The 72,089-nt window shown below is 32.6% G+C and overlaps 4 protein-coding genes across 4 annotated transcripts; 3 read left to right on the forward strand and 1 right to left on the reverse strand.

Moving 5' to 3' along the window:
• The first annotated feature begins 8,116 nt into the window (after positions 1-8,116).
• Positions 8,117-10,958, forward strand: LOC133198079 (toll-like receptor 4). The gene is made up of 2 exons (XM_061334227.1): positions 8,117-8,220; positions 9,845-10,958. The coding sequence occupies exons 1-2, from the start codon at positions 8,117-8,119 to the stop codon at positions 10,956-10,958; spliced, it is 1,218 nt and encodes a 405-aa protein (XP_061190211.1).
• Positions 10,959-21,717: 10,759 nt separating this feature from the next.
• Positions 21,718-23,182, forward strand: LOC133198080 (fucolectin-1-like). Its single transcript, XM_061334228.1, has 3 exons — positions 21,718-21,728; positions 22,612-22,805; positions 23,019-23,182. Exons 1-3 carry the CDS (start codon positions 21,718-21,720, stop codon positions 23,180-23,182), a joined length of 369 nt encoding a protein of 122 aa, XP_061190212.1.
• An 11,455-nt stretch (positions 23,183-34,637) lies between these two features.
• On the forward strand, positions 34,638-35,279 carry LOC133198081 (toll-like receptor 4). The gene has a single exon (XM_061334229.1). It carries the CDS (start codon positions 34,638-34,640, stop codon positions 35,277-35,279), a length of 642 nt encoding a protein of 213 aa, XP_061190213.1.
• Positions 35,280-44,817: 9,538 nt separating this feature from the next.
• LOC133198624 (uncharacterized) lies at positions 44,818-50,438 on the reverse strand. The gene is made up of 4 exons (XM_061334668.1): positions 50,282-50,438; positions 47,154-47,422; positions 45,939-46,039; positions 44,818-45,273 (listed from the first exon to the last, which is right to left on the reverse strand). The coding sequence occupies exons 1-4, from the start codon at positions 50,348-50,350 to the stop codon at positions 44,861-44,863; spliced, it is 852 nt and encodes a 283-aa protein (XP_061190652.1). The 5' UTR covers positions 50,351-50,438; the 3' UTR covers positions 44,818-44,860.
• Positions 50,439-72,089: the final 21,651 nt, after the last annotated feature.

The raw sequence follows: 72,089 nt of genomic DNA on the forward strand, positions 1-72,089 counted from the left end.
ATTATACAGAAAACAATATCATTAACACAGAGGGGAAAAGTGGCCCTTTTTAACAGTGGAAAGTTAATGTCCATGTACTGAAACTACTTCTATTTGTGCTTATGGGTCAATTAATTTCCTATATGTGGTGTTTTTTTTTAAAAATCTTTTTAAGTCTTGATTAACCGACATTTTCCCTCAGTTTAGTCATCTGAACCTTTAATGATTTAATTATGCCTATTGTTAAGTATCAACTTTTTCAAATAATCTAATTGTGTTTTCCTGGGATTCATTTCCGGTTTTATTTACATGGTTTTGTTCTAATGAACATTTGATGCTGAACTATTTTTATCATCCCCCTCATTTCCACAGATTTTTTTTGTTTTTGTTCGTTAGAGTTTTAAACAACTGAAAGCAAGATATTTCTCAATGATGAAGCAAAAATTTAATTATAGCAAAATTTAGAATAGGAAGATTAACTTCCGTGTTGTCAAATAAAGGATACATGCACCAATAACTGCTGTAGGGATTTCGTGTTAGTTTTTATCTCTGAACTCATTTAAAAGCTCTTATACAATTTAACTCATTTAAAAGCTCTTATACAAATGATACTTAGTGTGACTTCTGTTAACTGGAATTTTGGTGATCTTAACGAACAGTATACAAAACAGAAATACACGGTGAAAATAGTAAGAAAACAAAAGCGTTTATAACAAGTAAGTCTTCGTCATGACCAGTGTTTATGATAAGAATCCGATACAGTTTTAAACATATATTATAATGAAAATTCAATTGTAAGTATTTCCTAGTGATTTAACCAAATAACTAATTAGATAATTGGTATTTGTTTAAATTTGAACAGAAAAAAGATCTATTGATAGTTTTTTATTTTGAGGTAAATAATTTAAATACAAGTGTAATCAAATGCATTTTTTTTCAATTTTGTGACATATTTTCAACAGTAGTTATCGGTCTTCTTTCAAGCTCATTAATTTTACAAGGTTAATTGATTTTAAGGGGAAGAAGGACCTTTAGCTGAAAAATACTTGTCATTCAATTTTTTTTATATTTTGTATATTTCTTATTAAGTATGTCCCACATATCTTAAAGCAGCTATATCATTAGGTTTCTTACCTTATTTTAGAGATATTGATTGACAAATGTTATGCCCTACAGTATTTAAGTGGAGTTTTAATTCTCCATGTTCCGGGCTCATTTACTCTGTCCATAATTGGATTTTTAAAGCATATATAAAAATATGTAATTGAACATCTATCTTTTAAAATATTTCAGAGTATGAATTGGGTTTAAAATTCGAAAAGGCAAGTTTCATCTATCACACTGCATCTGGATAGGAAAAATTACGAACTTTTTAAGACAACTTAAACAACAAAAAACGTAATTTACAAAAAATCCTATCATTCAATATTTTTAAATTTACGTTGAAATGCAAGTCCGTCAAATTATTGATTAACTGTAAAAATTTCGAATGGTGAAGCTGACCTCAATATTGCAAAGGACATCGTTCAAGACGACATAAGCAGGACAAAAACTTGTCATGTTTACATTTCTCGAGTACGGGAAAAACCAAGTATGACGTCACACGTAAGCTAAATAAGCGAGATACGATAAACCTACATAAGATTTCCGTCATCAGCCATGCAAAAATAATTTTTGTATTCCCCGTTTCTCAAAATACTTCATCATATAATGATTATGACCTGTTTTTACAAAATAATACCGCTCTTGTATTCACCCAGTATGATCTTGCTGTACTAGCAGATCGTGTATGACGTCACCGACTTGTTGGACGCGCAGTTTAAAGAAACAGAGGAGTGAATAAATCTTTTTTCATAATTTGTTAATGTTTACAAGAATGTTAAACTTTTTTATTTTCTTAATATAAGATGGTAATTAAAGAAAAAAAAATTGTCAAAATTTATACAAGAACTGATGCTTTACACGTTTTGCACTTATATAAATGGAGGCTATGACGTAGTTTAACAAAGTCATGTGACCGTGTGTACTTCATCCCCTTAAATCACAAATTTAACCTCCTCCCCCCCCCCCCCCCCCGATTCTAACTCTAAAGTTACGATCATGTTCTGAATGAACACTTTTATTTCCAAATAACTCCGATGTGTACGACATGTAATTATTAAGCTTCTTATAAGCTTAATTTTTATGGATTTTGAGACAGCCAGGAATATACTTTTCAACCTCAAAGTGTATTAAAATATATGTAATATATTTTACTAGAGATTGTTCTATCTGACGTATCCGTATAAGTATCCGTATACGTATCGAGGTGAGAGAGGCATCTCGATCCCGATGTCTAAACTATTTACTATAATTTCCATCATTATTTGTTTGGTTATAGGAAAGAAAGCAGCCCCATTCATTAAAGAATAGCATATGGTATTTTTTCTAATAAAAAATGTATTAAGCTGCTGTAAAAGTTTGTTATTTCGCCGGAAAATTAAAAAAAAAATAGATAATGAAATTCAAAAAATTTGTATTTGTTTTTATTATATTGTTTAAAACTTTAATTGCAATTTTGTTTAAAAACATTTATCGGGATCCCCCTCTCTCCCTCTTAACACCAGGACATTATATTGATTGATTGTGTAATTTACATTAGATGACATAAAAGTTAACCCCCTCACTCACACACTAAATGCAAAATACGTTGATATCCACACAATCAATAAAACCGTGTAACAGTTTTCTAAAGACCCTTACCAGTATATGCTTAAAAATGCCAGCCCCCCCCCCCCCACCTCCCCGGGAACACACACAAACTTTCATAGCGTCTGTTGACTTTCTTCATTCTTTTTATTTTTCAATAAACTATTTGACAAATACCTGTATGTCTCCCCTTCCCCTCCCCAGTTGAAATTGCTACTTTCGGGCCTATTCTCATACGGCTTGATTTTGTTTTATATTTTGTCCTTTCAGCAGTAATAACTTGAAAAGACTTCATGGCGACAAAAATAGGTAATGAAATGAAAATTCAATTGTTAAATTTGATTTTTCTTTTTAGTTCTCTTGTTGTCGTACATGTGTATTATAATTCATGGTTTGATATAGAACTAAAATAGGGTATTCATTATCTTAACTCTCTTTTTATAAGAAAGAAAAGAACATTAGACTAAAAAATGCCAAAACATTAGATTTATCTATTTCTTCTATGCTACCTTGTCCATCCAGCTGATTTTTATTTATTTATATTTTTATTTTTAATTATTTGTTTATGCATTTTGGCCCAGATTGGGACAAGTGTGAGTCAATTCAACACGCAGTTCATAGAATTGAATAGAAGAGGCTGCTTCAACGTAGCAGAGAAATAAAAAAACACACACACACAGAATAAAGGATAAAATTTATACCAAACATTTAATTGATAAAATATCAGCATTTTTTCAGAGTTTTGATCCCGCTTGTACACAAAGAATTACAGTCATCTTAATTTCAATAAATAAATCATTTAAGTAAATTTTAGTCAACATGTATATAAAGTAATGTATAAGACATAAAAAAAATTTCTCCGTTTATCTCCTTTTATCGACAATTGTTAATTCATCCCCGACAAAAACTGCGTATAATTGCATCACTTTCGGAAATCGTAGTCCTTTCTCGAGCTCTCTGGAATTTCGGATGCGCTATCACCTAACAATTTAGGGAATTTAGAGTCTTCAAACCACCCCAGAATTGCCAGTTTTCCAAAGCTTTTCTGGAGAACTATGTCCATCAAATATAATCAAATGATATACAGAATGTTGATAATGATAAAAATGAAAATGAGGATGGAAATTTTCAGTGACCTCCCCCCCCCCCCCCACACACACAGAGTATGCAGTATGGTCACCTTTCTATTGTCAAAGTTTTGATAAGGTGACTTGTCATTTTTTAGTTTCTCCCTGCCTCGGCCCAGCTTCCCCCTTCTCCACTTTGTTAATCAATTTTAAGTGTCTGCTTGATGTAGACAAACTTATACTCATCTAGAATGTTTGATCTTTGACACCTCGTGCAGTTAAACTTTGTTAACTCAAACCCTTGGATATATCGAAGTTTTAATTGGTCCAATCAAGTTTGAGATAACGAGCGTTGACTGTATGCATTATGGGGAATATGTCTTGTACTGGTAAAGGTTACTTCTAGAATGAAACAATAATATATCCTGATATTGAGAGAGAGAGAGAGAGAGAGAGAGAGAGAGAGAGAGAGAGAGAGAGAGAGTCCCTTTTTGAACCTTTTTTTTTTAATTTTTTAACAATTTAATAAAAATATACGTATTTTTTTTTTACTAATTTTATTTTTTTAAAATCCTTCCATAAAATGATAGGTGTGAACAGCAACTTGATACGTTTCATTAGAAATATTACTATATATCTTATTTTCCAATGAATGAGGTTAAAATCAAACAAGAAACGATGGAAATGTTACCCAACGGTTAAACCATCGGGATCGAGATGTCTCTCATACTTCGATACGTATACGGATACGTATACGGATACGTCAGATAGAACAATCTCTACTAGTAAGACGGTAGACTACGAATATATGTATGCATGAACGTCTCCACAAATCTGTGCATTTGAGCAGTTAATTGTTTTACAAATCATAAACAAGGTATATCAAAGCTAAGCTCGACTCGTAAAAGCAAGATATTTATCCTTGCCCGCCATATTTCGTTCACCTCATTAATCAAACCCCTGCACATGCTTCTGGTCGCCCGCGTTCCGCAGTTGTTAGAGCCTTTGCTCTAGAGTCGCTGAGTAAGAAGTTGATCCGTTTGTCACGGTTTCCAATATCACTGCGGGACATGGAGACCTGTCCTTCGGATGAGACGTATAAACCGAGGTCTCGTGTCGCAGTAGGTGCTGGCACAAAAACATCCCTCACTGCTCAAAGACCGTAAGTGCCGATCATGTAAAATTTTGCAGCACTCCACCCGCAAGTGGTAGCGCCTCATTATGAGTGAATATTCTTGAAAGGGACGTTAAACGAACAAACAAACTAACAACATTTATGCCATTGCCTAATTCACGGTTCGAAGTAATTCTCTGTACAGATCTGACCGGTGTACACGGTGTAGACGTACACAGGTCAGTATACGGTGTAGACATCAACATTGTTACTCGGTCGCAAATAAATAATCAAATGTTTGCAACTCTTTTAAGTCAACATCAACTATACAGGTCAGTACTTTAAAAACGAACAAAAATGCGTAAAATAATGAAGTAAAATGTAAACACTAAGACAACGTTTGAAATGATACACGTCGGTCATGAGTTCCAGGTGTGCAATCAGGTGTAACAAATGCGAAGGGTATATACCCTAATGCTGATATCGGAAATAGGAAAACTAATAGACTGTATTGCGTATGGCAATTTACGAGTCGTGTTCAGCTAAAAGGAAATTAATGACCCAAAGGCATAGAAAGATATCCGAGTATTGGATTTCAAATATGAACCTAACAAACACCCCTATCTAGCTTTGAAATACCTAGCATAAAAAATTTCGTCATATTAGTGTTTAAAAATTTCATATAAAAGTTCAGAAAGGACAAAATGTTTGTTGCATGGACCCTGAGGTCCACGCAGAAACAAATAAGCGGGTTAATCCAGATGCCATGGGCTTACGTCTGGCTACGCATGCGCGAGAATGCTAGAGAGTTCGCCTCTAAGACAACTTGCCCTTAGAACAATTCGGCTTTGTCGAATTAGAATATGCCAATAATTGACAAACCTCGCTCTAAAATCTGCACATCGTATTTATGTATTATTTGGCGTAATCACGATCTGAATTTCTCTTTGATACATATATCATTATATACAAACTAAATTCTATGGTACAAGCATTTTAAATAAGTATGGAGAACTTATATAGATAGCTTAACAGCTTGAACATGTTGAATTAAAAACTTAATTCAAACACTAAGTTTTTAAAGATAGTCTTTACCATGTTTACCGGTATTAGTTTTGTGCATCAAGGTTCGCAAAATAATTTGATAGACAGCAATCAAAATATAGCTTGATAAAGGCCTGTAGCAAGTATTTTCATGTGGGGGAGAGAAAGCAAATTTTGTGTGCTACACGTGTACCATCTATCTTTCCAATGATAGAATACCTTCTGTATAAATCTAGTACAGGTGTCAAGTCCCAGCCGTTATGGATTACATGTATCGAAATAGGTGGATTTTTGTAATGACAAAACTATAGGCCAATCGGGAATAAAATTTAACAATTTTGCTATGAAAATACATTCACTCAAAGTAGGCAGATCATTGTAGAAAATGTTAACGAAAGGTAAACCTGTGCCACCTTTCAGAGTATTCAATGAACTCGTCGATCCATGGATGCATTGACCGTCGTTGTAACCGGAATAGACATGGGTAACCCCATATTCAAGATATTCGACTTTGAATTTACTCCAATTTTAACTAGAAAAAAAACTGCACGTTATGAAACTGGTGTATAGTTCTTCAAATATAGTCCGTAGCAAATACAGTCTAAGCGTTACTAGCAAACAGTGCACACACCTGCGCTTGCAAGACCAAATAGCCTAGGTCTACACGTGCGATGAGATTGTCAATCGTATCATCTCAGACATTCTGCCGAGCTTGGAAAAAGCACATTGTTTTGCCGAGAAGTTACGATTGCAGGTGTTGTATATTAACCATTCCGTTATTTAAAAAGAGACAGAGAAAAAAAAAACACACACACACACACACAAAAGTAATCTTTTTTGTTTCTAATTGATCGAGTTAATCGATAACCCAGCATCATTTTAGATAACTCGAGACCCTCTAGTGCCGAGACCCTCTATTGCTCCAGTACAGGGTCGGATACAGCAGTTTTTGAAAAAAAAGGGGGGGGGGTTCTAGGTCACACCGCAGGCACTTACATTCAAGCCCGTAGCAACGGTTTTCAAAGAGGGCAACCTCCAAAAAGAATTGACGAGCAAAAAGAAATAAATAAATTAAAATAACAACCTGTGCAACACACTGTAAAATCCTTTTTCGGGGGTGGGAGGGGGGACTTCGTCTAACTTCTCGGTACATTTTGATTTCTTTTAATTGTTTGATTTTCCGTATTTTGAACCTTCCCGGAACAAAAAAAAAGCGGGGAAGCTTCCAATGCAAATCAAAACTTATATATTCAAATTATAACAAATTTAAAGATTACTTTTTTAAGAAAAAGTGAGCCCCCCTCCCCCACATACTACGGGGACATTTTAAACCTTTTCTCTTCATTGATTAAAATATCCCCATAATACAAGGAGATAAATATTCTCTTATGGATACTCCCTTTCATGACTTTTTATGCATACTTCTTAAAGTTAGTTACTTTAGAAGATGTTTCAAAAATGCATAGCCGTACGTTCGACGGAATCTTCCGATGATATCAAAGTGAAATCTTTCATGTTACGTGTTGGTGGTCGAGGCCCGGGGCCGGGGTTGTGAAGGGACACGGAGGAAAGCAATGGGCAAAACTCTATCTAGAGAGCAAAAAGGGCAGAGGTTGAAGTACTTATTTTATTGAAAATACTAGACAAAAAATATCTATATTACAGAAAAAACATTCTCTCTCTCTTCCTCTTTCTGCAAAATTAAAGGGGGTTCCAACACCCGAAACCCACCCCCTACCCGGATCCGCCAATGGAGTTAAAATCAATATTCAACCATGCATTTTGATACCTGCACGCTTAAACCTCTTTCAATTCTGTTGTTAATTTCAAAGCTACTTTACAATTGTGGTAGATACCTAGATCAACATTTCATATTTATATCATTTCAAGGTCATGATTTTATCGTTACAGTCTAATTAAGCAGACTTAAGCAGACTTTAATAACGATGAAAATTACAAGATAAAAAAATTAAATTTATTAAATCTAGAAAATTTCTTTGAATTTCATTTAGAAACACATGCATATGGTCCACGTATTGCAGTCCTTTTTTAAATGAAAGCAACTTGTTTTCAATATAATTTTGTATCTTTAAAATTCAAGATTGGAATCGGAAGATATGAATGGATTCGAAATGTACATGGTAGTCTCAAAAGGGTGACAATGAAGAACACATTGCAGATTTTTTAAAATTATGATGGAAATTCAGCAAATTCAGCAAGAGATATGTCTTTCCAGTTCAGAAACATTAAGCACAGGGTTGCCTATCTGAGATTGTCACACACAAGATGTAGTGAATATGGAATGGAATACTTAAATTTGTTAGATAGGCAAGCTTGTACTCTGTCTTTTCTGAAAGAAAATTTGCCTTAAAATTGATAAAAAAAAATTTAGAAGATAATTGGGAAAATTTGGAAATTGACACATTATGTGGCCTTTCTCTGTTACCTCTATGTATCCCTTCACTAAGAATCAATACTCATTTTATAACAGCGATGACAACAGGTTTTTGATTATAAACTATTGCTTTCTTCTGAGAAACACCCCAAACCAAGGACAAAAATGGGTTTTCCTTTGCATATATATTGTCCTTTCAATATAAAAGTAAGAAAAATGATAAATCTTATCTTCTTATTTTTATTTTGCAAGTATTTCATCAAAATATGAAATGCCTAAGACGAGATAAGTATTTGCAGTTTTCAATAAAACCATAACGTTTTCTTTCCAGAAAATGGATGTCACCAGTGTCCTCTGGCTTCTCTTGACAACAATTGCTATAAGACATGAATGCTCCATGTTGAGGAATTGTTCATCGAATGCCAAATGTATATGCTTTAAAATAAATGGATACCTGCACGCCGACTGCTCCCATAAAGGACTTTCGGTTGCTCCTGAATTTCATCCAAATGTTGAGAGTGTAGATTTCAAATGGAATTTTTTTCTGGAATTCCCATGCAATCTAACTGGAGGAATAAAATATTTAAATTTAGCGCATAATTTCATTGCACGATTATCAAAAGAGTCCCTTTACAACCTACGAAACCTGGAGAATCTTACAATATCAAACAATGAGCTTAGAACAATCGAAAAAGAAACATTTAAGATTGTGAGTGAACTGCGCCATTTAGATCTCTCATACAATCTTGAACTGTCTTTGTTAACTTTGATAAATATATCATTTGATCTACAGTTTACAAAAATAAAAGTTTTGAACTTGGAGAAAGTACAGTGTACATACGGTATCAGCACAGCTGTCTACATCGAGCAAGTCCGATATCTTTCCAACACATCTCTGGAGCAACTTAACATAGCTTCTAACAGAATAAACCATTTTGAATTTGGAATGTTTTCATATCTTCCAAAGACTCTTCGTATATTTAACTTTGCTGACAATATTTTGAGCTTTGGTGCATATCTGTTAAATTTTGGACAGCTTTCTAACGTTGTGATGGTAAATGCGAGTTATCAGTCTAGTTTTCACGCAATTGATCCTGCCGATTTTAATTTCCGTTGCAAAGACAGACATGAATACAATATTTTGGAATCTTCTATTGGCTTCCATCATAAGTTACGTTCTATTGGTTCCCGCTTCAAGTTACATTCAAAAAATGCTAATCTTGAATTTGAATATCGTGACTACCATCGGAATGCCTTAAATTTTTACTCGGTTCGATCATTTAATGGAGAAAAAGTTGGAAGAAAACCAAACACCACAATTTATCTTCCACCAAATCTCCAGACAGTCTACTTTCATGATAATATGTACAAATTTGTATTTCCTACATTATTTCTAAATGTAACTGACACATTCACTCATGTACATTTTCAGAATAGCATAATTTACAAATTTGAGGGACCTGTATACGGGGTGAAAAGTGTCCAATACCTAGACTTATCAAACAACTTTTGCAGCAGAGTGTCTGATAACTTTTTTATTGATTTTCTAAATATTAGAGTTCTTAATTTGTCAAATAATTTACTTGGAGAATCATTAAAACGCGACGAAGGTGGAAGAATTTTCAGAAATCAGAAAAGTTTGCAGGTCCTGGACCTAGCAAGTAATAAAATTGCTGCACTTCCCCGGAATATATTTCGAGGTTTTTTCCATATCACGCATTTAAACCTTAGTTCAAATTCAATTGAAATCTTCAGTGTGAATATATCTCATTTGTCAAAGCTAACATGGATAGACCTATCTTCTAATCAGCTTTCCAGTCTGAATGAAGAAACACGGACAACTTTAAAAACATTTTCAGAAGCACAAAGACTTGCATTGAATTTACAAAACAATCCATTACATTGTTCGTGCTCGAATATAAAATTTCTAACTTGGATTGCTCAATCCAGAAAAATAGAATTCCTGAATTTGAATAACTATACTTGTTTGTTTCAGAATTCAAGCCAAAAAGCTTTCAATAATTTTACAAGATTGCTGAAAGAAATGGAGAAAGAATGTGCTTCCTTTACATTGGTTATAGCTATCACATCAACTTTGCTTCTAGTTGCAGTTACAGTCATCATTAGTAGAATTATTCATCGGTACCGATGGAGGATACGCTATTTATACTATGTAGCAAGGCGTGACAAAAGACACCAAACTTCGAACAAATATATAAGCTATCACTTCGACGCATTTGTTTCCTATGCTGACAAGGACAGGGAATTTGTAATAGCTCTTGTCAAAAACCTGGAAGAAAACTTCAATCTTCGATTGTGTATACATCAAAGGGATTTTATTCCAGGTACAGATGTTGTTGACAATATCACAAACGCTATTCATAACAGTAGGAGAACAGTCTGCTTCTTGACGTCACATTATCTTAAATCCTATTGGTGTGACGTAGAAATGAATAAGGCACGAATAGAATCGGTTTATTCTAGAGAGAGATCTAACGTTCTATTGTTCATTATTCCACAGAGGAGTGTCGTTAAGGAATTACCTTTGAAGTGGATGGACCTTATCGAAAACAAGAGTTACATAGAAATTTGTACTGCGGACGAAAGCGAATTATCAGCTTTTAAAGAAAGACTAGCAGAGACTCTAAAAACAGATGAATTTGGAAATTAAAAAAAAGATAATTTTATCAAAAAATGATTGCAACTAATTGGTATTCCGTAGATGTATTTATGGTTGATAAAGCGACGTTTTTTTAACCTTCAGTTTCCTTTAAGTTGTAACTTCCTTGTCAGATTTCCATATATGTACATTATTTTTAAAACAGAAGTAGGAACTCAATTGTAAGGTGTTCCGTCCGTTCTATCTCATGTTCCGAATTATCCTACCGACAAAATTTATCTTTGTCAATGGATGTAATAAAAACAGTGTAGTATATTTGACAAAAATATTTTATTTTAACTGCTAAAACCGAGATTTATTATTTCCCTACATATAGACCTTACGACAGAGAAAGGAATAAACGTTACATATTACAACTTGTATTTAAGTTAATGTTTTTTCTGCAATGTTCAATTATACTATCCTGAATATATAATACATGTATTTTGTTTATATCTTATACTGTATTTATCCTACTTTTAATAAGAAATATGGAGATAACGAACAGTAATCAAGGACAAAATCCATTGAAACAATACAAATCGGGAGCAAAGCAAAGACGGACCTCCAAAAACATCAGAGGTAGGATCAGGTGCAAAGGAGGAGCATGTATCCCATGTCGACCAGTCACAACCGCCGTGTGCTCCTTGTCATAGCCGGGCACACGGAAAAATCCATCGACAATTCAGTGTGTAAATAATGGTCTAATAATTAGGATGAAAAACGTAAGTCAGCATTCGACTTAATGATATGTTTTATTTGCGTAATTCAGACAAGACTGTTGATCGATATCCTTGTTTCATCAGCTTGCCTCGTTTTAGAAATTTTTCGTCCTTATAGCATGCTATCGCGTATCGAATCAGCTAGGAGATATAAACACCATATGTAGATGATAAGGGTATATTGCTGCATAAATATGTGAAGTTGACGGTAGAAAAATTGAAGTTATTACGTTTATTATAGGGTACTGATGTTAGATTACCATTAACATACTCTTCTAGTAAAAATATCCAAATATGAGACTGATGTGCCAGATTCTGTGTAATTTTATATTTCAAACTCACTGGGTTACATAGAGTTGACATATGAATGAAAGCATTGAGCATCTGAAAATATTACGATTTTTTTATACAATACACGCTATAAAGATGGGATATAATTCTATCTGAGGTATCAGTAAGACAGTGTTAATTTCAAAATAATTAATCAATTAAACCTTGCTTAAATTTTTGTTTGAATTTTTGGCTAAAATTCATCTCTTGAAGTACACACGCACATGAAGTACCTCCGATTGGCTGGACGTCACGGTCATCTGCATGGACAAGCCTTCCACGACAAAGAGATACAGACAGACAATTACAAACGTTACTAAAATAACATTTGAAAACATCTAAAGCCACTTCATAAGAATACCCTTACTTAAAAACAACATAGCAAAACATTCAAAGCACCTTCAAAATAAACACATAAACTAAAAAAAAATATTTCAAAAAATCCCAAGCAACTTTGAAATACCTTCTCTTACTTAGCAACAGTTTTCAAAATATTCAAAGCTACTTTACAATGAATAGGATTACTCTGAAAAATATGTCAAATCATCCAAAGTTTCTTCACAATAACTACTATTATTCAAAAACAATACTTCAAAACACACAACAGTAGATTGAGAATAAAGGGTAACATTTTGGTCTATGTTTATTTGATTGTAAATGCTAATGTTTCAAATGTAAATATAAGAGACGTTTTTCATAAAAACATGTTTGAAAAAGGTGTTTTACGATTTCACACACAGGCCTTTTTTCACTTACACCTGCTTTATGAAATACATTGTATGCCTTTTTAAGAAATTTAAATTCATACATTCATAATTATAATATTTTGAAAATATAAACATTAATTTTGAAATGTTTTATTTAGAATAAGACATGTAAGACTGTAACTTTGAATGTCTGTTCTTCTTTGCATGCCATCTAGCGTCAATTTTGTTAATGATCGTTAGTCTTGCATTGATAATTGTCTTGTTTTGATATGGAGTCTGTTGATGTTATAAAAACCTGTTGTGTTTTTTATTTCAGTATTATTCATAAATAATTGCTCAGTTTATATTGACTTCCCTCTTTTTACCATTTTCACTGCCCATTATCATTATAGAACATTCTGATACAGAGAATAATATTTTCCAAATGGTATAAACCAGGATGTTGTGACTTTACTTGTAATAATTTTTCAGAATTCTTAAACAAACATTAGAAGTCTATTGATCATCATCCTCGCGTTTGACACACGCTTGAAATAGAGCATCCATCTGGTAATGCCAATGAAAGTTCACTTAAGAAAATAATCTTTTATTTGCAAGAATTTAGATATTACATAAGTTATTTAATATCTTCAGATAAGATAATAGAAGAAGTAAATGATTGATTTTTTGCCCCGCATTTTTTTTTGAATTTCACAATGAATGTCAATAAGAGTTATTAATGAATAATGTAAATCTTATACGGTACGAATTTTGATTCACCTGATGAATCCTTTTCACGTCAATTTAAAAATAAAACAGATCACTAGAATTTTCATTTAAACCGTTAAGGATAACATTTCTATGCTATTTTTCTAAATGGTACTTTAAAAAGCACGTTGTGCAAAGGGACAGATCAAAATAAGCTTATTACATAGATTGCATTTTACAGATGAGTGCATTTTGTTTTCCTTTCTTTCTTTTTTGTCATCTAAAATATCGCTATTGTACCACCTTAATATTTAGGTTTCGGTAAATTGCCTTAATTTCTTTATTTATTTGCAACTTTAACATTCCTTTCAATTCAATAATTGTTTCTAATTTATATTTTTAAGGAAGAGGAAGGTTAAGTATTTGCCAGTAAGTATGAGATTATTTATTCATGATCTACTAAATTCAAATTCACCCGCGTGAGAGTGACTGCTCTAGAGTCGCGGAGTAAGGAGTTGATCCTTACGTCGGGGGTTCGAATCTCACTGTGGGACATGAAGACCTGTCCTTCGGATGAGACCGTATAAACCGAGGTCCCCTGTCGCAGAAGTTGCTGGCAAGAAAAACATTCCTTACTGCTCAATGGCCCTGAGTGCCAAGCATAGGTCAAAATTTGCAGCTCTCCATCGGCAGGTGGTGCGTGGCGTCTCCATATGAGGGAAAAATTCTCGAGAGGGACGTTTAATAACAAACAAACAAACAAAACTAAATTCAAATTCAAAACCTCGAGCAAATGTTGGTATGCTACATAATTTCAAATGTGTTTTAGCATGCATTCATTTATTTAATATTTCACAGGTTCTTAGCTTGTTAAAAAAGTAGAGAAATCTGTGAAAATGCTAGATATTGTATATTAATCTTGTTAAAGTTAACAATATAGAAATCTACATTTGTATATCTACTTTTATAAAACCCATGCGTTTATTTACTTGTCTAATATGTAGCTGTGTATTGTTGTTAATTCGTTCAAAGAAGTTGGATAATTAATCGTTGTATAAACAAATACAGGGTATGCAATTGTGCTGTTTCTTTGTACATTTGTACTAATTAAACAAGTTCATACTCTCATGAACATATTTCGAAGAGCTTTGCATAATTATGACATGTGAATTCCAACAGATTGTTGGAAGACCTGGTCTCCAAAAACCACATTGATATTGTCAATCAGAAATTCAAACATCTTTTTAATATCAACTTCGGAGTACTTGTGTGTACAATCAGAATGTTTTAACAAAATAATTTTGCAAATGACCAATGACAAGGTAAGTAAATTTACGAGTTTCATTTTTATTAAGAAAACAGCTGTCAATGATGTCAAAAGGCCTGGACATTAATTTATCGTGGGCAGTAGTTTTATATAGAGTTGAAAAATCGTAAGTTTTAATGTTATTGACTTAAGTAAAATTCTGTGATTTCAAATTTTCCATAAGTTCCTTGGAATTCTTAAGTTTCTACATCTGATTTACACCCCTACTAGAATATATTGTTGCACAGTACTACTGAAATTTTTCCTTCATTGCTTTTAATTTAATTTTTAATTTAAAACACTGTATTGTAAGCAAATGTTATATATACCTGACTATAGTTAAATAAATCAAGTTTCTAAGATATTTCTATAGTGTCATAGCCATCAATGTTGTGTCAAAGTTAACATTATAGCAAATCTGAGTACCAAAGTTATCACTTTGGTAAATTAAAATTTAAGAAGTGAATGTTTAGTTGTTTATATTTTACAATGCATTTCTACAATATATTATTTTATTTGATAGTCTATTTACTTTCACAACAAAGTGTTATCCAGTTTTGTAAATTTCTCATTTTAACAAAGATATCTATAGAGGATTAATATTACCAAAAATTCCATGTACATTGCATGCAATACATTCTCTTAAATAAAAAAATAGTTTGATATATTTAAAAATATGTTTTTCAATAACTGCAACCTGCTAATATTTCTTAAATGAATTTTGTTTGTCTTGAATTTTACTTATTTTTTTTTAAATAATATGAAATCAAGTTATATAAATATTATTAAACAAACAAGATGTATTAATTCAACATCATAAATGTAACGATATAAAGTACATTTTAGTGATAACGACAGTTAATACAAGCTATTACAGGGATCATTAAAACCACAGTGAATCAAAATATCATTGTCATTACTATAGTTAACTATAGTTTTCATAGTATCAAATTTATCATCATCGTTAACTTAAGTAAACTTTGGAAATATAGAATTTTTTGTTTTGGTATATGTTTAAGTTTTTTGAAATAATATTGTTAAGATAAGTGTTAGATACCTTCGTAATGTACTTATAATGATTAAATTATTCTTTTCTTTTAAAAGGGGGAAAGGGTCACATAACACAGTTTAACTTGGTCTGATAATGCAGTTACAAAACATATTAATCATCATTTTGTAAACTTTTAGCAATTTCCTTTCCTTCAGCATCTTATATAAAAATATTTAAAACGTTTCAACGTTTGTACCAGAATTAACAAAATATGAAAAAGATTGATTCACTCCTCTGTTTCCTATACTGCATATTCGTAATTTCTCATTTTGACACCTCTCTTTCTGTCCTGTTCCACAGTATTGATACCAATCGATTATAGATTGCTATCAAAATTATGGTCACATCTTACACTGACGTTTCTTTGAACTTGTTATGCTTTCTCGCTCTGTTTGTAATGTCATTAATCTCACACATTATTTCAATCTTGTCTTCAAATTTGCTTGATTGGTTAATTTATAATGAAAGAGGTGTAGCTGTTAAAAATAGAAAACTCAAGTCTCCTTTGTTAAACATGTTAAAGTGCATTAGTATTTCAAAAGCAAAAAACTTCTGTGTCTTTAAAATTTTTTTAAAGAAATTGGTTGGGATGTGATATTGCGTCGTTTTCTGGTTTGTTGAACGGATATCTTTAGAGGAATATGGCCTTCTCTATTCAAAATGACTTAATTAAGGGAGTGTTGATTGCTTTCCTGTTTTTCATCGTGCTGGTGTCTCCTGTGCTTCTGTCAATATTATACAAAGCGAATCCCGGATATAGGAACAAGACAATTGAACATGACTTCTTTGGTAAAGTCACTTTATATTCATTAATAAGTTGTGCTGTGGGATGACAGGTGTCTAGTTCGTGTTCATGCTTCTCCTACAATGCGAAAGAGAAGAAAAGTCAGCTGCACGTATGCTGCATTCAGGACTTAAGAGGAAACGGATGGATGCGCAGTACAGTTAAGGCAACATTTTCTATAAAAAGGCACCAAAAAAGAGACACTTAAAGTTCAACAGTCTTATTTTTTAGCATGAAACTCTATCTGAAATATCTTAATGGCTTTATGAAGAGTTTATCCATCGCTTTTCACATCGGTATTTTTGTAATCATGTGACCCTCTACAGTCACGTGAGCTCCGATTTTAGGTCAAAATATGAAATGTCAAAGAGCAAGAGCCACTTTGGGTCTTTTTTGGCCCTGAGAATTTCTGAAAAATCGAAACTGCTCTGTTTTGGTTGAAAATGCAGTATTCATAACTTGGACCCTTGGTGAAAGTGTATCTATTGAACATGACGTAATTTTCTCTCTAGTCAATGCATTATGACGTCATAGAATGCGTCATTTTTCCCATATCCTGTGAATTCCCTTAAAAATGGCCAAAAATTGAGATATTTTTTCAATATTTCATATAGAGCACAAGCTCTGATCCAAAATATACCCTTACATAACGAAAGATCTATTTCTGATGATCACAAAACATGTTTTAATTTTTGGATCGTGGGCTGTGCTCATACTTTAATTCTTTGCTAAATGTAGTCAAATACGTATGTTTTCTGCAAATTCAAGAACATTCCATTTTCTCAAAGATTGTTTTCAAATACCTGGATTCCCAAAAAGAAATTTTGTTATAGGAAATGAAAGCACTAAGTCTCTACTTTATTTTGATATATGAAATGGGACAGAGGGTGATAGTCAATTAATTGATATAAGGACAGGGCCATTTTATGCATAAAGTGAACCAAGCTCTTTAACCAAAAAGTGCAAGGGCAAGGCAAACAATATTTGAACTGCACAAGGTTTCATTTAGTCCCTTGGTAACTATCCTATCGAAAAACTGATGCTCATTCAGTCAGATTTCTGAGATATTTAAGTTATTCATTGACAACAAACACCAGTATTCAAAATTAGGGTATTTTTCATCATTTAATCGGAAATTTTAAATTGCTTAATGAATTACAAAGAAATGAGCATCACTTTTTAAAAACTATACAGTAAAATAAAGAATTTAAAATAAAAACCTACCTCTTGGGTTGTCGCCTTGCCCTTGCAGTTTTTGATTAAAAATTGGAATCTTAACACATTCATTCTAAATATAGTTTTCAAACGCATCATTGACTCAGCATGGGAGATAACTCTGTGGTACTTAATAGAGGTTGTGTACCTTGCAAATTTTAAACAAATAATACCTACGGACTGTGCTGGGCTTTATTTCACTAAGTCAAAACGGTATGCATAAAAAAATCTTTGACATTACTTTGTTTTTTATATCTTCGTTATTTTATACGCTACACAAGACATACTTGACACCTACCGCATTTCCTCCGTTCGTCAACAATAGGCCTTAAATTTGCCGCAACATCCATCATGTAAATCAATTGGAAAATGCCCATGGTTAAAAATATTGAAAGATTCAATCATTTGTAATAAAAAAAAATAGACAGCCCCTATCAATGGTAGAACATTTATTCTCCCTCAGTAGACACACAGAAAAAATATCTCCAACAGAACTTTTTTTTTTTTAAATAAATTATTTGTGATTATTTTAGTTATCAAATCTTCAACTGTTTATAGATTCTAGACTACGTTAAAAGTTTTAAGAACAGGAGGAAGGAATTGGGGTGCTTACTCCTGTATTTAATAACCTGTTTTCCTTTCTACAGATCTACCCACCCCCCTTTTCCCCATCACCAGTTTGCCTCTGGCTCCTTTGATACCATATACCTTACTGACATGTTAAAAATAAATTATTAAACAGTGTTTACATCAGGTTTTACTTATTTGGGCATTCACTGTTGTAGCACAAATCACATTGGGGAAGGGGGGGGGGGCTTTAGTCTCATGTTTTTGAGTTATTATCAATCAATACGCAAACAAGATAATCGTAGTAAAAACTTTGTAATCAAGAAACAGATACTCTGTTAAAGAACAGGTGAACACAATATACATGCTGAAATTTAGATCTTGTTGTACCCAAAAACACAGACAGGCGCGGAGCCAGAATGGAAATGAAATGAACGGCTGGGGTGCGCTTTGAGACCCCCAGTGCATTCAGGGCGAAGTCCCTGGAAGCTCATGGTTTTTACCAATATTTCATTCAAAACCATGCCATTTCGATTTTCTTTAGAAAATACAAGACATAGTAATATTGTTTTTAACACAAAGTTAAATACTTCCGTGCAAATTTATTGTACATGTAGAGGCTGAATATTTTTTTAATTAAAAAGATATATTGGTATCATCTTTCGGCAACAAATATAATTAATTTCAATTAATAACAAAAATGATATTTCAGATCATATTCTAGTGGATCACAGCATTCAACGGTTGACATTTTCTCAAAGATCTTTAAAAAAAATATCAATGTGTTGTAGGAGAATTACAAATTAATGAATGTTTTATTTGGTTTTGGCAATGATTTAATAAAACATTACAATTTTTTTTATAAAGACATGGTAATATAAAATTTGAATTTGAATTGAAACAGTATGAGATAAAACAATTTGAAACACAAATATTTGCTGCATGGTATTGATATTTTTTCTCTTCTCGGAATTCTCTCCCCCCCCCCCCCATCTTTTTTTTTTATTTGAAAACGATGTGTACCTACCTGCGTATTTGCGTATAGGCAGCTACGCGCCTGTCAGAATACATGCAAATAAATATATTCAAATCTTAACAGCCTTCAAACTTTCACACCATTGTACTGTTAAAAATTCAAAGTATTAATTATCTAGCAAATTTATTTAAGTAAAAACAGCTTTTCAATTTTAAAGGCAGGCTGTGAAGGGATTTCTGAGCAGGTGCAAAATATTTCAAACAGTCCACAGTTCAAACAGTTCTTCTGGATGAAATCAATTCTGAAATCAAAATGAAATACCATTATGGAAAGTTCATTGGTGTTTTAAAAAAGTGATACTCAAAACAATGCATTGAGTAACATGGAAAGCATATACATGACTCTTCTGTTTTTATTATCAAAACATTCCAATATTCTTGCTAGGAATATGTATGGTTTATAGCTAATTTGGAGCATACCTTTCTATTTTATTGGTGCAAACACTTGCTGCCTGAATGAATTGTTCAAATTGTTTGGGAGTAGCTACAACACAATATATATGTAATGAGTGAAATACATAATGATTACTATTGTAAAATGAAATGACAATGCATTGTGCAAAACAAACCATGCTATACTATATTTTCTGAAATTCATAAAATAAATGGAAACAAACTTTTGATACAAAACTTTTCTGGGAAATTGAAATCGATGACATTTGCAAAAGTAGAATTGGTAGCTAAACTTAATTTAAGTAAAAAAAAAATAAATCAGTAGACTAGAGATAACATTTAATTCTTTCACCTATACAAAATTTAAAAAAAAAATTTAACACTGGCATACTATAAACTTAATGTGAAATGCTTTAGTGTGATCATACCCAGTGGAGAAATTGATGCATCTATTTTGATAGTTCTGGCTGATGTAAATGCCAGTTTTAACCAGTTCTGTGGCAGCTACTGTACAATGATAAAGAATTATACATATTAACTGTTCATAAATACATGTATATACATAGTATAAGACTGGCTTAATGTACATGTAGTCAGACAAATGAAAATTCAAATATCTATCTTCACTAATGTATCTTCTACAAATTTACAGCCTAGTGATACAGAGAGAAAAGTTCTACGGATGAATTTCAAATATGAAGCACTGGTAAAATCTGAAATCCTAAAATTCACACATTTTTGATTGCCAGAGGTATAAATTAAAATTTATAGGGTCTTATACTCTTGTATGTACAGTGCACATACATTATACACTGTGCAGTTTGACTTCACATTGAAATACATTCTAAGTGTGACTGCATCTAAATTATAATTTGATATCATGACATGCTGTGCATATATTATGTTACATGTTTGTACATGTACATGTATGCCAAAGGACAACATCGTTGCATGTTTAAAAGTGTTTAACTTTCATAATGTGTGTGTTTGTGTGTGTGTGTGTGAGGGGGGGGGGGGGGTTGGCATACACACAAGGCATGCATTACAGTTTGTGACGGACTGTAATAATACATCTTATTGTACATGTTCACGGTTATTTTACATCTATGTAAAGACAAGTATGTCTACATGTTAATACCTATGCGCATACACACCTAAATGAACAGAAAGGGACCTAGGGGGGTAGTGCGGATCGTCTCAGTTTCCCACGATTTCCCGAAATAACGTCATCATCTTCTCATCAAAAACATAAACAAGGCCTAAGTCTCTTATTTTATCCCTATTCTCTTTAAAGATTACCTGATTGTTGCATTTATCCACTGCATATCTCATCTGCTGTCGCCACGTTTTAAGATGTAAACATCATTTCCGTGTCACCGAGTGCAAGCGCTTGGCTGAAGCCGAATGCAGCCAAACGACACAATAAAAAGAGAATTATTTCGAAGACGTGTTGTTACTATATAAGAGAAAATCACTAATGTATATTTATTTAAACCTGAAAATACAGACATTTATTACAAATTCTCGCAATCATCATTAAATAGCTTTTTTGAGCTCTGTTTCCTTATATAGATCTATCAAGGCGGAGCAACTGTCATGACGTCAAACCTCATTATGACCTCATTACCATATTATCTTCATGTGTAGCCTTAACTGTACTGCGTGGATATATTACCTTAAACCTGTTTTTTTTATTGACGATTAAAGAAATTCTCTATCTTTTTTTGAAAGTGAAAATTCATTTTTCTTTTTGAAAACGAAATTGAGCAGAATAACATTTTGTTATTAATTTTAGCATACAATATTCTTTACATTAGAATGTTCCTTGGAATTCGAGAAGACAGTCTTCAATGCGACAAGGGTGTTCATTCCCGGAACGTCACTGACCGGCAAATGCAAGGAGGGATACGTAGCGCTATCTTGGGAAATCATAGCAACATGCAACACCGATTATCAAGCAACGCTATCAGAAACATGCCGCCAACGTAAGTATGCGGTAACACAAATAGCAAAAAAAAAAAAAAAAAAAAAAAAAAAAAAAAAAAAAAAACCTGATTATCAAACCAGCTGTCAGGTATCTGCCGCAAAGGTAAATATTTGGACATATAGTAACAGACATCTCTGATTATCAAAAAAAAAAAAACCTGTCAGATACTTGCCACCAATGTAAATGTTTGTCAAAATTTCCACTCGATTTTCAAACAAAGCTTTCGATACGTGCCACCAATGTAAATACAGATGTATTTGAGGACAAAATAGCAACATTCAAATCAAACATGAAGCATTCATATGAAACAAAATTGTAAGAAACATGTATTCAATGTAAGTATTTGGGTTAATAAAAGAAGCATGTAACACCCATTCTCAAATGATGCTGTTGAATACGCTTCGCAAGGTAAGTATTTGGTACGATTCCTAACACTATAGATACACAAACTCTTAAGGCATCAAGATCCATTACATATGTCATATGAGTCAAAGAATTATCAAGGTCATTTCAAGGTGTCTGATTCTCAAACTTGTCAGTACTACTAGCACTGCTACTATAACTTCTATTTCTATTTGTAATACCCTTACTACTACTTCTACATGACTTGTATAACTTCTTCTACTATAAGTACTATTTCTATTACTAGTACTATTCCTACTACTTATGATAATTAATATAATCATCATTATAATTATAATAATACAGAAATGAAAACACGCAGAAGGAGAAAACAAAAATAAATAAGTAAAAAATTAAATAAAAATAGAATTTGGATTTAATATTGATATTTCCGAGAAAAAGCTTAAATCATTGACGTAGGGCATTTGTTTTACATCAATTTTAGTGCTTAAAAATGTTGCTGTGGGTAATCCAGCAAGGCAATCGTCAACTCATTCAGATAGCGGACCGGAAAAGGCCGTAGACGGAATTAGAAACACGGATTTGATTGATGGTGTGTCCTGCACTCACACTGTAGCCGATTCCTATTCTTGGTGGTTGGTTGATCTTCTGAAGGAATATTACATCATTTCCGAGAGAATGCTAAACCGTGGACCGGACAGATCTGGAATTGGTAAATATGTATTTCCATACATGTAAAATTATCTATATTTCACATCGTAGAACATAAATTCATATTAATTTAAGCATCTTTTTTTGTAATTAACCTGCAATTTGTTCTTTTTTGGGGGGTCAAATCTTATAAAAATGTTAAATGTGTTCCATCCATTCAAAGTCACCATGCTTTAATGAGGACATTTTGATGAAGTAATTTCCTCTTCTTCAGATACGTCGGATCGTCTTCGTAATGTTACCATCACTACGAGAGTGCACCCAAACTATACTTCCATATTTTGTGGCTTCTATGCTGGACCAGGAAAACCCTCTGAACTGGTTAGGGTTGATTGTCCACCCTTCACTAGAGGACGTTACGTCCAGATTAACTTATAAAATTATGGTATACTAAGTCTCTGTGAAGTTGATGTGTTTGCTGTTACACTACAATTAAATGACAAAAAGTTACCTCTTTATTAAGCCTTAGCCATATGTAAAGAAATTGTGTAAGAAATCTAAATTACTAATTAAAAGATTGATTGCTCGTGTATTCTTATCTATTTTTAGAAAAATGTGACAAAAAGCTATTGTCATTTGAGAAATTTTACACACTTTCAAAGGATGATATATAATGACTCAAAAGATATTGAGATTTTCAACGATGTGTAATGAAAATCGCTATTTATTAACAATACATTCATTTTCGCCTATATACGCGAAATGCCTGCTCATAAAAAGAAACCTCGTGTTAATTTTTATCTTGAAAGATTATATGTAAGAACAGTAACAAAATTTTATGACAATTATTTATTGCTTTTAGATACGAATTGACTTTCTTGTGAAAGAAAGTTGTGGCGAAAATTTAAGAATTTTGTCACATAGAATCATGGTTAAAAAGTACCTTCCAATATTTACATTTCCAATGTCTTTGTCCGAGATAAAATTACAATTTGTAAAAATACTTTATTTCTACATAAATCTACATAAATCTACTGGTTCATCGATAGGCGCGGTTAAAAAAAAATCACGTGCAGGGCGGGACAAATAGAGACAGAAGCGGGGCTATTAGCACGGGAATTTGCAGAATCAGGAGCATGTAAATATAAGGAATAACTGTCTTATTTTTTGGATTCATGACGATGATCAATCGATTGGCTTATCACGCAAGCCACTCGATTGATCACATCATGAATCCAAAAAATAAGACAGTTATTCCTTAATTAAATCTTAACAAAAGGTCCGGTACCATCTGCTATCAAAGGTTATAAAAGGCATTAAATAGAATTTAGAGTTTAGAGTTCTCCATCTTCTTTCTCCATACCAGGTCCAAATCTTGTCAGAAACAATCCAGTTCAGATTTAAAGGTATCAACATCTTCCTATAAGACTTGTGAAAGTGTTTATCCACAGGATAAAATCAATGCTAAAGCAGATCCTTTGTTTCTTCTTTGCTATTCTTACCCATTGCATACTGGCTATGCAATAATAGGTATCATTAAAACATTGCTTTGACGTCATATACCTATGTTCTTCCAGTCTAAAAGTTTACCGGTAGCAAACCATAATATTAATAATTACCAGTCCAATAATACATATTTTGGACGCAGTGTTAACAAAATAGGAAAAGGTTTAAAAACAAATCTTAGAGTGAAAAAAGTTTAATACGTCCAGAAATTGAAAAACAAAAACAAATTGAGAGTAGGCAAATGCATGCAATTTCATGAGAAAGAAAATATAGTTTAATCCTGCTTTAACACTACACATAGATTTTTTTTTGAAACAGAAGAATTCGGTTTTTACCGTCTACAGAAAAACAACCCTTTCTTTCCTTTTGTCTTCTATTAGATGGTTTCAGTAGAAAACTACTGATGCTTGAATTCCTCGTGTATAATTATGAAACTTATAAATGGCAATGCTTTTAGTATGAAATATACCTCATACAATTCTATATGTAAAATAATCCGACTGTTTTCGGCACTAACAGTGCTCAAACAGTCTGGGAATTTTACATATAGAACAGTATTTATTATGCATATATCCATTACATAAAAACTTGGACATTAAATAAGTCAATCTTTAAACAGAATCATAAACAAATTTCCGCTTTGTCGTACTTCCGTGAGAACATGAGATGTGTCAAAAGCCGTCTTTTCTTTCTTCCTAGGATGCAAATATAATGATTTTCATTCCGAAAGAAATAACTTCTTTTTCTTACAAGGAAATAACTTCGATATTAAAATCTTTCTGCATATTATGATCCTTTTAAGAATGCATGAAACCGGAAATAAAATTCTCTGCATGCATTTTGAATGTTGCCTCAAATCGGATGCTCTCACCTTGGTGGTGCTGGGGGTTTTCCCTAGAAACCTATGCATTATGTCCTTAGCTTTGCTATTGACGAATTTCAATAGGTAACCGCTTTCTTTTTGATGGCCGAGTACACAGAAGTCCAGACTTGTAGCCAGTTCAAAGAACAGAGTTCAGTTAGATGTTTGCAGACTCCATATTTATTGGATTGTGCCTCAATGATTTTTTTTACAAAAATATTTAACAATAATTTCAAGCTAGTGTTTTTATTTTAGAAATAAGGCATTCTTTGTTCAAAAGAAACAAATAAAAACGAGATCAATATTATGAATAAATAAATAGATAACAATAATAGCTAAAGATAAGTGTTATCGTCAAAATCAATTATTTTAATTTTTTTTCAAGGTATTTTAAACTGTTTTATTTTCTTTTTCTACGTAAATGATTAAAGCAAAAAAAAAAATGCTTTGCACGTTTAAACGGGGTTGAAAGCAATATAACATAAAAACAAATGAATAAATAAAAATAAATAAATAAATAAATAAATAAATAAATAAATAAATAAATAAATAAATAAATAAATAAATAAATAAATAAGAAATAAATAGATAAATAAAAAATCAATAATAAATAAATAAATAATAAAAAATAATCAACAAAGTAAGTTTGTTATCAACAGGTTTTTAAAAATGTTATTCTATTGCCTTATCACTCAAATTTTAAGCAAAATAACCGATGACTGATGAAGGTAACTTAAAGTCGAATGCAAATGTACTTAATTTAAGTTTCGGATGGAAATACTTTATTTCCTTCTGAAAGAAATATTTTCATTTTTTCTTACAGGGAAAGACCTTTAAAATTGATAAATTTTTTGCGGTTTTTGGTCCATGTCAAGATGTGAGAAAGCCGAGATAATATTTCTTATATCTTGAATGTTGCCTTCAATTGGTTGTTTTTAAAATTTTGTCTGAGAGCATTATATATTGGTTAGGAAGTTTTCTTTTATCACAGTCACCCTAACAACACTTTACTATAGATAACTTTAGTTTACTTTAGTTAACTACAGGCCCGTAGCAACGGTTCGAAAAGTGGGGGGGGGGGGATTTCCCCAAAAAATAGTAATAATAATTAAATAAAAAAGAAAAATTAACCGTCCAAATCCTGGAATTTGCCAGTGCTCGACCTTACTGCATCAAAAAGTGGGAGGAGGAACCAACATATAAACAGAAATTTACTTACTATAGCAAACTACTAAACTCAGAAAGAGGGGGGGGGGGGGGTAGAGGGGGCTGGCCTCCGCTTTCTTAAAACTTTGATACTTTTATTTATTATAAAACTTTACTCTTGACTTTTTTTTTGAGATTTCAACACTTAAAATCTGTTAAATTCGGAAAAAGCGGTATAAAATTTAGAAATAATATTTTAATATACAAATAATAGTTCCATTTACTATATAAAAAATGTGCATGTATGAATTTGAAGAACAAAAAAAAAAAAAAAAACAAAACAAAAAACAATCTGAAATCCATAGTAAAAAATATCTTTGTTGGTACCCAAAGTAAGATGTTGTCTCGAGGAATATACCTGTGAAATACGAAAGCCCCAGCAGCAACCATTGAAAAGATAGGAAAAAGGTTAATGTTTTTCAAAAGTAAGTCAAACACCAAGGTCGTGGTCAAATGGTCAAAATTAATGGTGCCCAAGGAAAGGCCTTCTCACAAGAAATACACATGTGAAATATGAAAGCCCTAGCACCAATCGTTCAAAAGTTATGGCCAAGGTTAAAGTTTTTCAAAAGTAGGTCAAATTCCAAGGTCAAGGTCAATAGGTCAAAGATGTTGGTATCCAAAGTAAGATTTTGTCAAAAGGATTATATATGTGAAGTTTTAAAGCCCTAGCACCAACTGTTCAAAAGTTATAGCCAAGGTTAAAGTTTTCCAAACGAATGTCAAATTCCGAATTCAAGGTCAAAGGGTCAAAGTTTTTGGTATCCAAAGGAATATATGTGAAGTACGAAAGCCCTAGCATCATATGTTCAAAAGTTATGGCCGAGGTTAATGCTAGGTAAAATTTTGATAATTGGGTCAAACTTCAAGGTCAAAGCAAAATATGATGATACCCAAAGAAAGGTTTAATCACAAGGAATACACATGTGAAATGTGAAAGCCATAGCTCCACCAATCAAAAGTTATGGGCGAGGTTAAAGTTTTTGGGGACAAAAGACAGACAGTAAGAAAGACAGAGAGCTAGACAGACGGGGCAAAAAGTATATGCCCCGAAATCTTTGATTAAGGGGGCATAAAAACTTTGATACTATAGTAAAGTATATCTATGGTAAACTATCTATCTATCTATCTATCTATCTATCTATCTATCTATCTATCTATCTATCTATCTATCTATCTATCTATCTATCGCTTGTATTAGTTTTGTATGTTATAGGTAAAAAGACATTCCAACACACATCTTAATATATCCAAGTATACAATGTTTTAATTATAAAATGGCCCAAATTATAAGCCAAGGTAAATTTGGAATAGTTATGATATAATTAATGCAAATGTTCATACACTTATTTTTTGGCATTACCCTCTCACCCGAACCAAGATTTTAACAATTTTATGCTTGTAAATTTTATATCTTTCATAACTCTATCCTTCTTGTCAGGAAAAAAATGTTGACATTTAAGCAAGCCACTGATACATTGTTTACTGCAGTTCCAGATCAGTGGTTATTCATACCTGATGATAACAGGATTAGCACGAATACTAGTAACGTTTTGAAATCTAGTTCGTGTGCCTTTCTTGTAATGTTAGAATTTTTCTCTTGATATTTTGCTTGTGAAAGTTACCAAATAATAATGACAATAGCAGATTTCTCTAATTACCCACACAAGGAAGTTAGGGAATATGCAAATTGATATTTAATTATCATAAAGACATTTATATATTATTAAAACATTCTAAAATATCTGAATTTCCAGACATTGGCACACATATAGAAAGCATTTTTAAAACCTTCGCACACAAAGAAATAAACTTTTCTGTCATAAGAAATTGGCATGTCACTAGATTTATCCGTATCCACAAACGCCAAAAAAAAAAAAAAGAAAAAAAAAAAGAAAAAAAAAGCGCTATTCAAAAGGAAATTTTTCCGTTATCATGAGTTCACACCGCATATTTTTCATTCAACAATGATTTTTAATCAATCATTTATGTCCTTTATTGATACTTATTTGAAAATTAAAATTAAAATTTTATGTTCAATCTGTGGGAATGAATAAGTAGCACTCGGGCTGCCATTGTATTTCCTTATTTTTTACTTGAGTACGTTGTAACAAATTTCCGTGGAAATAGCAAAAATCAATCCCACCCGGAAAAAGTACAGCTACAGTAGTACACGACTCTATATTATCGTGTATTTATTTTCAAATAAAAATTAGAACAGGTTTTGGGATACTTTGACTTTTTATTATTAATAACTAAATGATTATATCCTTATTTTTAACATTTTGGAAAACAAAGAAATTTCCTCCAATGTATTTATTAATCATTATACCATATAGATCTGTATGTAATCAGTTGTGTATAGTTGGAAGGGAGCACAAAGCCCTTTCCCGACAAAAATAACGCCGGTTTTTGTTGGTCCCCAACTCCCCCTATGTTTTCTTTTATTTTTGACTCCTTGAAAGTGTTTCAGGCAATTTTTGTGCTTTTCAATTATTTTTTGGCTAGTCCCCATTTTTTAAAGAGATAGTATCATTGATTTTGTCTGCAAACAGCTTTGACATACAGAGTATTTCAACAAACATGTACCAACTTCGGTTGTCTATGTTTTTGCACAATAATGAAAATCTGTTGTGAATTCTGGCTTATTAAAAAAACAAAATAAAAAAAGGTTTTAAACGATATTTTCAAAATAAAAGGCATACAGTTGTGTCACAAATTCATATTTCAATCACATAATACATATTAAGCTCCATTTTGATAATATTCGGTCGGTAGTGATATCGCTGTATCTTGCTTATGTGCGAGTGTTTGCGATGCATGGTGAACTGACCCAAAAAAATGTGTAAACCGACTCTTCAAACTTTTAATTTTTCTATTAAGGATGTGTCATATTATTTTAATTTTTTCTCAAGGAAATATCTTTGAAATTGATAATGTTTTTGACTTGTTTAGGCATTGTCACAACGCAAGGAAGTAGAAGTAATATTCCAGACACCTTTACTGTTGATTTCAATAAGTTATTCATGCTTCTGGTTTGAATATTCTCCAAGGTAAGCAGTTAAGTTTCCAAATTTTGACCCTGTATTAAATTTCAGAGAAATTCCTATTTTTGGTATTTGAAGTATTTAAATGAATATCTTCATGTTCTTTCTGCAATCCTAAAGGTTCCTCGGTGAAGTGAAAGAATGCGAATTTGATACAAATATCCTTGACTTTTCGATGGCACAAGTGTTTTTGAGAAGATTTTAGAGATTTTCGTGTTTATTCCCATTTAAAAATATGGCCCATTGAAAACTATGATGTACTATGGTGGTTGATATGTAAAGGATCATTCTCTATAAGGCCGTTTTGCGGCCTACAATGACTTCAAATTTTCAAATAGTATTTTTTCCCTTAAAAACTGCATGAGTCAGTAGGCTAATATTCCAATTTAATGATAAATGTTGATTGGTTAATGATACAAAAGTATTTGTTATGATATAGGGTCACAAAGTAAGGTACTATCGGTCCGTATTAGCATTAGGGTAATGGGAAAACTCAAGAGGGTTGGTGTGTTAGGTATCTCCTACACATGTCATAACCACCTTTAACCAACACCAAAATTTGCATGTAAACTTCTTATAAACGTAAAAAGTGACTACTAAATTATCAACTTGGTTAAAGGTGGTTATGACATGTAAATAAAAACTTTTCGCTTCATTTTTACGATATTTGCAGGAAAAGCTAACTACTCACAATGAAGGATATCAGCTTATGTAGATTATTTCTTATTATAAACTTTCACTTAGAGTACATGTTTCTATTGATTTACTAAGAATTAATATAAGCCATGCATGTTTACTCAAAAAAGGTAAACTTTTTACTTAAAAAATCTAAAATCAAAGGACTGAAATGACTGGTTGTTATGAAATTACGTGAAGACAAGTCTCATTGAACTATCTGCTAGAAATAAAGAAATTTTTTATAGACTATAAGGCATGAATATAAGTTACTTATTATAATTATTATTATTTATAAGGATAGTTTAGTATATCTATGCTACTTCTTTGTATTTGTATTTCCTTAGGAGTACTGCATATTTGTTATTAGTTCTAGAAATGATAAAAGCTATTTTTGTTGTAGCGGGTAGATGCATTTGCTATGTGTGTTATAAACTTAATTTTTCTATGGGTACACATGTAACTTTTATAGATAAAGAATTACTGATGGGATGGTTTCATAATGGAAATTCTCGCCTCGACCTTTTAGAATGACACTTTTCCGTATGAGTGACATAGTTTCCATGTATTTTGTTAACTGGGTGTTGAGAGGACTCAGTCTATTCATCACACTTCTTTGGTAGCATCTATATAAGTTATGAGAACAGTAGTTCTGTCTTAGAAAATAAAACGCCAAGGACGAAAGGGGTTCCTAGATGTCACGTGATTGATAATTGAATGTTGCTTTACGTCATTTTAGAATTTTTCACCCAGATAAAGAGATCATCCACTTAAGGTGAAGTGTTACAATTTTGATTTATGCATGGTTTCAGTATTGACCAACACCTACCGTGGGACAGGACCTCCTTCTTTAAGATAATATCCAAAAGACCCATGACTTTTACTTTCAATGCTGAGGACTTAGTAAAGGCACTGTCACTACCCGTGTTAAACACCTTAGTTCTTGACGCAGCATGGAAAGAGAATTTAATCCTCAGGTTTCAAGAGTGCAAAAGGAGTGTCATCTCTTACGGTCCATTTTGTACCTGGGATGTTGTAGAACTCTGTTAGTCCATGGATATACTAAAACTTCTGATATGCGTAGTGGAAGGAACTGTTGAAAATCTACTCCATTTTATGGAGTGCCGTGGGGGGGGGGGGGGACTCGACTTTATACATACATTTGTGTATTATAGTTTTAGATAGCATTTTAAATTAAATATATTGTTTTACATGCGTAATTAAATTGAATCAAAGCAACTCTTACGATGTTATTTCATTTTACGTCGATATATATATTTTAATACAACCGTTCTGAGTTTTATGTACTGACTATTAACAGGTACTTGCATTAATATTTTCATCCTGTAAATTAATGAATTCTTTTTTTTTTTTTTTTGCAAATGTAGACTATATTTTATAAATTACAACTTAATTTTGATTTAATCACAAACAAAATTCATTCAATGCTTTAAACATTTGATACACAACTTTTATAGTTCAATAGAAACATAGAAATCTCATTTCTTGCATGGGCATTTTATGCGTAAAATAAGTACCACATCTATAGAAACAATACACAATTACAATATAAACATATATGACATAATACTTTTAATTAAATGCTAATTAAACATTTTTCAACATCATACGAGGTGCATTTTGTAAAGATTTACATTCAAAATATGCAAAATGTGAATGCATCAAAATTCTTGCCATAAAAAAATATGTTTAGCCTTAAATTAAACAATCTTTGCACTTATTACTTAAGTCTGATATGTTTCCGACATAAATAAACAATTTTTGATCATTTACATCTAGAAACATGCATAGAAACTTGATGTAAATAGACCTACCCTCAATTTTTCTTTACTTGACGGCCGTTTGTGATCTTTAAATCACGCAACTTAGGAGATCGATGTTGAAAAACAAACATCAAAATCATGAAATACAATGATTAAAGTTACATAAAATCACATTTTTAAGTGATTTTATCGTAGGCCGGAAAATGGCCTTATAGAGAATCATCCTTTATTTTCAAAACCATCACTAACTTATAAATATTAAGTTGTTTATATAATTCATCCGTAAATTCATTATGTACGATCACAGTATAGGAACGTACCAAGATTATAAAAGGCATTCATCGGTAAAAGAGGAACAGAACTTAATCTTCCTCCATCCAACTTAACTAAGAAAAATGTGGGTTTTTTTTTTATCACAGTATTACATGGTAAAATTCCTATATTGTCTCTTTTCGTAGTGTCCTTTCTGACATATTTTTAATGTCGAATTAAATTTGCAAAATGCTTAAATTTTAATGTCATTTTTGCAGATTCGATTTAACAAAATAAAATATGTCAAAAATGACAATGAATGAATGCATCACCAAAATGCAAGCTGATATTTTTTTTAATTTATTGCTTGCACAATACCTTTTGTAGATAGTAGGATTACTGACCACAGGACCCAAAACGAAAAAGACAGTCTTTGTTCATTTGACTTAAATCTTTGATCCATTTTCGAAGAATGGCCTACAATTGTTAATTTAACTTATAACTTGCAAATTTCGAGACAGTCCTCTCATTATAAGCATTTGTATTACATCCTTGTACAATAATATTACTATTGTAAATAAAAAAAATCAAAACTCTTATTTTTGTTTTTAATATTGTATGTGCAGGTGACATATATCTTCCTTGAAACACTCCATGTTTTCGTTTTAAGGACATTTGTCTGACCTAAATGACTTATAAATGTATATGATAGGCATCTGATAAAATACATTTATCAAATGATATTATAAATAAACAACAAACTAGAATACATGTCATTCATCTATAAAATTATATATCTTAATTAAACGTTATTATTCTCAACTATTGAATGATGATTGCAAGCATGTAAAATGTGAATTTGCAATTTAAATTTTAAAAAAATCCTTTTCGTTTTACAGAAAATGGCCGTGAAAAACTTCCTGTTCCTCGTATTCTCAACAATTTTCATCCAAAGTGAGACTGTCTCCATAGAGAACTGCACATCGACTTCCGTGTGTATGTGCTATAAAATAAATGGCTACATTCATGCTAACTGTTCTAATAAAAGTTTATCCATCGCACCTAAATTTAATAAGGATGTGGTCAGCGTTGATTTCTCGTCAAATATTTTCAAGACTTTTCCTAGCAACCTTAAGGAAGGAATAAAATATCTTAACTTGGCAAATAATCATATTGAAAAAATGACCAAACAGTCACTACCAAAACTTAGGAACCTGGAAAATCTTACCATATCTTACAACAAACTCAATGAAATTGAGCCAGGTACATTGACACAGACACATAAACTTTGTCATTTAGATTTGTCGCATAATGAAGAACTCTCCTTGTCTGTTTTGGAAAATATTTCCTATGATCTGCAATTCACAAAGATAAAGGTCCTGAACTTGGAAAAAGTGCAATGTACGTATGGTTTAAGTACCGCTGTCTATATCAGACAGGTAGAGCATCTTATCAACACTTCATTGGAAGAACTGAACGTTGCCTCAAATAGAATCAATCATTTTGAGTTCGGAATGTTTTCGTATCTACCAAAGACACTTCGTTTCTTCAATGCTGCTGATAATATTCTGAGTTTTGGGGGCTACCTTTTGAATTTGAACCAGCTTTCGAATGTTGAAGTACTGAATGTAAGTTATCAATCCAACTTTCATTCAGTTAAACCTGTCGATTTTAATTTTAGGTGTAAGGACCAAAGGAAGCTTATCATTCAAGAAGATTTCTATGCTTTCACTCCTTTATTGCATACAACAAACAGTAGCATTGGACATAAAACTTTAGATGATGCCTCAGGTCCCATGAAAAGTACGTATGTACAAAGAAAAGTAAATATTACCACATATTTTCCACCAAACATTCGAACAATCTACTTTCATGACAATTTGTACAAGTTTGCATTCTCAAAATTCATATTCAATACAACAGGTAAACTAACTCATTTATATGTTCAGAACAACATAATTTATGAATTGGAAGGACCTATATATGGAATGAAAAGTGTTCAATACTTGGATTTTTCAAATAATTTTTGCAGCAAAATATCTCCCAACTTCTTCATTGACTTTCTTCATCTTCGTATCATGAATCTCTCAAACAATATTCTCGGACAGACACTTAAAATGGATACAAATGGAAATATTTTCCGAAATCAGAAAGATGTACAGGTCCTAGACTTATCAAACAATAAGATCGTTGCTCTTCCCTATAACATATTTCAAGGCTTATCTGAGGTGACATATTTGAACCTTACTTTAAATTCCCTTGATTTTTTCAATGTAACTATATCCCATCTACATAAGCTTGTCTGGATAGACTTATCGGCAAATCAGCTGTCAAGCATAAATGAGGAAACTCGAACGGCCTTGAACAAAATGTCAGAAACAAAGAAAATAACCCTAAATTTACTTGGAAATCCATTACAATGCTCTTGCAAAAATTTAGAATTTCTTTCCTGGATTGGGCATTCCAAAAATATGGAATTCCTAAATGTTAATAACTATACGTGTTTGTTTCAAAACTCGACACTAAAGACATTTAATAACTTTACATGGCTTTTAATAGAAATGGAGAAAGAATGCGCCTCTTTTACAATGGTGATTGCCATCTCATCAGCCGTGCTTTTAGTTGCAGTCACAGTTATCATCAGTAAAATTGTTCATCGATACAGGTGGAAAATACGCTACTTGTATTATGTTGCCAAGGGCAACAAAGGAAACAAAATAACTTCTTACAATAAAAGGAGACAGATTAAATATCACTTCGATGCTTTTGTTTCCTACGCAGAGGAGGACAATATGTTTGTTCGTGGACTTGTTAACTACTTGGAAGAAAACTGCAAACTTCGACTGTGTATTCATCAAAGGGATTTTATTCCTGGGACTGACATCGCGGACAACATAACGAATGCAATCCATAACAGTAAAAGAACAGTTTGTGTGCTCACTTCAGATTATATTAAGTCATACTGGTGTAATTTCGAACTGAATATGGCACGGATGGAAGCTATTTACTCCAGAGAAGGATCCGAAGGATCCGATGTTTTATTCTTTATCGTTCTGCAGAGGGGGATCGTAAAGACACTGCCTTTAAAATGGTTGGACCTGATTGAAAGCAAGTCGTACATGGAAATTTCGCCTGACGATGAGAAAGAATTATCAGCTTTCAGAATCAAACTAGCACAAACTCTCAAAGCTGATTTAGCTTAATTGGTTCAAAATAAAGTGTACATATTTCAATCTTCATATATATTTTCACTGTGTTGAACAAAAAAAAAAAACCAACTAAATCTGTAAATTACGTGTATGATTTCAATTTTAATTAATGTATTTTATAGCTTCCTCAAGAACTTTCAAGAAAACTTTGAATTTATCAGTATGGGGATCTTGCTGTGTTTGACCCTTTGACTATTTGATTTTGGTATTTCAAATAAAATATCGCAATCAGTCGAAATTTACACTTTGTGAAAGGAATAGTCCTCGTATGGATCATCTTGTCAAGCCACGGTCCGGAGTTCGCATATATCTCTATCCTACCCGTGGCTGCTTGATCACAAAAAGTGTCGTAATCTTGAATATTTACAACTCTATGTTGTGACTGACGTCATGTTCAGCCAATGAAAATATTTGTTTCCATCGCAATTGAAATCAACAACTTCCATCAACAGTATACAAGAAATGTTTCGTATACTGCGATTGGATATTGAAAGGTCATGAAAAGTTCATTATCCGACTATGCTTTACTCGCATTGGTCAATATTTTACTGAACTGCGAAATATTCTCTTCTCATTCCTCCACGGCCAGAATGGGAGAGGATAGTACATTTTGGCCGTGGTTTGCAACGATGCATATGGATAGAAAGACTTAGATCATCACGCAATTGTAACTTAATAGCCATTCTCTGTAACCACTTAAACTTTTGTGGCACGCATAGTCACAGATTTTTTTCAAATTTGGCTAGAATTTACCACCTCATAAACTACTCCAAAAAATATTGTTAGATCATATGAATGTTGAGTAGTTACCATGGAAACGGTGTCTAAAGTTGATTTTTTCTGAAAAAAATGCAATTTTTGGGAATGTCAATCAATGAAATGCGGCTACTTCAATCCATGTTCCTCACAGAAATAAAAAGTATGACATCTGATTTTTAAAGGCATTTAAGAACATTGTTGGTATTCAGTCTATAAATATAAGAAAATCTATGATTAAAATAGCAGACATTCATTTCAAAATTGAATTATCTCCCTTTGATAATTGTGAGCTCTTTAGTGCGAGAGATAAAAAAATCATTGGACAAAACTGACTGGAAGTTGTTTACATTACAACATGTATCCTGGATTTCAAGTAAAATCAAGTGTTTTTTTTTCTGTTTATTTAATGCGCATACAAATTTTAACCTCGTTGTTTATTTCCTGCATGCAAAAGAATAATTTTGATGTGTGAACAGTGGCGAAATGTAAAAGACCACATGGTACAGGAAATCAGCTCTGTGCACATTCATGATATTGAAGCCTAAGCCTCAAGGTCTTAGTTTTAAAATGGGGATAAAAGATAAACTTGAGATATCAGAATTATATTGAATTGGTTGTAAGAAGAGGTACAATGTCTCAATCAGAGTGATATATTATAAGGAATACAGCCTTGGAAAGTCAATGCCTTTTTAAAACAAATGTGGAAAAAAATGAATTATAATGTGAGAGAACTAGGCTATTGATTTTATATAAATAAATAATGTCAAGCTATATTTACATGTTTGTACAGAACTGGAAGCTGAAGTTTATATTGAATGATGTATGTAGGTTGATGTCTATTATTAAAGGGATGAACATTTGATGCGAAGGGGGGGGGGGTTACAGATTTTAGAAACAAAAGTCCGTTCTTGAAAATGTTGAAAATAAATAATCTGTCCTCAACTGGCAGGAAAATAAATAATCCATCTTTGATAAGTGCTACAACCTCCAATCCTACCCAGAGGCACTTGTTTCGGTAATAATTTTTTAACCCATAGTATAATAATATTATTATTATACTATGGGTTAAAAAAATTATTCCCGAAACAATTCCCCCCCCCCCCGAAATAAAGTTGGGGCGTTTTCCCTTGGGGCGGGATGGATTGTTTATTTTATTTTCAGACTTTTTGCAGTGAAGCAAAAATACACAATCTGTCCTGGATCAAATTGGAAATAAATAATATGTCCTTCAATTCCATGAAAATAAATAATCTGACTCGGAAAAAAATTGCCCCCCCCCCCCTTTCTGAATCAAATGGTCGTCCCTTAACCCATAGTCAACGCAGTCATATTATGCAGTTTTAAACAGAATTTATGTCATTCATAATTTACAATTTTTATATGATGAGTGTTTTCACTTGATAGGATTTGCTACATTTAAAATATAAACTGATACTCTTTACACCCTCATCCTAAAATTAAAGAATGTAAAAGTATATTTTATCTCTATTTAAAGGCTACATGTAGAAAAAAAATCCACAGATTTCAAACACTGATGTAACAGAAAACTCAATCTTTTTGAAACTACTGTTTGCCTTTATCTGTATCTGATTCAGAAAAAGAGAGAGAAAAGTTATCTGTGTATATTTCAGATTTGAACTTTTATTCAATGAGTTTGAAAATATTTACAAAGAAATTAATAATGTTCCTGATCCAAGAATTTTCTTTAAGGGAATGATCTTTATCCCCCCCCCCCCCCCAAAAAAAAAAAAATTGTGAAGGTCAGTAATGAAAATGTTTTGTTTTGTAATTGATTCCTTTCGGCCAGTGAAAATTATACTTTCAATTTGTTTTTTTTTTTTTTGGGGGGGGGGGGGTGTTTGCATAGAAATACAAATTGTCTGAATCATATTTAAAGTTATCGTTTATATCAAGTTTATTATTTCTCTAGACTAAGAAAAATGTAGACTGGACCTTGTAGCAGTAAAATTAATAGTAAATCTGTGTAGCTGTATTTTATTAATAATGAAAACATAAATAAATTTCTGACAAGCCCCCCCCCCCTTCTACCAAAAGAAAAAAAATCATAAAATTAAACACAAAAAATCTATACTCGGGAATGGGGGCAGGTTGGGGTTAATCACTTATGAATGAACCGCTTTCTTTCATATTTATATATAACGCTTCTTGATGTTTCACAAGGGATCCGTGTTCTTCTTACAAATGATTCTTACCAATTTATGTGGGGTAAGTACTTTAACATGGTTCCAGGAAGGGATGGAGTAAGTCCTGGTCATTGGTTACTTTATCATGTTCATTTTAAAAAATGAAAACCGTAGGAAGAAGGCAGGGACAGATTATTTTCAATATTTTTAAGGACTCAAGTTTAGAAATTATGTTTACAATACAAACCATAAGGTGTACGATTCTATCAAGCTTACCAACCAACTCAAACTTAGCAACCGACATAAATTCGAGAAAACACAAAATCAGATTATCCGAGCAGGTCCAGCATATTTTTACAACAGATTATTATTGATTAAATTTTGGAAATAGCAGATCTATTACGTAAATCCAGGCATATTTGGGTTAAAATATTTATCATCAATGTCTCTTAATTTTCAAGTTTTTAAGAATAATACATGATAGATTTTTACTGTATTGCAAAGTAAAATGGATTTAGGCTTTTTCTGTCAATACTTCTCTGAAGAAAAGTCACAGGAAAATACATTCTGACTGTCACTGGAAAAGTGCGGAGTGTTGAATATGGTCTAAAAATGTACTGTACATTTTAGAACAAGGACTTAGTCTACCAAAACAACAAAAGAGTGTTTTTACATGCATGTAGCACAATTCTCTACGTACAAGTCACTCAATATGGTACGTGTATAGGCTTTCAATATTTTGAGTTGGCTAATTTTTTTCAATAAATGAAACCATTCTCATAGCATTTTAACATTATGCATCAAGCTAAAGGTGAGAATGTAATACCAATTTCAGTAAAATGCATTAAATTGTATATAAAACAGAATATGACATTCACAATGTCCGAGTATAAATGCTATACTAACAAGCTAATTCAGAGAATCTGTGTCCCCTACTTAAGGAAAAAAGAGCATGTACGGATTTTGAGGGGTGGGGTCGGAGGATGGTGGGGTTGGGGGGACGGAATTCTTTAAGAGTTGCGGGCGGGACAATAGGGAGTTATGATATAAAATTTCATTGCAAAAGCTTAAAAGCTTCTTGAGATATCGCATGGAAATGAAAATTTTACACAAAAACAGAATGTATAATTTTTTTTACCTTGACCTTTGACCTTTTGAACTGGAAATCAATAGTGGTCTTCTTTAGGCCATAGGGAGTTTCAGTATAAAATTTTATTGCAAAAGTTCGAAGTTTTTGAGATATTGCGCGGAAATAAAGTGTTAAAACAGACAAAATTTATGAATTCATTACCTTTACCTTTGACCTTAAAATCAATGGGGGTCTTCCTTAGGCCACAGGGAGTTGTGATATAAACTTTCATTGCAAAGGCTCAAAGGCTTCACGAGACATCGCGCAGAAACGAAAGTGTTGCAGAAAGACAGACTGACAGACGGATGGAGGTCAGACAGACCTAAATAAATATCCCCCACTTTAAGTGAAAGCAGGGGACAAAAAGGCAAATTTCATATACCATTGTGTCCTTGAACTTTGACCTTCTGTCCGTTTTTACCAATTCATGTGATGCAAGTTAAATGTATTGTCCACCAGAACTGTAATTTTGTTCATTCATAATTATGTTGTTTAAAACACAAGTATTAGTTATGGCATTGAAAAAATGTGCTTAGTTTCCTTACTTTTCCATCTAAATCGAGCCATTTTGACCTTGACCTTTGACCTTTTGTTATGAAAATTAATTTTTTTCTTTGTTTTTGCTATTGTGTACTACATGTACAAGTTTGGTTTTAATCCATTTTAGAATACTCAAGTATTTATATGGAAACTGATAGTAGATACCTATTGCCCTTGTCTGGAATTCTTTAAAAAAGCATTAGTTTGTAACCATGGTAACATGAAAACAAGATATGAATACCAAGTGGTTCTTTGCGGTTTATATTACAACTATATATGGACTTTCAAACCAATGTATTTATTTTTCCAATATGTCCGCAAAAATTTATACCAGGCTTTACAAAAGAGCCTAAAATCTATAATTTTTCATTAGAAAAATCATACTTAAAAAGGGGGGATATTTTTTCTATGAGGTTAAGTTACTCAAATACTAGAAATTATCTAAAGAACTATAAAAACGATGTATTTTGAGAAAAAGATAAAGTCATGTAAATATCTTGTTGTATTAAAGACTTTTAATTAGTCAAAAATGGTCATTTTTCATTAAAATTTAGCATTTTTTAGGCCATGAAAAATGTATGTTGGTTGCCATAGTAACCGTTGACCATAGCAACCATTTTATTATGAATTTTAGTTTCATACATAAATATAGGAATGTGTGCCAAGTTTCATAATAATCTAAGACCTAGCGTGCCACACTCCCTATACAAGAGTTTAAATGCTTACAGAGAATGGCTATTAACACTTAACTTGGAAGTTTAGTTTTTATGTTTTTTTTCTTTTTATTTTCGCACAGTTCGCAGGAAAACTCAGTAGGGTATTGTTATTTAGTATTTAAATGAATGAGGAATATTACACAATACTGAGCGGATCCAATCAAATACTCATATTTCTTTTTCCGTTTTTTTTTTTTTTTACAGATGTATATAATCAAATGTTACATTCCTGTGTTTTCAATTGTCAGTTGTTTTGACATCTTGAGCAATTGGAATGAAATTTAGCAAACAAATAAATCCAATGTTCACTTACACATAGGACATCAGCAAGTTGCTCCAAACGTTAAGTATTTTAAAATGACGTGCAATTTATGGGAATGCCTTATTGGTCATCATAGTTTAAATGAATGCCATGTTTGTATACTACACCTGTATATATATGTATGCATTTTTTCTAAAACAAGGTGAAATTACGAAGTATCATTTATGTTCCAAAACCACGAAAATTTGACTCCAGGAAAGGAGTATCTTTACAGTTAACAGAAATCTATTCATTGATTAGACAAAGAAATTATTACACTATCAAAAATTTATAATTTTAATACGTGTATATAAAATGAGAGTTACCATAGTTTCATGTGTGCAGGTGATCGAGACTCTTAAATTGTTTTTTGCTTTGATTGAATTTGCTATCCAATGTTTGCGTTACTTGATATCGACTATCACGGTAATCTAGTGGTAGGGCGGTCGTTTCGTGATTGGGAAACCTGGGTTCGATTCACATTTGCGGAGCCGAGTCAAACCTAAAATTTATAACATAGGAAGTGACTGTTTAAGAGAAAGTGAATATTCTTTCAGATTAGACCTGAAAAACCGAAGTCACATGTAACCTACTTTCCTTCGAATCCTACTTTCATTAAACCTTACTAATTTTTATACCAACAATGGCGACCAAAGGTATCAGAAATGACTATCATGCAATACATTGTTCACGTCCGATTTGACATTACCAATTATCTATTATAATCTCTTAGGTAGTTTCTTCACATAAGACAATTACTTCAAGCAGTAACTGAAATTAAGGGCAGTTAAATAAAAATTAAACCAGCTAAAAAATTCACAAATACCATCATATTTTTAGTGATATTTAGAAACAAAAACAATATAGTAACCACTGTTATTCCACCTATTTCTTGTAACACAAGAATGAATGGTAAAAAAGCAGGGGTGGGGGGGGGGGGAAATTCCGTACATCCGACTTCAGCCAGTTGTAAAAGAAAGTGACTTCACAATGTACTGTCTGTCTACACACTAGCAAAAGAGAGAGACAGAAAAAAATGAAATAAATGAATTAGAGAAAGTAGATTAAATATTCATCACAATTTCAAATTTCTATTAGTATTATTACAATTTTTTTTTTTCTTTTGAGCATTCCACTCAAAAACATCGTCCCCAGCTGGCTTCATGCAGGAGCTTCACTGTTCACAAAAAACGGCTTGCACGAAACGCTATATGTTTTACACAGGAAAAATTCTTACAAACAAAGATACACAGATGGTTCCAGTAAATGTTTTACCAAGCCTCTTTCTTTACTCTTCACTAAAATATTAACAGCAGTAAAGGAGAACCTTTATGGGTACTATGCAACAATATATTCGATAAGTGGTATAAGTCAGATGTGGATACTTAAAATTCCAAGGAACTTTTTGAAAATTTGAAATAACAAAATTTGACCAAAATCAATAAAATAAAAACTTCTCAACTCTGTATACAAACATCACCAACTATGAATTTAAGCTTAGGCTTTTTGATATCACTGACAGCTGCTTTTTCAATAAAAATGGAACTCGTAAATTAACTTACCTTATCATTGGTTATTTGCAAAATTATTTTGTTAAAAACATTCTGATTGTACACACAAGAACTCTGAAGTTGATATTAAAAAGATGCTTGAGTTTCTGATTGAAAATATCTATGTGGTTTTTGGCGACCAGGTCTTCAAACAATCTGTTGGAATCCCATTCGTACCGATTGCGCCCCGTTGCTAGCAGACCTGGTTTTGTATTCATATTTAGCAGAATTTATTCAAAATCTTATTCATGAGGAAAAGAGAAAATATTGCTTTGGTCTTTAACTCGACATTTAGATATATCGACGACGTATTATCAATTAACAATAGTTATTTCTTTTTATATATGTATGTCAACACAATATACCCCAGTGAGCTTGAAATAAAAGTTACCATAGAGTCCGACATATCTGTTTCAGAATTGGTTATTTTACTAGAAAAAAATCGTTAATGGTAATCTAAAACAAAGCCTTATGATAAACGTGATGACTTTAACTTTTCAATTGTCAACTTCCCTTATTTATGCAGAATTATACCCTAATCGCCTGCATATGGGGGTAAATATCTCTCAACGGATTCGATACGCAAGAGCATATTCTACATATGAACATTTTCTAAAACGGGGTAAGATATTGACAAACAAGTTGGTGAAGCAAGAATATCAACAGTTTCGTTTAAGGTTCATTTCGTAACATCTATGGTCGATACAATGACCTTATCAGCAAATACAATCTATCATTTAGTCATATGCTTGCTGACGTTTTTTAGACTTATTGTTAGGCCATTATTTACACACTGAGTTGTCATTACAATGCTCTTGCAATAACTTAGATTTTGGTTCTTGGATTTGGCATTCTTAAGGAATACAATTCTTCAACGTGAATAGCTACTCGTGTCTGTTTCAAAATGCAACACTCAAGACCTTCAGTAACTTTGCCAGGCTTTTTAGAGAAATGGAAGAAGAATGTGCCTCATCACAATCATTTTGTTGATTGTCATTAAGTCAGCCTTGCTTTTTGTTGAAGTCACAATCAGCATAATTAAAATCGGTCATCGATACAGATGGAAAATACGCTACTTGGACTACGTTGCCAAGGGTAAGAAAAGAGATAAAATACGATTCACAATAAAAGTAAACAGTTTAAATCAACTTCGATGCTTTTGTATCCTACGCAGAAGAGAATCAATAGTTTGTCCGTAGACATTTTGATTATTTGGAAGGAAACATCGAACTTCCGCTATGTATTCATCAGAGAGATTTTATACCGGGGACTGACATCGCAGATAATATCACGAAATGCCATTCACAGCAGGAAAACTTTTGATGTGATCACTTTGGATTATATTAACTCATACTGGTGTAACTTTGAACAGAACATTGCAAGAATGGAAGCTATTTACTCAAGAGGAGGATCCACTGTTCCGTAGAAGGGTATCGTTAGGACATTGCCCTTAAAATGGTTGAACCTCATTGAAAGTAAGTCGTCCGTGGATATTTCACTTAACGATGAGAGGGTATTTTCAGCTTTCAGAATCAAACTTCCAGAGACTCTCAAAGCTGACTAAGTTTAGTTCAAAACTACTCAAGTGTACAAATAACTATAGTCTTATAAACTTTTCATTAGTTTTCAATAGGTAGCTATATTAGCAAATCAATTTAGATGCATTGATCTTTAAATTAATTTTATTACATTATTTCCTTCACATGTAAACTTATTACAACTTGCTTTTTCTTGTATTAATCTAAGGGTCTACCTAGCTCTTCAAACATTTATTTCTGTTTTTCTTTCAGATAAAATATTGCAGAAAATTAAAACTGAACTGTTTAAAAATGCTTTTGAAAAAAGTGACCATGGAGCAGTTTTCATTTTTTTTTATGGCGGATTGGGGGTTGGGGTGAAGTCGTGACCAATGGAATTGGTCAACAAATAAAAAAAATATCTTTAAACATGTATTGGTTTATGAGTTAGCAGAATAATTTGGGTAGTGGGAACGTCTACTCATTCTTGCTTTCTATTGGATTGTGTTACTACAGTACAAATAATCCATTTAGCCGGGGGGCGGGGGGGGGGGGGGTAGAGTAAAAATCTATTTGCTAATTTCCGGTTTGCAGTCTACAAAAAACACAATTGTCAGCACCCAGTGATCACCTCGTAACCTTGACAAAACCCTTTTGATTTTTATAATTATTTTATTATACAATTATGAGAATAAAAATTGTTCGAATCAGTATGATCAAATGCTTCATGAAATGTTCAAAACGTATAATTAGAGTGGTAAAACATTGGTGAAACAAGTGTAATATAGTTTTTATCAAGGCACAGTATTTACAAGAAAGCTTTGAACAGCTTCAAAAAACATATATAGAGATAAGTGTGAATGTTTAAATCTTTTTGTAAGCAGTCATAGGACTTCTGAAGTGAAGTCTTCGACTGAAATTAAGAACATGCACATGCAGAAGACGGACAATTTCCATTGGCACAGTTTGTGGCACACCACTCATTCAAAACCGGATCGCCCGCCCACAAATTAATTGCATAACAACGGGCTCCTGGCTTAAGAGGATTTCTTGTCGTGGTCGGATTGACGAGGGGGACTCCTGGAAATATATTAACTGGGAATCCTCCAGAACTTTTAGGAGGAGTTGATGTCTGTGGGGGTGGTCGAGTAAAGATTTCCGTTGTACGCGTGACGTAGATAGGTGAAGGAGTGTCAGGGGGTGACGTAGATTTAGGATAAAACACAGGTGTAGTTTTGGGAGTAATTGTGACGTCGGAGCATCCGTAGAACTCCTCCTGCGGCCCGCACCCCATGCATCTATGTCCGTCTGGCGCTAATCCGAAATTGTTTCCTTACAAATTATAATGGAAAAGTGTTTTCATTGTGATCAATTAAAAAGAAATAAGTATTAATATCCTATGCATTACTGCATGGGTGACATGAACAACTATAGGGTATTACTTTGTGGCAAAGTAGGTTAAATACCAGTGAGGCACGAATACTGTATAACACAGATTTAAGGTAAACAGATTTTAGTAATAAATCTAGAACTGATTTCGTCCGACACAGAAATAAGATTCAATGATACTGGAAACCATATTGAATATTCATCATCAAGAAGACTTTGAATAAATACCCATGGCGCATACCTGACTACAAATTATAAAACCTGCTGAAAAAGATTCGCATAAAATCTAGGTTTTTGTTCATTCGCATTATTACATGAACACACTATTTTTGTTCCAGTAAAAGTTACTACTTGTTAAACTGCATTTTAATTAATTAATTAATTTATTAATTCGTCAATTTTGAGTTCAAATTTTTCTATTTTAAGAACTTCTTAAGTTTTGCTTGGAAATTCATTTAGAAACGAAACACTCCCTTACTGTTTTCTGTCAAAACGGACTATAGCACACTAAATAATGAGAAAATTGAAAACAAGACGCTTGAATTTTTGTCACTCAAACTCAGGTATCCGCAAATTTTATGAAATGTGTTTTTAGTTCAAGCATGTACCTGTATGCCATTTCCACTGGACAACACATTGGGAGCAGGTCATACCGGCCGGAAGTTGTGCATGGAGCAGGTATTTCCCAGTAGAAGTGACTTCTGTATACCTTTAATTCAAGGAAAAGGGTAGTAATAGGTATATTTTTTAACGTAATTATCATTGAAATACTTTTTATTGATTAAATATGGATTGCAAACAGACGAAATTGTTTTATTTCTTTCAGCCATCTTTAGGTATAATATGTATGATAAAGGACTATATACCTTTAATTAAATGGTTAAATTGACCAGAAAAGTTACAGAGAACATTCTTTGACAATGATTGCACCACGATGCGCCACACACAGCAAACAAATTGTGTGTATTATCAATTAATCCATCTAGATGCCATCATACATGTATGAACAAACCCATTGTGTATTATCAATTAATCCATCTAGATGCCATCATACATGAAGAGCAAACCCACTGTGTATTTATCAATTAATCCATCTAGATGCCATCAAATATTTATGAACAAACCCATTGTGTATTAAGAATTAACCCATCTATAAATAAGTAAGTTAGTATTTTTTTTATTTATAGTGACATGTGCACGTAAATTATTTTGTATACAAACTGTATAAAAAAATCAATCAACATGTATATTTTCATACATGCACTTGAATATGCATGTCTATGACCCTCTTTACTGTTAAGGATACTTTCTACATTGCACCCTAATTTCAGGGTACTCTTGTGTAGTTATAATGACCCACCATTTGACATAAAATAGAATAAATTGTAATATGCACTGTATGACATAATTTAAAATAAATTCAAATATTCTAAGCATTTAATTAGACCAAGATAGAGTAGTTGAAAACTTTATTTGCATGCATTTTCTACATTTGAGTAAGCGAAAGCGATTTTTCTTTCATATTACTTTATTGTTTTTGAAGATGTTTTTTGAATTAAAAAAGCACGCGTCCTAAATTGAAAATGAATTAGTTAATTTCAAAATATTCTCCTTTGCGCTTTATAATTTTCTCAAAGTCCAGAAAACATTTTTCCTCAATGCATAGAGGGTCCTTAATGAAAAAATGTTCTTTTTCTAAAAAGTTTTCAAACTTTCGTTCTTTTTTTGTTTCGTCTGGCTGTTTTGCTTGCTTTAGACTGTATTGCTTTTCGTTTTCTTTATCTATCATTTCTATATATATTTTTTTTACTTTTACTATATACCTGGTTGACCCTGTTGACAACACAAGCAGATGCTTATCTAAACACTCCTGGGTGACCGCCCGATTGATATCGTTGTTCGGACAAATCCTGAACTCGAACCAGCCGTAATGGAGAGCGGTGACCTCCACAACTATGTCTATCATCTGTCCCTCCACGTAACGCCGCGAGAGAAATCCCCGCGCATATTTACCGCCAGCCTCGTTTTCGCGTGGTCCCTGATAGGGGTCGCCACATACCCCACATTTTCCGTGTTGGTAAAGGTACTGATTCTGTAAAAATAAAATTTTGTTGTTTATTGTTTTATATATCTATCCACATGTTACATAAAAAATCAGGAAAACAAAGCTTGATAGGATGATTTTTACAGAATCTAGTGCCTTTCTTCTATAAGTCTTGATTTTTTTTCAAGAATGATTCTTTTTATTTATCAAGCTTTCACTTTATCACAATACATGTTTTTGTATTATATCATAGTACTCTAAAAAAAAAAAAAAAATACAAACAAAATTTGCTATTTTTTATTGAATTAAGGCATTCGCTTATCTAAAACATCGATGGAATTAAAATAATTTTTTTTCTTTCTTATTTTTTGAAATTTTGATTTTTTGCAATGTAATCTGGAAAATCTGTTAATTCATTCAGGTTTTTATCATTGCAGCCCGGAGGACCGGGCTGCTCTATACATATAAGTTTAAGTGTTGGTATATGGTGATTGAGGTGGGAGAAATTATTCAGAATTAAAGGTTTTCTAAACATTAAAAAGATTGTTAATCAGAATGTTCTTTCCCTTTATAAATTATGAGATACACAATATATTTACTTCCATAAAGTGAATCTGTAAAAATATATATGTTTTTCATATTTAATATATAAAGTTGCTTATCATTTACTATCGAAAAAACGACAGGTCCCTTTTTTTTAGAACATCGAATTTTACTTATCGCATAAAAACGGAAAAAATGTACTTTACACAGTTCGTGTTTTATATTCTTAAAGTGAAAGACATTTTTGAAAATAGGTGATGCATGTGTCTGGTTTCAAATTATATTTTATGCAGCCAACATTTACTTGAGGAATTGATAAAGTTTAAAAGGGTATCGTTTTTGTTCGATTTTCATCCTACTATAAGTTTTCAAAATATTCTCGACTATCGTCTCCATCATTTAGACGCATGCCTTTTTCACACATATCGAAGCGGTTTGATGATCAAGTCTCATTTCCATTGTTTACTTTATTTATTTCCCGGGCGACAATTGATGGTTACATCAATGTTTTCTTGTTTTCACTATATGAATAGTACGGGTAATGGTAGCAAAACGTTTTGTTTTTTAAAGAAGAATTGAAATTTAAAGAAAAGGTTTTGTTTACTCGTTTGATAATTAACTGGATAACATTATAAGTTGTACATGCGTATGCCTTTTCATAAGATTTAAATTTCATGCAATGGTTTTTTTTAAGGAAAAAGAAAAAAACGGAATACTGAATGGTTTAAGAGGAATCACATCTTTAATCATATCTTTTTTTCATAATTTTGTAACGTGCAAGGGAGGTCACTACCTGTAAACCCCCGCGGGCTCGTATACCCGTGATAGAAACGGATAGCCCTGAGATGCTGCAAATATGTACAATGCGCAGTCTTAATCACAGGATACTGCGTATATTTGGCTTTTACTGGTAGCGTACAAGTAATACTGGCAGAGAAGTCCACACACCAGCGCACTTCCACAAGGGACAAGCAGGGATGTCCGCACACCTGCCCTTGCGCAGTGACAAGCAGGGATGACCGCACACCTGTCACTAATGAAACGGTTCTAGACTAGAGACACGGGTAGGGTGTCTGCACACCTATGCTCTATCATAAGATACAGGCAGGGAAGTCCGCACACCTGATCTTGGGCAGCAACAAGCAGGGAAGTCCGCACACTTGCTTCTAAGAGATGCAAAGTCCAGAGCAGGGATGACCACATACTCTGGCAAATATTATGCAGGGATGACCGCACTCTTACAACTTAATTCTACAACATAAGCAAGGAGATCCCCACACGTTTATGTATTATAAGACACTTATTAGATTTGACTTCTACAATGTTTATTGCCAGTAAAAACCCTATGTATCTAAAATACCATGTATTATACATAATGATTATTTATTTACAAACTTATAAAAATACTAATTAAGCTTAAAATTAACAAATCTTTATCAAACCAACTAAAGAAACATACGAAGATTATAATTGATAACTTTAATTTGAATTCAACCTTTACGTAATATTAATTACAGTAAATATAAAAAAGTAATTAAAGATAACAAGGGCGATAACTCGCGCAATAACAAAAATGGAAAATACAGGTTTCCGCTTCAATTTGTATTCATTCTAGCGCATGCTTTTAATGGTACATTCAAACAGAGAATTAAAAAAAAGTCTCTTAGATAAATTATAGCTCGTCAATAACTGTAAAAGTATCGATTCAACAAAAAAGACAGGTAATCATAAATATAAAAATATTAAGAAAAGGAACAAACGATATAAATATGCAAACAAAACAAACAGACAAAAACGGTCAATTTAAATTAAGGGTGACCGTCATAAAACATTCTTATATTTAAGGATATTCCATCTTTTTCGGTCGGTTTCACTTAACGTGTAAAAATATCTGATTTTTTTTCCCCATTGAAGTTGTTATTTTTATTTACGAATTTTAAAATACATCAGTGTCTATAAATTGAGTACATTACAAAGAGAAAAAAGATAAAGACAGCAATTGCGGAATTTTTAAGAGAACGTTTTACGGAAGATCAAATGGACTAGTTTTTTTAAAATCATATGATTCAGAGAATTTCAATATTTCTTATACACTATAGATTTTTGCTATTTTCGGGTGGGTGAGGCAATTACCTCTTGGCATCGCGGTACTCGTTCTTAGCTACGTACGGAACAAGATATCTTGACGAGATATTTTCAATATTTCATATTTCTATCATATTTCTAAAATGGCTGGGTTAAAAACGAGTCAAATGACTGTATTATTTTAAAATAATTCAAAATTTATTTCAACAATGAAGTAAAATTAAGAAAGTCGATGGGATATTTTTTCTAAAGTAACCTGCATGTTTTTTTTTCACTTACGGCAAATCCTCCACACGACAGTTGGTTGTCGTTATAATTTTTAATTGGACTTAATCCGAATCTCCACATACTTGATCGTGACGGCGGATCCAAAAGTCTCCCGTGTCCATTTACGGTCACCAATAAAAATGCAAAAGTTAATAAAACAGTGAGAAATAAATCCATGTCTTATAATCCAATGGCGTGGAATATGAAATAATAAAAAAAAGTCTTTCTTCAAGAAACTTTGAATCACATTGAAAGTTGTACAGGATTGTTCGAATATTTAATCTATAATTAGTTTAGAAGTCAATTAACGATCCACAGCAGAGGAAATATTTACGGGAAATAAACAACCGATTACTTTAATATGAATATCGAGATAATCAATGGACTGACAATGTCTTATCACTAAAAGTTTGAACAGCTGAGAAGGGCTGATAACGATCACGTTTCACCATTCCAGCAGCTAGCGTCCCTTAAATTTTATACTGTCCAAAAATCACTTGTTATTTCTTAAATAAACACTTGAATTATTTTGTTGAAAACATATTTTCGAGGGGCATATTTTGTCCCTGACAAAATACCTCTTGAAAGTCTTATAATATGTTTGTTTTAGATAAAATTGGTTTTTCGGTTTGACAAGTTTATCTTCTGTTAAGATGGGTCCCTCCCAGCCATCAGAAAAATGACGGGCGGCGATAATGTGCACGTTATTGGAATTTTTAATCTTTCTCCCACCTATTGTTTATCTTTAGGTAATCACCATTCTTAAACAATTCCTTATTCATTTAACAAGCAGGTCATAATATTTTGATGCTATGGCAATATTGAAGGATGATATCATTCGGAACACCCTGGGAATCCACCGATAGTCTGACATCCTTTGTCGCGTGCATCCTTAGTCGTCCCTAGACTGTCTCTGTTGAACGTTATCTTAGTTTTAAGTGTATTCTTGTAATTCTTAACTGTATAAGATTATTCATTCAGTTATAAGTGCTATGAACTGTAGTCTTTGTCAAACCTATGAACGCCCATTGGCGGATCTAGTGGGGTGGGTTTTGGGTTTAGGAAGGAATATAATGAGTTCCTTAAAAGTGACCATTTATTCGAGCAGAAAAGTAATGTTTATGAAGTAAAGATAAAGATTAGTGTTGGAAATCCCTCCCCCTCCTCCTCCTGAAAACTAAAATTGTTTATATAAATTAAGTTGGCCTCGTTCAATTTGTTTTGACTCCCTCTAAAGAAATCACGGATCTGTTCACGATAAGTAAAAAATTCCCATTATTTGTTTTTTGTATAATATTCACCGAAAAGTCATGTTTGTAATTTTCAAGATTTTTTTCTGTTTTTAATTTAGGTTCCACAGCATTTTAACTTATTACCTATAGGCAAAGACTTGATATTGTATTGCTGTTCAGACAAATATATGAGATAATTTTGTTGTAAGCATATTTTTTTTTCTTTTCGATGAAAAAGTCCATTTCATTCTTCCCTGATAATGAAAAAAGTGTTTGTCGAGTTAAGCTGTAAATCTTTGAAATAAGGAACAAAAACTTTCACTTTATACATGTAATAACCTCCATTATTTCTTGTGATTAATTTAACTTGTCCCCACATTAGCCCCTGGAAACACTGACAACAGCTTGTCCTCTTTTTTTCTTTTATGTTAGACTATAAAAAAGATTGTTTTTTGAGTATGGTATAATGATTAATTGCCATTTTAAATGCTCATTTGTTTTGTTTGCTTGCACTTATCACCTGAGTATTTGCTTAAAAAACGATGGAGGAGGGGAGAGCAATTAAGGTCAACTGAAAATGTACTGGTATTTCAAAAAAAAAAAATTAGAGCAACTTTTCAAGTCCGAGAACAATTTGATGTGTTTGCTGATTTATGTTCGTCATCTGAGTATGTTTTATTCGTAGTTTAAAACAAGAAGCCAGTGAGCAAATGCTCACTTGTAATACCCCCACTCTGGTGTGAATATACCCTCTCATAATGAGATCGAATTCATACAAAAATAAATCCCACCATATGACTTGCCTCAAAAAAAGAGTGTGCTAAAATTTCAAGCATCTGCGATGAGTAGTTGCTAAGAAAACTGTGACGGAAGTTTGGTACGGACAGACACACGGATAAACAGGAAGGCTGTTTAAACAAAGAGTGTGCTAAATTTTCACTCATCTAAGATGAGTAGTTACTGAGAAAACTGCGACGAAAATTTGTTTTGGACAGACACACCGCTAGACAGACAGACACACACGCAAGGGTAAAACAGTTTAACCTCCTCTCCTTCGGAGCTGGGATATGAAAATAAAATTGAACAAGAAAGAAGAACGTATTTCATGTTAAAAAAACCCTGCGTATTTATCTCTTAATTTTCACTGGATCAACTTTCGAATTAAGTGCTTCTTTTACCGTTATTCAACCCTTGCCCCACCAAAACCCACAGACATTGAATCATAATTTTAAAAAACAGTTGTTGGTTTTCAGTCAATACCATGATTGAGTCACCGTACTTCGAGCTCGGTAAATATTATACTCATGGCTTAGTTGTATTGACCTCAAAGACAGCAATATTTGTAAAAAGTTACATTCTTAATCAATTTGTTAGTCTCTGATATCTGATAAATATATCGGAAAAAAATTGCATAATAAGGGGAACATTGGTTATAATTCTCATTTTAACTAAAAAAATCTAAAAATGGAGAATTGTTTTTGATTAGGATGCATTCTGATTAGTTGAGACTTAAATGTCTTTTAATACTGGATAGAATGATGTCCTCTAGTCGAAAATCGAAAAAAAAAAATCCAAAAAAGGTTTACAAACATATAAATATTTACAGGATTAACTGATATTATCTTAATATTCATGCTATAAACAATATAAATTTACTAGGAATGACATCAACATGTTGTTTCTCGGCTGTATTTTCTATACTAACTTTGATACGTTTTCTACGTCACGGACGCCATTTAATGGCATATGGAACTTAACTTACAATCTCATTCTGTTACTATAGTGATATTTTGAGTTTCATACAATTTTTTAGACGGATATCTACCAGCATAATACACTTTAATTGGAATAAAAAGGATCTTAAATTGGGGTATACTTCACGTCTTATCGTAACAGCTTCTTCTACTACATGTAATAGGTCACTTCTTAAACATGGGGAGGCGGGAAGGATCTTGACTCACCTAGACAACGACCTAGACTCTGATTTTGCCTTGTTTGCTCTGTTTGTTTGTTTTTTCAAAAAACTTTTTTTCTTTTCTTTTTCCCAAGAAACTGAGAGTTATTGCAAATATAATGAATGCATGAATGAATGTATAACATGAAAAATGAATGTTATTTATAGGCAAATCATACAATTAATGTGAAATTATTTCTATTTCTCTTTCTGTTGGCGACAGCTCATTGTAACATTCATTTTGTTTTGATTATTAAATACAGATTAAAATTTACAACACGTGTAACAGTCTTTCATCATCGACCAAAATATCTTTTTGCCTCTTTATTTAAATAATTTAATAGACTACAGAATTCATATTATTCTAGTCAGAAACTCAAAGGTCTCCAAATGAGGTAAGAATTTTATGTCAGGGAGTAAGACACTGAGAGACTTAAGCATGACACTGAAACGCTATTCTTTTAAAAATCTGTCATGTATTTTCGCTGGATTTCAAAGCAATCTGGTTTAAAGCTTGGTAATATTCGTCCACCTGTGCAAAAAAAAAAAAAAAAAAAAAAAAAAAAAAAAAAAAAAAAAAAAAAAAATTGGCTTAGGTTTCAATTGAAGCAGCTTTTTTGCAATGGTAAGGTTCATTTACGACATATTTTGTCGGTACATCATCAACTGGCAAGATAAATTTTCATAAATACCGTGTTTCTCTGCTTTACAGTTCACGCTTAAATGATTTTGTCAGAAATTGATTGCCTTATTTATTATCAGGCTGTGAGTCACAATTTTCATGATTTTGGCGGTTTCTTGTAATTTCCTTGATATATATATAATGTCTTGACAGGAATAAATTTTAACGCTTTAAAAATTTTCGGTGATGGTAAATATGTTGGACTACCGAACCGTCGGATTATCGGGCCGCCGTACTATCGGGCCTTCGGAATACTAGGCTTGAACCCTATAAGGACTTCCGTTAAATTATAAATATAACCCCCTTCCCTAAAACCCTTTTCCACAGGAATTGTATTTATTAGAATAATTTTACATCTCTCTCTCCATTAACAGATGATTATACTGCATAATAAAGCAAAAAAGGTCTATCATTAACTTATATGTACCTGAAAGTATAAATCCACTGTGTTGTACGTTATTCCTGTAGTTAATATGGTAGGTTCTTCCTGTAGTTAATATGGAGTTAAAACTTGGAATATACCTTTACGTTGTGAATGTTTTCCAGGGGAAATTCTTATTATATCAATTTCGCAGGGGGGGGGGGAGCTAACTTTATAGCAATCTTTCTGGGGTGGCGAGGAAACTCTTTTGAGCAAACAGTGCAGAAATACGAGGGGTGATCAAAAATTTCGCGAACTAATTGAATAACTTCTTTAAAAGAAATAGAATGAAGATTCAGTGTTTATTATTTTTTAATGTAGTCCTCTCCGATTTTAATGCACATCTGCTATTGTTCTGCCCATGCGCGAATCACGTGATCCAGGCAGTCACGTGACATGCTCCGAAGCAGTCTGTTCAGCGAAGCAAAACGATCTTTCCGAGTCTTATATTTCTTACCATGCAAGTTATTTTTTATAACAAAAACAGTCCATCTGTCAGAAATGGCCAAATCTCGGCAATAGGATGGGTGGATAAGGATATCCCTTCCCACAATTAGTATGGTGACCCATCACAACCCGAGTCCTCTGTCTCGGGAGAGTCGTTTTTCCAATGTGGATAAAGTATGGGCGCCTTCTTTTTATCATATCTCATATGTTTAAAGTCTAAAGTAAACGATATTTTAGAGATTTAATAATTATGTTATTGTTAAGATATACAACCATTTTTCTAATTGTTACTTGACGATGTTTCATAAAAAATTGCTCAACTAAGGACACATCTTTTGCCCGGCTTGCTTTCTCTGGGCAACAGAACAAACATCATTTTTAACCGTCTCCCTGTCTTTACTTTAACAATCAATCCAATTAATGATTGAACTTCTGGTAAGTCTTTTGTCTTCATAAACCTTGTACAAATTATCATATTCTACTGCAAAGGAATTTCCAAGATATACGTTAAACTTTACAGCCGTTCGTTGCTCGAGTACGACTAAGTCAACCATTTTTTGTCACAAGTGACCTACATATTTACGTCATTTTCACATTGTGACGTCACAAACACGGAGCAAAACATTATTTAACATATGTTATTTATAGAACATGTGTATGACTATTTGTGTGCCAAATTTCATTCTGATCTGAATTGTGGTTTTCAAATATTGAGATAGTTCGCGAACTTTTTGATCACCCCTCGTAGTTGATCTATAATTGATATGTCTCGCAAAATATTTTACATGGAAATGAGAGGCTCTGTCCATCCCAAGTCCTTGATATGTGTTGCCAATAAAATTAAAAAAAATATTTCTTTTTCTTAATTTTCATTGTAAGTGAATAGATTATCATAAAAATAAAAATTAAAATGCTTTCGATTGAAAATTACTGTCATTAATTACGGGAGCTTCCGGGATTTTCCTCAGACTTTTTTGAAAGTTACAATCATAGAAAAATAATACATTTCAATCTCGACAAAGAATTATAATATTAATGCTATATCGACGCAATAAAATGATTTTACATTGATAATTACTTTTCAGCATACAGCTATGATACAAAATTTTAAAAAAAAAATATTAGATTACAAAATTAAAAAAAAATATATTAATCTAATAAGTTTAAGATAAGTATAGTTACATAGATTATTTGTTTTTGCCATCACTGAAACATAAACATTCATGAAAGGAAAACGCGTTAGACAGGAAGGAAATACTACTGACCTAAACACTCTGAATGCAACACAAGACGATTTCAAGACTCACTTAACAAAGTGAGTCTACCCTATCTCAAAATTTTTTCTTACTAATTATAGAAAGGGTAAAAAAATTATATAAAGGGTTAAAACATACCTATCAAAATCCATCCCCATAATTAACACTACAAAAAAGTGTAACCCTACAAAATCGGTTATCAATTTTTAGACCTTGGATTAAAATTCCTAATTACTCGAATACTAGTATCATGCTTGCAAATACTAAATGCGAGACTATTATTTCCCACACAAAAATTATCTACAATTGTAACACAAAAACATATATGACGAGATAACCAGTTGATATGAACTGCTGAAACATTACAGCTACTTGCATTATTCTAAGTATGCCCCCATAATCGAAGATTTATGGTCTGTCCGTATGTCTTCTGTTTACCCACAAAACTTTAACCTTACCCATTCCTTTGGACTGCTTGAAGCTATAGAGTTTTCATATTTCATACATGTATTCCTTGTGACAATACCTTTCTTTGAAAATCAGCATTTTTGACTTCATGACCTTGTTCCCTTGGAGTTTGACTCTTATTTGAGAAAATTTAACCTTTTGCAGTGAGCTGTCATAGGGGTCAATCAATGTTTCATTGCTGGTATCTGGTCTTTGCAAAAAAATGTGTTTGTGAATCACTGATGCCCCCGTATGGGATCTCATGGCGAAAGTTTAAGTTTTTTTTCAAATGCAAGTAAAACTCCAAAGGTCAAGGTCATGTCACAAGAAAAAGACATGTGAAATATGAAAGCACTAGCACAAAGTATTCAAAAGTTATGGCAACGGTTAATTTTTTTAAAGTAGTTCAAACTCAAAGGTCTAAATTGTTGGTACCCAAGGGAAGGCCTTGTCACAAAGAATACACATGTTAAATATGAAAGCATTAGTACCAACCATTCTAAAGTTAAGGAAAGGTTATTTTTTCTAAAGTAGGTCAAACACAAAAGTCAAGGTCGAAATTGTTGGTACCGAAAGAAAAGGCATGTCACAAGAAATACTCTTGTAAAATATGACAGCCCTAGTACCAAGCGTTCAAAAGTTTTAGCCAAGGTTGTTGTTTTTGTAAGTAAAGTGGGTCAAAATTCAAGGTCAAGATCAAAAGGTCAAAAATGTTTGTATCCTAGGAAAAATCTTACCACAAGGAATACACTTGTATGAAAGCCCTATTACCGACCATGCAAAAGTTATTGCCAAGGTTAAAGTGTGGCAAAATTTTTTCAAAAGTTGTGAAATCCAAGGTCAAGATAAAGAGGTCAAATATGTTGGTACCAGAGAAAGGTCTTGTGGCAAGAAATACACATGTGAAATATGAAACCATAGGTCCAACCAATCAAAAGTTATGGCCCAGATTAAAGTTTTTGCCGACAGACAGACAGACTTACCTACGGACGGACAGGGCAAAAACTATATGCCCCCGAATCTTCGATTACGGGGGCACTAGAAAAGTCTGGTTGATTAATTTACACTGATTAATCTTTTTTCAGTCTGATTAACTTATGTCGCTAATTTTTACCATTTCTTCATGCATTCAAAACAATACTAAAAAAAATTCAAATTCCAATTTATCATTAAATTAATCGTGCTGATCCAAAATATTGAATTTATGTATCATGCGACTATACCATCGGCACAATTATTACATTGCATGTTTTACCCAATAATGAAAAAGTAATCATTAATACAATGCTGTTTGTCGAGAAAGCTCATATTATACCCCTCTTCATTTTGAGGTCACGTGACATTCTATATCCAGAGTTGTCTTTCGCTACGCTCTCAACAGATGTATAGGGGAGCGTAGCAGGAACGACAACTCTAAATAGAGAAAAGGACACCTGAGTCACTCGGGTGACCTTTTCTTATCTGTTTACGTCAATCGTTGTTCATCGTGCGTCGAAAGTGTTAACGTTTGAAAATTTTCAGCTTCTTTTATGGAACTACTGAACTAATTTCAACCAATTTGGCATATAACCTCTATTGGTGAAAGAAAACAATATTGTGAATTTTGTGTTCCCCTCCCCTGTGGCCTGAGGTATCTAAGCAAAACTATCAAAATGAATGAAATCATTAAAAAAACTTCTTTACTCCTTGAAATCAAGCAACCACTCTGTTGGCATGATTGTAATTAGCATGACGCCCACTAAAAAAATTTGAAATTCATGACCTACATATGTAAGGGCCAGGAGTTCTGACGTTAGGGGAGGGCTGTATTGATCATAAAGTGAAATTACATAAAATCTTCAGAAATCTTCTTCTCTCTCCTGCATTTCAAGCAGTGCATAATTATAATGAGCAAGGGTACATCTTACAAAAAATAATTTTCATGGCATCATGGCCAGGTGTTCCGGTGTTAGGGCAAGGCTTTGTGGGTTATATAGTGACGATTCATAATTTGTTTTTTGAAGATTTTCTATGTTAAAATACACACATATCACATTTAATTTTGTGACACTCTGTTACAAAATAGTACCTTTTTTAGATATATTTTTCAATTATGTATGAAAGGAACGCACAATACGTACCTTGTTATTATTCATCTGTAAAGTTATTTTGTTAAAAAAAATTCCAATTCTACAATCAAGTACTGTGAAGTTGATTTTAAAAAGATGCTCGATGTTCTCATTGACAGTATCTGTGGAATCTTTTGAGACCAAATCTCCCAACAATCTGTTTGAATTCACATGGTTAATATCTGTGTTCCCTTATTAGCAGACCTGTTTTTTAATTCTTATAAAGCAGAATTTATTCAAACATTTTACATCAAAGGATAAAGTCTATTGGTGTGACTTTCAGTTTGTCTTCAGAATTTCCTGGTCGCCCGCGTGGCGCAGTGGTTAGAGCGTCTGCTCTAGAGTCGCGAAGCAGGGAGTTGATCCTTACGTCGCGGGTTCGAATCCCACTGTGGGACGTGGAGACCGGTCCTTCGGATGAGACCGTATAAACCGAGGTCCCGTGTCGCAGTAGGTGCTGGCATGAAAAAGACCCCTCACTGCTCAATGGCCGTAAGTGCCGAGCATAGGACAAAATTTGCAGCTCTCCACCGGCAAGTGGTGGCGTCTCCATATTGGTGAAAAATTCTCGAGAGGGACGTTAAACAACATACAATCAATCAATCAATCAATCAATCAGAATTTCCTGTTTATCCGATCATGATAAAAAGAGAACAAGGTGGGTGTGACCGCTCGATAAGGGATGCTCATTCTTTATGACAACTGATCCAATATCTATTTTAGCGTTCCGTGTTTGCTCTTCTCATTTGTATTGTTCGACTGAAATTTGCACATGATTACTGCTTGTAATCTTTGTTTCATTTTTGAAAGAGAAGAAGATTCAGTTCTATACTCAATATTCTTTAAAGGTTATAAATGAAATTTCTTTGAATATATCGAGGGCCAGCATTCATAAGAAGGACAGACGTTTGAAACTACGCTTGATTTTGATGTTATTACGTTAAGCAGTCACTTTGGCCCATCGCTGCACAGTATTCAATTATAAGTGGATAAGTTAAATATATTTTTCCTTAAGATTTGCTGCCCTGTTCACGTTAAGGTCTAGGCAGGGATAAACCACGGAAAGCATTAGGAAGGGTAGAGGAAAATTGGAATTGAATATACGTTTTCTTTTTTTGTTTAAACTGTAGCAGTTTCAACATTTAATGTCTAGCATGGTACTTCTTGCATCCTTAATTGATTAATTTAAAAACAAGGGTGTGACAGAAGTAAATACTCGTCTAATCAAGCACTATATTGTTTCTTCAATTTAATTTTTTACTTTAATTTATTTAGTCATTGATGAAACAGGTTATATATATGTCCCAATGAACAATATTTTTATACGGTTAATTAAAGTCGCAAAACTCGACAAAATGACTTCGTTATTAAATGTATCTATCTATGGTGGATTCTATAATACAGTTTTTAGTTGCAGAGTAAATTTAATCGTACCTCTCATTGCTTATAATAAAAAACTGTCTGTGGTGGATTTTGTAATCCAGTTTTCAGCCCCACTGCGGGACGTGGAGACCGGTTTTGATGAGACCATATAAACGAACGGCCCCTCTCGCAGAAGGTACGTGTTGGCACGAAAATGATCCATGACTGCTGAAAGACTGTATGTGCTAAGTACAGGTACAAATTTGCAGTTTTCCACCGGCAAGTGGTGGGATCTCAAAAACGAATAATTATCAAAGGCACATAAAAAATTTCAAGGGTTGAAAATCGCTGTTGTGATAAATTGTACAACCCTATCACTTCAGATCTATTCTAAGCCTTTTAATATCCTTTATCTTTAGATAAAACCTTGAAATTCGTGACCTACTTTTACGTTGATACACTCTGAGCACAAAATATGCATCAACTGACAAACGTTGATGATTCCTAGACAATGAGTATAAGTAAAATTTAAATGTAGCCATAAAATTCCGAAAGTAGGTTATTGTGGTCAAAATACTCCAAAGACCCAAAATGCATCAAATGACAATGTCTGATTATTGTAAGTCTCTTATTATCCGAAAAAAAGTTTCAGCCTTGCCCCATCACTGTATATAAACAGTAGGATATGATTAATTGATTTATATAACAAAAAGTTAAAAATAATTTTGCTTATCACTTGTGCCCTTGCAATTTTTGTTCAACATTTGGGAAATATTATGAGTCAGGTGATCAGAAAAAATAGTTATTAAATAAATATAGCTGATAAAAGTATATTCGTAAGTTGGATGTAAATGCATGTACATGCATATAAATAGATTACAAAATGAATTCAAAAACAAGCTCAAATTTAAATTGCATGTTTTAATGCATTTTAAGCTCTTATGACAGCCTTCACATTGCTGCCATAGCAAAAGCCCTTTGAGACTTTGGCTCAGAAGAGCTCATAATCTTCTTTAAGCAAATAGTTTTCAAGGAAAAATTGTGGACGTGCATTATCTATCAAATTATTTCACAATTCACGTACGTTATAATTAAATATTCAATTATGATTGTTAAAAAGAGGAAAATAAATATCTAAAATAAAGGAGGTCAAAGGACACCGTGGGAAAGTCTTCAGAAAGATTCAATTAAACCCATACTTAATTGTGGCATGTGGCACTGAATTCAGAAACAGACTACTATTATATCCCAGGGAAACAGACCTCATATTGTCCTAACATGTAAATCAACTTAAATACCCAAGACAGAAACTCTGTTAAATTTATGTAACGTGAAAAACTAAATATATTAAGTAAATACTTAATACACCTTTTCCCAATTTTCATATAAATGAGAAAATGTAGCCAGCCAGGAATAAGGTGTATAATTTGTTAATTCTTGAAATATCAAAACTGCAAAGCAAATCTCTAAAAAACAGAAATTATTTAATAATAACAATAACTTAATTTTAAAGTAAATCTGATAATTTATTGATCAGATACAAGCATAATTAAAAAGATGTATATATAATTATGTATATGATTAATATACATTCCTTATTCTGAATAAGAAAAATAGGAGAAAAAAGTTTATTGTACTCAATTTTAATTAGGATCATTACTTTCATATTAGAATGTTATATTTTTATCATTTATTGTGTACCATGGTATCAATGTCAAAGATAAAATGTACACCAGTAACAACTATCTTGCTATCTTCAGAACAAACATTAGCGCACGCGCGCTACTGGATACCTATTATCGTCAAATATTTGTGCTGTTATGGTATAATGGTCAAGCATTCTATCAGGTAATTTTAACAAATAGTTATCATATATATTACATCGTTATGACACAAAGCTGTAGTCGGGCAACGATCTGCAAACAAACATGGTATGGAAAAATCATAATTGCTTCCTTTTTCCTGAAAAAATGCGATGCTTTAAGTCACTTATCGACCCCTACATCTACTAAACTTATTACAGATTGGGTAAAATAAAAAAGAAACGAAATTATGCTATGTAAACAATCATTTCTCCATTATTTTTAAGAGACTCATTTCCTTTTTATAACATTTACGAGAACCTTTGGGAACAAGACAACTCCTAAAAATCTTTAAAACGTCTATATCTCAGATCCTGAGATGACGTCATCACCGGCAAGTTATACAACCAGGTTCAAATAATTATTGATCATACCTAAAACTGCAAGAATATTGACCAGGTCGTGCACATTTTTTCCAAATAAATTAATAGAGTTCAGAATTGACATCGTATTTGAGCTCTCTCTCAAGGCCTGCTTTTGTCCAGCAACCGCATGAGAAGCGTAAATTTTTTTAAAGAAGCGTAGTTTCGTATAATACACATAGTCTGTCATCAAAATTCCTAACTTATGAACCCATACCAGTCTATTTTGTTACAAATATTTCAGGAAAAAGTATATCTGCGTTGTTTTAATTAAAAAAAATCTTAGGAATTACTTAATAAAATTCTATCGAACAGGCAAAAAATCATGCTGTGTTGTGTGTAGACATTGAAATTGAAAAGATATGGTTTTGAACCCAATCAACATGCTAAGCTTTCTGAGCGATATTTTTACATGGACCAGTTTGCAGTTTAATTAAATGTAAAATGACTTACGAAGTTCTTAGTTCTTTTTCAAAATTTATATTGTATTTTAGTTTGTCAGTTTGGGTATTTATAGCCGCAATACTATTTGGAGAGAAAGGTTTTTCGGATTTTCGTAAGTACACGGGATTCCCGAGACGCTGATATATACCAATCCGAGAAATCTGTGATCAACTGATAAACGAGATGTCTGTGGAGAAGGAAATACTTCTAATAAAGGAAATGCAATTAGCATGTTTTTTTTCATTATGTACATAATTGTTTTTCTTTCAAATAAATAAGGAAATTGTTTAGCATGGTGAAGGAATCAATATCCAGGGGGGGGGGAGGGCAGACAGAATATGGTGGGGAGGGGGGAGATAATTGATCAGCCAAATATATATTTGATAAAATTTTTACAAGCCAAAAAATAAATCCAAAGTTTGAAACTCAAAAAATCTATTTAAAAAACCCCCTAAAACAGGGGAGGAGTGGGTGGGTGGATGGTGAAGTAGTCTATTTCTGACTAACAAATTGGATATATTGAGGTTTGGGAGATTAACCGTACTGTAACAAAAAGGGGAAATGGTTGTTACCAGCCTTTCATGAAAATTTCCATTTTAAATTAAAGGTAAGGATTTACTTCTAGAAAAAAAATAAGGGTTAAAAGCAAGAAATTAATTCTAAGAAAAAGTCAGGGGAGCACCCCCCTCCCCCGATACTTCGTACCTGTAAGACATTTTCCGCGGATATAATACAGATTTAGTGATTTCCTTTCTTGTTAGAATATATGAGTAAAAATATCCATCTCAGACTTGACATACTCATGAATACATTCATTTACCTCCCATTGTCGTTTTTCTAGAATATAAACATAGTAAATTGTTTCAAACAATTTACATTAAAACCTTCATGTTCAACTATGCACGCAAGTGATTGTTCCTCAATTTTATTGTCCACAATAATGTGGTTTTTCTGCAGCATTTATTTTTTCTTGAGGAGATAAAAAGGAATTTTTTTTTGGAGGAAGGGACGGGGGAGGGCGGAGGGGGGGGGCTACCAAGCAAAAATCCTCGTCACGCATATAAAAAGTTATCAGACATACGTATTTATAGGACAAACTTTGTTTTCTACAGTATATTTTATATAGGAAAAAATCGACAGTTCCTACGGCCATTCAATGTAAAAAAAAAGAAGAAAGAATTATACATGTAACGTTATACATTTTCATCTGCGACAGTTCTGATCATATGATGAATATGAAACAATACATGAATCAATTTTCCTAAAACATTTTTCTGAAATATTGAGTGCTTAGTGAATTGGATTGAATACCAGTATTCGAGGTGCTGCGATGAACCCTGGTCAGCTGTGTTAATTTCATTTCCACTTTTGCCTTCGCCTGCCTCGTACAAAACAGAATCGGTCGAAAAAGAAAATCATTTACAATTTACTTTTCTTGAAAACCTCAAACATGTAGGGCCTTTGGCATGATAAAGTTCCCTCACTGCTCAATGGCCCTGAGTGCCAAGTAAAGATCATATGTTGAAGCCCTTCATGGTGCCATCTCTATATAAGTGAAAATATTCTTGAATGGGACGTACAACAACATTCAATCAATCAATCTTAACTGAAAGATCTTCCTCTGGTATATATCACCATCACTGTCGCTAAAATTTGCCATTTTTTAAAATGATAATCGAGAGCAGTATACTAAACTTATATTACTAGATGCTATCGTTTTCTGATGTTGATTGTCTCTTGTGACGTCACAAAAAGGGGAAGTAACTCTATTGATAGATGTTATTTTTAAAGATTTTTTACAGGTAAACGAAGAAAACAAGGAGGTTAAAAATTTTACGAATAATGTGGTTTCCTCTTTTTAACTATTATTTACAACATACATGTATATCATTTGCAAGTGTATCTAATTCCTTTGAATTTGACCTTTAAAAACCCCTAAATCTCTGAAAACTCTATATGAACTTATAAATGATTTTATGAAATTTCTGAAAAGAAAATGCTGCCTAAATTTGGCGTTTCAAAAAGATTTCAATGTAAACAATGCCAAGGGAGAAAAAAATGGTTGTTCATAATCTTTTTAATCGATACGTGTACAAGTATATTTTGAGGTCCATGGAATTACTTAGTAATCACTATATTTCTTGATGGCTCAATATTCATGGAATTCGTGGGTACCCTTCATCCACAAATTTACATCCTCCTCGAATTAATATACATGGGTTTCAAAGTCATATCTACTTTCCTTTGTGGAGATATGAGTGAATACACCAAAATACGTCTCCACGAACCTGAAAAATTTGAGCAATCAAAGAAAATTGGCTTCCACGAATTTTAATGATTCCACAGAATATTCTTGAATGAGTTACCTTATCATTCTTACTAACAAATAAATTGGTTTTAAAAAATGACGAAATCAAATACTTTAGTAGTTTTTTCATTAAATTAAAGTGACAAGTGTATTAATAAAAATTTTGAAGCAGCGCTGTTCTTCTGAAATTTATCCAAGTTTATACACGATTCCTTTTCACAAATTTTACAGAGTTATCGCTCTTTGTCACACGGAGGCGTTGTCGTCGGTCGCCATTACGGTGCTGTCAGTGTGAAAAGAGTGACAGTATGCCCTACGAATAAATAGGTGACAAACACAGTGTTGTCTTTGTTTTATTAAATAACAAATAAATTAAAACAAAACTTTAAGAGAGAGAGAGAGAGAGAGAGAGAGAGAGAGAGATATTTCGTTTTTTACATTAAATATTGATTTATGTCGAGTAAATCTAGACGACCGTCGCGTTATTTATTCGATTTTCCTTTATGCATTATTTTATACTCTAAATAGTGTTATAATTTTTTTTTAATGACTTTCTTGGGGTCTTTATTTGTTTTTAATTACAATTCACATTGGCCTATATACATGTTTATGTATATGAACAGCACGCCTGCAGAGAAAATCATTTTAACCCTTTTTTAAAACATGACTTACATGTATTACGTATATAACATTTTAGAAGGAAAATATTTGAATAAAAATCTTTATATTTGATATATATTAGAGTGTTCTGTAATATTAAACACGAATTTAATAAAGACGAAGGGTAAACTAATACATACATCATTTTCATTATCGTTTTATAAAATGATCTCACACATGTGAGATCACTTAGGATTATTGGGAAAAAAATACTTTAAAAATGGAAAGTTGATAGCATTGCGGATGCATTAAACTGACTTGTTGTATGCTCTTCAAAATCATTCTTTCTTTTATGAAAAACATCTTCAACCTTTTTTTAATTTAAAAAACTGAATAATTAAAAAAAAGAAGCATAATTATATCACACTGGAAAATGTATTTAAGTATATATACGTGCATAAGTAATTTAAAACTTCCATCACGTTTCACTCAAAGTCCTGGGTACACATGCAAAAAGAGAAATATAAAGTAATTAATTCATTAGTTCTGGATTTATCGTAATATCATAGGCGTCGGAAGCAACTTGAAATAGAAAAGGAAACAAGGCCGGGGAGGTTGGTACTTAAAAAAAAATAATGATCTGCTTGACCAACCTGTATTAATATTGAAACCATGCACATGCATTTCTGAAGGAATTTAGAAAAAAATATTCATAGTGATAGATGTAGATGTGGCAGGGGAAAAGAATTTGTCGACACTTATAAATTTTGTTTACAAAAAGTTTTGTTTCGTACATCGTATGAATGAACTAGGAAAAAATCATCGCAAAAATTAAAATTAAAGCATGAATTGTCAAAGTTCCAGTCGTACAACATTGGTTTGTCTAGATCTGCCCATGCTTATTTTCCCAAACGGCTTTATAAATCGCCTGTTATAATTTTACTCTCAGCCCCCCTTATCTCTCTCTCTATGTGTGAAAGATATTACATCCTTACTAATATCAGTTTTTACCTTTTAATCTTAAACTTTATTTCAAAGAAAACCCGGCGTAATATTTATAAAAAATATACATTAAAAATACATCATTATACGAACAATCAAGAAAAAATAAATAAATAAAAAAAAAAAAAAAAAAAAAAAAGACCAAACAAACAAAGAATGAATCAGTTAGGTTTAACTTCATATAAACGAGTGTTTGTATCAGTATTACGCTAATAAAATAATGAATAAAGGGGAAAAGTTACTGCATTGAGTATGACCGAATTATGACGTTGTCAGCACCTTTATGGCGTCAAGTCATGTGATCAAAACATGGCGGCTAACCTGAACTCTGAAACAAACATGACTTCACTTTGACATCAATAAAGCTCAACCATCTTGAAGAGTTTGTGCAAGTTTAATTCTAAAAGCTGACATTTCTTTCTCATCGTCAAGCGAAATTTCCATGTACGACTTGCATTCAATAAGGTCCATCCATTTTAAAGGCAACGTCTTCACGACACTCTTCTCAGAAACGATAAAAAATAGAACATTGGATCCTTCTCTGGAGTATATAGCTTCCATTCTTGCCATGTTTACTTCAAAGTTACACCAATATGATCTTATATACTCTGAAGAGAGTACACAAACTGTTCTCTTGCTGTTGTGGATGGCATTCGTTATATTGTCTGCAATGGCAGTCCCAGGAATAAAATCTCTCTGATGAATACAAAACCGAAGAATATAGTTTTTCTCCAGGTATTCAACAAATCCACGGACAAACTTACTATCATCATCTGCGTAAGAAATGAAAGCATCAAAATGATTTTTAGATAGTTTCCTTCTATTATTTGACGAAATTTTGTTTTTGCCCTTTGCGACATAGTATAAGTAGCGTATTTTCCATCTGTATCGATGAACAGTTTTACTGACGCTGATTGTAACTACAACTACAAGCAAGGCTGATGTGATAACAATCACCATTGTAAAAGAAGCGCATTCTTTTTCTATTTCCTTTAGAAGCCAGGTAAAGTTCCTAAAGGGTGAAACTGTTGCATTTTGAAACAAACACGTATAATTATTGACGTAAAGAAAATCGATTCCTGTCCAATCCAAGACAGGAAATCGAAATCGAAATTCTTGCAGGAGCATTGTAATGGGTTTCCTTGTAAATTTATGGAAAATTTCCCTGATTCTGAAATTTTGTTTAGGCTTGCCCGAGTTTCCTCTTTGAGACTTGGAAGCTGATTTGAAGATAGGTCTAACCATATAAGCTTATGTAGATGGGAAATACTAACATTGAAAACCTCAAGAGCATTATTTGTAAGGTTTATATGTGTTATCTCTGATAAGCCTTTAAATATTTTTGTAGAAAGGGCGATAATCTTATTGTTTGCTAAGTCTAGGACCTCTACATTTTTCTGATTTTGGAAAGTGTTGCCATTTGTATCCATTTCTAGTGTCTGGCCCAGAATGTTGTTTGAAAGATTCATAACACGAAGACTAAGAAAGTCAATGAAGAAGTAAGGAGATATTTTGTTGCAGAAGTTGTTTGAAAGATCCAAGTATTGAACACTTTTCATTCCAAAGAAAGGTCCTTGCCATTGATAGATTATGTTGTTCTGAAGATGCATATGAGTTAGTTTTCCTGTTGTATTCATAAGGAACTTCGGGAACACATATTTGTGCAAATTGTCATGATAGTAAATTACTTGAATATTCGGTGGAAAATATATGGTAAAATTGAGTTCTCTTTTCTTATTTTCCTTACCGATAGAAGAAGGAGAGACATCAACTACAGATTTGTACCTGTAGTGAGCTTTTCTATTCATTATATGTAACATAGGAGGGGAAGAATACGAATCAACAGGAATGGTGGATTCCTTCCAGTCCTAAAACTGAAAATTATAATCGACAGGTTCAACTCTATGAAAGTTCGACTGAAAACTTACATTCAATACTTCAACGTTCGAAAGCTCGTTTAAATTCAGGATATAGCTTCCAAAACTTAGAATATTGTCAGCAACATTGAGCACTCGGAGTGTTTTTGGAAAAAATGATAATGCTTTGAATTCAAAATGATTGATTCTGTTTGAGGCAAAGTTAAGTTCTTCCAATGAAGTGTTGAAAAGATGTTGTACTTGTTTGATATAGACAGCGGTACTTAAACCATATGTACACTGTACTTTCTCCAAGTTCAGAACCTTTATCCCTGTGAACTTCAAATCATAGGAAATATTTGTCAAAACGGACAAAGAAAGTTCCTTATTATGCGACAGGTCCAAATGACATAGTTTGTGTGCATATCTGAACGTCCCTGGCTAAATTTCGTTAAGTTTATTGTAGGATATTGTCAGATTTTCCAAGTTTCTAAGATTTCGTAGTGACACCCTTGACATTGTTTCAATACTATTATCAGCTAGGTTTAGATATTTCAATCCTTCAGAGAAGTTTCCTGAAAATGTCTGAAAAATGTTTGACGATATATCCACACTAACGACATCCGTAAGAAATTCAGGAACGATGGATAAGCCTCGATGAGAACAGTCGGCATGAATGTAGCCATTTATTCTATAGCAGATACATACTGAAGGAGACGTGCAGTTCTTTATTGGAAAATTTTCAACTTGGATGAAGACTGTTACAAAGACAAGGAACGGGATTTCCACAATCATTTTCTTAAGAAAAAAGAAAACAGAAAAGAAAGGAAAAAGAAAACAAGATTTTTCATATAAATAATTTGATAACAAATATATGTTACTCGCGCTTAAAATTTTAATTCAAATACGATGCATGTACCCTCTGTACTCGTGTTTTTTTTTTTTGAATTAAATTTTGGTCCATAACTTTATATCCGACTTTTTTGAGAGTCAAAAAATTCGAAATTTTTTCTTTGTGTCATAAGTTTTTATATAAGTTTATTAGTTAATGATTTTTTAATAATTAATGAAAGCAAACGATGCGATGGCCAGTGAAATTTATTGAAAAAAAATAGGATTTTTTGTTGGGGGGGGGGGCATTTGGACAACAACTTTAGTCTCCATTTTTCCCAGTATTTGGGGTATTTTAGCCTTTGTAATGCTTGCCAAATAAAATAAAACAAAATAAATGAATGAATTAATAAATATATAGTGTAGCACATAATGGTGTCGCCAAAGCTTGGGAATAGAAAACATGAATTTCATTTGAAAAAAAAATCAGATATAAAACATTGGAATATTCCTTATGTCACACTTTTTTTACACCACTTTTATCAATGAATTCATTTTATTCGATTTTACCAGTTTCATACAAAATTCATTGTTATGTTACAACTGTTGATATAAAAAAATGTCTTATGTGCACTGTTAAATAACAAAGGAGTAAAAATGTACTAAAAATTAAAATAAGAAAACAAGACCTAAAAACTTAAATATGAAATTAGACAATTTCGATGTTTTGAGAATTAAGGATGTTGCAATCCTCAGTAACTGCGAATCAACATAATTGTTTTTTCTATATTTAATCGTATTTCTGGAAATTCATTTTTTGTAATGCATGATAAACAAGCTTTTTTTCGTTTGTTAAACAGTTAACAATTTCTATCTAAAATGATCGGAAACATGTTAAAGAGTACTAAAAAAATAAACGAATTACATAAAGGAAGGTTAGTTTTTCCTGATTAATAGCTATATATGTGTATTCTTACCTTAGAGAATATCCCTGTAGTGATTTCTCAAACCAGTCATAAGAATGGCAGATTGGAAGCAACACTAAGAAGTGCATGGGATTTTATTTCTACTTCCTCATCTAATGACCAATGAAGTAAAAACTTTATCTGTTTGAAACAATGTCCTTGTAAGAAAAGGATTAAAATCAGCTAACAAATTTCTTGTTACCTTCATCAGTATTACACGGAAGTCGAATTAAGTCTTATTCATGCCCATTCTTGCGTATGCCAAGACTGAAAAGAACTGGATTTACACCTGATCTTATCCTTAAGTGTAAGGTCACAGGCGACTAAAAAAGAATTGGGGAGTTTTACCAAAATTATTCTTTTTTATTGTTAATTTTAAATTTCATGCTCAGAGTATCGCATTTTATAATCTGTGACGTCATTTCTGCAATAGCCTAGCAAAGGTATTGTGTACTATAGAGGCGAAATCTAATATCGCCGCTAAAATGGTCACCAAGGTAATCGTTTGAACCTCTCCCAAATAAAATGTAAAAATATTTTCTGTCAGTTCGCAACATCTGTTAGAATACATTGATATTCCCCTTTCATCAATTCAGAATCGGAAACTTATTATTTCTGTATACGAAATTTACCTTCTAATCAACACCAGGTTTTTGTGTATAAGAATTTATTTTTCTAGGTATCAATTATGAAACATGACTACAAAAATGCCTTCTTATAGGTTTTCTTTGAAAGGCTTTTTTCCCCCCTACAAAAAAAAAAAACGTTTCGAAATTTAAATGTGGCGTCATAGAAAGTTAAGCTGAGATGATATTGTGATGTAATAGAAATCTCAATTAAACTTTCTAATAACAGGGAGGGCCTTCATAAAAAATAGTTTGCAACCGTCTTATGTACATATTGTATGATTTTATTACAGATATTTGTCGATTTCCAATGCGAGTTGCTATTCATCCATAAATGAAATATGGAGATAACAAACATTAAGTAAAAAGTCCGTACAAACAAACAAATTTGGAGCAGAGCAAACACAGACATTTAAAAGCATCAGAGATGGGACCAGGTGCCATGAAGGAGTAAGCGTCCTCTATCGACGGGTCACAAACGCCGTGTTCTCCTTGTCATGATTGGGGATAGTGAAAATTCATAGAAAATTATGTAAATAATAGCCTTACAATTAGTTTGAAAAACGTCAATCAGCATTCGACTTAATGATAGATTGTATTTGCTAACAAGGTCATTGTATCGACCATAAAACTTGGGACATATTCACTTCAAACGAGACTGTTGATATTCATATTTCATCAACTTATTTATCAAAAGCTCGCCTCATTTTAGAAATTGTTCTTGAGTAGAGCATGATCAGGCATGCTCATGCATATTGAATCAATTGGGTAACATAAACCCGATATGAAGGTTCATTCATTCAATCTTTATTTCCCCCTGTGACGGTACATATTGTCGTTTTGTACATATTGTCGTCGGCGACAATATGTACCTACCCTCACTGCACATATTGTCGTCCATCGGTACATATTGTCGCCGGCGACAATATGTACCGAGAAGAGCCTTATTTTCCCCCTGCATAATGGACGACAAAATGTACAGTCAAGCACCATCACATATTGTCATCGGCGACAATATGTACAGTTAAGGATGTGCGATTTTATCGGTATACCGG

Source organism: Saccostrea echinata, unplaced genomic scaffold (genome assembly GCF_033153115.1).
Source record: "Saccostrea echinata isolate AGI-Se365-2 ecotype Australia unplaced genomic scaffold, CSIRO_AGI_Sech_v1 ptg000033l, whole genome shotgun sequence".
NCBI lineage: Eukaryota > Metazoa > Mollusca > Bivalvia > Ostreida > Ostreidae > Saccostrea > Saccostrea echinata.

Coding starts and splice junctions, on each gene's coding strand:
- LOC133198624 (XM_061334668.1), bottom strand. CDS start 50,350: ATGTGGAGATTCGGATTAAGTCCAATTAAAAATTATAACGACAACCAA. Junction 47,423..50,281: donor TGTCGTGTGGAGGATTTGCC/GTAAGTGAAAAA, acceptor TTATTTTTACAG/AATCAGTACCTTTACCAACA. Junction 46,040..47,153: donor TTGTCAACAGGGTCAACCAG/GTATATAGTAAA, acceptor CTTGAATTAAAG/GTATACAGAAGTCACTTCTA.
- LOC133198079 (XM_061334227.1), top strand. CDS start 8,117: ATGTCTTTCCAGTTCAGAAACATTAAGCACAGGGTTGCCTATCTGAGA. Junction 8,221..9,844: donor TACTTAAATTTGTTAGATAG/GCAAGCTTGTAC, acceptor TCTAAATATTAG/AGTTCTTAATTTGTCAAATA.
- LOC133198081 (XM_061334229.1), top strand. CDS start 34,638: ATGGAGAAAGAATGCGCCTCTTTTACAATGGTGATTGCCATCTCATCA.
- LOC133198080 (XM_061334228.1), top strand. Junction 22,806..23,018: donor ACCGGACAGATCTGGAATTG/GTAAATATGTAT, acceptor CCTCTTCTTCAG/ATACGTCGGATCGTCTTCGT.